The 59,334-nt window shown below is 40.1% G+C and overlaps 10 protein-coding genes across 17 annotated transcripts in view; 5 read left to right on the top strand and 5 right to left on the bottom strand.

Annotated features, from left to right (window-relative positions):
- Positions 1-603, top strand: part of LOC135614756 (1-aminocyclopropane-1-carboxylate oxidase-like) — a 1,349-nt gene extending 746 nt beyond the window's left edge. The window contains exon 3 of the mRNA XM_065112459.1: positions 1-603. This exon is cut by the window's left edge and continues 144 nt beyond it. Within this exon, the coding sequence (XP_064968531.1) occupies positions 1-436 (436 nt within the window). The 3' untranslated portion in view covers positions 437-603.
- Positions 604-3,081: 2,478 nt separating this feature from the next.
- On the top strand, positions 3,082-6,292 carry LOC135614755 (lipase-like PAD4). 2 transcript variants are annotated; one of them, XM_065112457.1, is made up of 4 exons: positions 3,082-3,212; positions 3,302-3,620; positions 4,563-5,300; positions 5,377-6,292. In XM_065112457.1, exons 1-4 carry the CDS (start codon positions 3,178-3,180, stop codon positions 6,175-6,177), a joined length of 1,893 nt encoding a protein of 630 aa, XP_064968529.1. In that variant the 5' UTR covers positions 3,082-3,177; the 3' UTR covers positions 6,178-6,292. The 2 variants fall into 2 exon arrangements, with proteins under 2 accessions (XP_064968529.1, XP_064968530.1); XM_065112458.1 differs by lacking the exon at positions 3,082-3,212 and having other exon boundaries at positions 3,517-3,620; positions 3,741-5,300.
- A 12,952-nt stretch (positions 6,293-19,244) lies between these two features.
- Positions 19,245-22,103, top strand: LOC135614752 (amino acid permease 4-like). 2 transcript variants are annotated; one of them, XM_065112452.1, is made up of 7 exons: positions 19,245-19,268; positions 19,881-19,998; positions 20,108-20,341; positions 20,434-20,527; positions 20,630-20,844; positions 20,936-21,075; positions 21,177-22,103. In XM_065112452.1, exons 1-7 carry the CDS (start codon positions 19,260-19,262, stop codon positions 21,831-21,833), a joined length of 1,467 nt encoding a protein of 488 aa, XP_064968524.1. In that variant the 5' UTR covers positions 19,245-19,259; the 3' UTR covers positions 21,834-22,103. The 2 variants fall into 2 exon arrangements, with proteins under 2 accessions (XP_064968524.1, XP_064968525.1); XM_065112453.1 differs by lacking the exon at positions 19,245-19,268 and adding an exon at positions 19,443-19,763.
- A 906-nt stretch (positions 22,104-23,009) lies between these two features.
- Positions 23,010-28,568, bottom strand: LOC103987674 (probable magnesium transporter NIPA4). Of its 2 annotated transcripts, none has more exons than XM_009406045.3 (9): positions 28,011-28,568; positions 27,616-27,672; positions 26,810-26,900; positions 26,572-26,732; positions 26,291-26,418; positions 26,068-26,205; positions 24,233-24,325; positions 23,481-23,589; positions 23,010-23,391 (listed from the first exon to the last, which is right to left on the bottom strand). In XM_009406045.3, the coding sequence occupies exons 1-9, from the start codon at positions 28,186-28,188 to the stop codon at positions 23,288-23,290; spliced, it is 1,059 nt and encodes a 352-aa protein (XP_009404320.2). In that variant the 5' UTR covers positions 28,189-28,568; the 3' UTR covers positions 23,010-23,287. The 2 variants fall into 2 exon arrangements, with proteins under 2 accessions (XP_009404320.2, XP_064968527.1); XM_065112455.1 differs by having other exon boundaries at positions 23,481-23,592; positions 28,011-28,517.
- Positions 28,569-29,190: 622 nt separating this feature from the next.
- Positions 29,191-30,422, bottom strand: LOC135614754 (uncharacterized). Its single transcript, XM_065112456.1, has 2 exons — positions 29,466-30,422; positions 29,191-29,386 (listed from the first exon to the last, which is right to left on the bottom strand). Exons 1-2 carry the CDS (start codon positions 30,362-30,364, stop codon positions 29,326-29,328), a joined length of 960 nt encoding a protein of 319 aa, XP_064968528.1. The 5' UTR covers positions 30,365-30,422; the 3' UTR covers positions 29,191-29,325.
- A 3,610-nt stretch (positions 30,423-34,032) lies between these two features.
- On the bottom strand, positions 34,033-39,574 carry LOC135614753 (chaperone protein dnaJ 10-like). Its single transcript, XM_065112454.1, has 10 exons — positions 39,164-39,574; positions 39,026-39,085; positions 38,818-38,900; positions 37,798-37,951; positions 37,363-37,492; positions 36,354-36,512; positions 36,078-36,256; positions 35,522-35,602; positions 34,707-34,853; positions 34,033-34,453 (listed from the first exon to the last, which is right to left on the bottom strand). The coding sequence occupies exons 1-10, from the start codon at positions 39,248-39,250 to the stop codon at positions 34,376-34,378; spliced, it is 1,158 nt and encodes a 385-aa protein (XP_064968526.1). The 5' UTR covers positions 39,251-39,574; the 3' UTR covers positions 34,033-34,375.
- Positions 39,575-40,151: 577 nt separating this feature from the next.
- LOC135614751 (GDP-L-galactose phosphorylase 2-like) lies at positions 40,152-43,610 on the bottom strand. Its single transcript, XM_065112451.1, has 6 exons — positions 43,146-43,610; positions 42,918-43,030; positions 42,527-42,829; positions 42,267-42,452; positions 41,901-42,161; positions 40,152-40,787 (listed from the first exon to the last, which is right to left on the bottom strand). Exons 1-6 carry the CDS (start codon positions 43,252-43,254, stop codon positions 40,452-40,454), a joined length of 1,308 nt encoding a protein of 435 aa, XP_064968523.1. The 5' UTR covers positions 43,255-43,610; the 3' UTR covers positions 40,152-40,451.
- A 2,960-nt stretch (positions 43,611-46,570) lies between these two features.
- LOC103987670 (cell wall / vacuolar inhibitor of fructosidase 2-like) lies at positions 46,571-47,131 on the top strand. Its single transcript, XM_065110857.1, has one exon. The coding sequence runs from the start codon at positions 46,571-46,573 to the stop codon at positions 47,129-47,131; it is 561 nt and encodes a 186-aa protein (XP_064966929.1).
- A 1,249-nt stretch (positions 47,132-48,380) lies between these two features.
- Positions 48,381-52,522, bottom strand: LOC103987667 (probable thiamine biosynthetic bifunctional enzyme, chloroplastic). The gene is made up of 10 exons (XM_009406032.3): positions 52,300-52,522; positions 51,975-52,220; positions 51,820-51,894; positions 50,796-50,871; positions 50,642-50,717; positions 50,388-50,522; positions 49,666-49,730; positions 49,447-49,574; positions 49,115-49,368; positions 48,381-49,041 (listed from the first exon to the last, which is right to left on the bottom strand). Exons 1-10 carry the CDS (start codon positions 52,375-52,377, stop codon positions 48,501-48,503), a joined length of 1,674 nt encoding a protein of 557 aa, XP_009404307.2. The 5' UTR covers positions 52,378-52,522; the 3' UTR covers positions 48,381-48,500.
- A 15-nt stretch (positions 52,523-52,537) lies between these two features.
- Positions 52,538-57,502, top strand: LOC135583337 (YTH domain-containing protein ECT4-like). 5 transcript variants are annotated; one of them, XM_065112447.1, is made up of 6 exons: positions 52,538-52,921; positions 53,915-53,979; positions 54,957-55,481; positions 55,925-56,137; positions 56,772-56,946; positions 57,072-57,502. In XM_065112447.1, exons 2-6 carry the CDS (start codon positions 53,932-53,934, stop codon positions 57,095-57,097), a joined length of 987 nt encoding a protein of 328 aa, XP_064968519.1. In that variant the 5' UTR covers positions 52,538-52,921; positions 53,915-53,931; the 3' UTR covers positions 57,098-57,502. The 5 variants fall into 5 exon arrangements, with proteins under 5 accessions (XP_064968519.1, XP_064968522.1, XP_064968520.1 ...); XM_065112450.1 differs by lacking the exon at positions 53,915-53,979 and having other exon boundaries at positions 52,539-52,921; XM_065112448.1 differs by lacking the exon at positions 52,538-52,921 and having other exon boundaries at positions 52,972-53,979.
- Positions 57,503-59,334: the final 1,832 nt, after the last annotated feature.

The raw sequence follows: 59,334 nt of genomic DNA, 5'->3' as shown, positions 1-59,334 counted from the left end.
CAAGGTGAGCCACTACCCGCCGTGCCCACGCCTGGACCTGGTGAACGGCCTTCGCGCCCACACCGACGCAGGCGGCGTCATCCTCCTCTTCCAAGACGACCAAGTGGGTGGCCTGCAGATCCTTAAAGACGGGCAGTGGATCGACGTGCAGCCAGTGGCCAATGCCATCGTCATCAACACGGGAGACCAGGTCGAAGTCCTCAGCAACGGGCGGTACAAGAGCGTGTGGCACCGGGTGCTGACGACCAGCGACGGCAACCGTCGCTCCATCGCTTCCTTCTACAACCCCTCCTTGAAGGCCACCATCGCTCCAGGGACCAACGAGGACGACTCTGCACTGTACCCCAAGTATGTTTTCGGGGACTACATGGATGTGTACGTGAAGCACAAGTTCTCGCCAAAGGAACCCCGCTTTGAGGCAGTCAAAGCTCTGTGAGGATCGGAAAATGCATAATTGTTGGAATTTACTTCTCATATATATATATATATATATGAATGATTCTTTGTGGTGTTTTATGAACATGTGTAATTTAATTAATGGTTTTGTTTTGACTTGGCATAAATAAAATTAAAAAAAATATGTTTTGATTTATACATTCAAAATCCATATCAATGATGTGAAGTAAGTGATTTTTTTAAATAAATTTTTTATCAACTAAGTCAGTTAATATCTTCGAGTACGTAATGATTCAAAATATTATGGAGCATAAAAAATATTTCAGAAAATCTAAAATTTCAAAACAAAAAAAAGATATCCTGTACCCAACCCGGCCCCAAAGAATAGATCATAAAATTAGAAGAATCTGATTGTGTTTCTAATGACATTTTATCTGAGACAATTAAATAGAGTCTGAGACAGCAGTTGGTGGGAACCCTTCTTGCTCTCATGTCCCAATCTCCAAACCGCAAATCACAATCTTATCTGCCCGTTGTGTGTCGTGTCCTCAGCTTGGCATGAACAGCCTGCCGACAGGCGTATTTGGGAGGGAGTGAGTGGCCGGAATGGTCGTGTTGTGGGCGGCTAAGCTTATCAACCTATGCTTCCTTACTGACGTAACCAATAACGTTGCTGATGACGTCCGACGGTCAGAAATATCTCCCTCATTTGGCCAATATTGAATCTAAGAAATATATTGCATCCTTTGTACCAGTATTTTTCACTGGTCCTTCCTTTAAAACTACACAAGGACTACTGATGACGTGACGTGACCAGTTTAATATTTTTTATTATCAAATTTTATTCTGTATGAATAATATATATCGATCCAATAAAAAATTAGTATGAATGATACGATATATTTGATCGTATTATGTATTGATACGTTGATACATATCATAATGGATCGATACATTGGTATAAACGGATTAATAAGATAAATTATATTTATTAGTATGTCAACAATTATATTTATTGGCTTTCTCACTCATCCTCGATCGCCATCCGTCTTTCTCACTCATCACGTGAAGTAGGCATCACGGTCTTGTCGAACCCAATGTCATATGACCCAATCCCCATAGCCACCACAAAAGTACAACGCCACCACCGCACTGACCTTTGCGTCTCTCTGCCACTTACCCACATCGTTTCCTCCACCACCACGTAAGACCGAATTGTTCGTGTTCGACTAAGACATCGTGACTCGATTAGTAATTTGTGTGCCCACAATTTTCAACCTTTTCTAATCTATTTTGTTTGCCAATGGAATGAGATGTTTTTATTTAAGAAGATTTGTATTGACAATCATTTTTTTACTTTTGTCATCATAACTTACTTTATAAATGAATATAAATATTATTAACTTATCACTTAATTTTAAATATTTTTTCACCTACTTCCAGACAGCTTATTTCTTTACCATCTTTCCTCTTTCTCTTCTTTTTATCATTCTTTCTCTTCTACTAATTGTCGAAGATGATCATAAGAGATTCACTTAGGGTTTGGATTAGATGCTTGATCAGTGGATGAAATAAGTTGCATGAGATAAGAGTAATTGTGGGGTTGTAAAAAATAAAAAGTACGTATATATATATATATATATATATATATATATATATATATATATATATATATCCTTTGAGTTATTATTCATTAAATAATTATTAGGATTGATTAGGGGCATTCAAATTGTATTGAAAAATCAAAACGAACCTAAATCAAATTGGTTCATCGATGATTCAATTGTGAAGACTATAAATTATTTCAGTTTAGAACAACATTCTTCTTCGATTCGGATGGAACCAAGTCGATTTTAATTTAAAAAAATATTATCTCCTCCTAAATGCCTCAAATATCCTAAAATCCCTTTATCTATCCTTTATCTATGCGACTCTTCTTTCTAGTCTTCTTCTTCTTGGTCTTCCTCTCTGAATCTTTTTTTTATCACCCTTCTTCATTAATTTGTTTTCATTGATTTATATATTTTTAATTAATTTATATACATCATTGTATATCTTTATTATCAAGAAAAAAAAAACACTACATGTAAATTTGTTAAATTGATTAGATAGGCCCGAAATGATTCTTTTTCAAAGTGTTTTGCTTTAATCGAATCAAACTATTTTTTTCAATTTGATTTGACCCTTAGTAGTTTAGTTCGAAACACCCCTATGATTGACATATTTGACTTTCATTAAAACCTTTGTATGTCAAATCCATTTGTAATCTCTTATGCTTTTAATATTATTGACCATCTAATGATAATTATCATGATAGATCATAAGTTCAAATATTGCGTCTGTTCTCTTTGTTTTACCTAATATATTTAATTACAATAATTATAAAATACTCCTTCATTATTTAAAAGTACATCATTCTTTTGAGTGAAGTTCATGAGTCAATCTTACAATCATTTCCTGATAGCTTAAGCCATTGAAATTATCGTTGGCTGGTAGAAAATATCTTATATATTAATGGTGCCATATATGTTTTATTAAATTTTAAATATTATTTTGATTTAAATTAATTATTATCTTGACTATTATTATATTCAAATTTTATAAAAAATATATATATATAAAAAGTAAAAGAAAAGAAAAGTCCTCCCCTTCATTGACCATGCGTTCACACCCACACGTCAAAGTATGAAATGCTACTAATAACCCATCTTCGTCGACGAGTATACGTCCAAAAAGGAAGTCACGAAACTTCTTGCAGCGGAAGCTGAGCGAGAAACCAGAATGGATGGCCTGAAGGTGGAGGAGGAGCACTGCATGTAAGTACGCCTGCAATCCTACCATCTCTCTCTCTCTCTCTCTCTCTTATCGCGATCGGTGGAAGGGTCTCACCACATGTAGCTTAAAGGTTCGAGACGAGCCACGTCCTGGGGGCCCTCCTGGCGTCCTCCCCACTGCTCACACAAGCCTGGGGCCGCTGCGTGCACGCCAATGCCGGAAGCTCCAGCTTCGTCCTCCAACGCTGCGACGACGCCGTCTACGTCGCCTTCTCCTCCACGCCGTCGTCCACGCCCACTGCACTCGGCGGCGGATTCTTCGACCCTGTTCCTATCTCCAGCGGCGGCCACGAGCTCTTCGCGCCACTGGAGGGAGCCGCGCAACCGGTGCTCGTCCAGGCCGGCGCTCTCCGTCTCTTTCTGAGCTCCTACCGCAGCCCCGATTTCCAGGTGAACACACACCCACGCACAATTCTACTCCATTGGATTAGTGTTTCCGTGCTTAGATTTTGTGACTCGCTAGTGATCGATCTGCACATAATTCCCCTCAATCGCATCATTTGGATCCAGAAAACGCGTCCACGAGATGTGGAAGCCTTTTTCTGTTCTTGAGTGGGGAATACGATCTTTTGGACTTGGAACTGCTCATCCCACTTTTGCTTATGTCAATCACCACACCCACAAGTGGATTTCAAAGTCAAACATGACCACCTTTAGGCTTATGGCTTCACATCGAAGGTTGTGAATCGGCGGAAAAGATATGTCCCTCTACTTTTCCTTCGATCTCGATCACACTAATAATTACTCTGCTTCGCATGTTCTAATCCGTCTGTGTCGGCCATTAAAGTGTGTTCCAAATTATGGATTTTTCTGATACATAAGGAAGCTTTAGGGATGATCATGTTGATTTGTGATATGTTCTAAAGGAAGATCGGTGAGAGTCAGAATCATGTTTGATTCTCTGGTCTAAAGCTCGTTATCACCCATGGCGAGTCAAGAAGACTGGCCATGTCCAAACAGTTGCAGTCGGCGTACGCCGGCAGGCCATCGCCAAAGTCTTGGTCAGAACAACAAGTTCAAATTTTGACCTGCTTACCCCAAAATCGAAGTCATTTTGCTTCTGTTGCTGATTTGTCTCTGATTGCGTTAACATCGGTAGCTGTGATTGAAGTCATTTTGCTTCTGTTGGTGTTCGTCTATGATCGCGTTAAGATTGCTAGTTGTGATTTCACGTTTTGGACGGGTTTTGTATCGATGGAGTGATGCTCTGAGAAGATGTGAAGATTCCACGCTTTCTTCTTTGGCATTTTGGTCGGATTTGTAGCTCATGACAGGAACAATGTTCTGATCTGATCCGATCCGATCCGGTCTTTCTTCTTCCACCATGGTCAGATGATGATAACAGAGACCAGAAACAAGTCGGTCATATTCACAGGCCACTCCGTGGGAGGTTCCATCGCCTCCCTTGCGGCCCTTTACTTCCTCTGCTCGTCTTCTCGACCCGATGCTCCATCACCGGCTTCCCTCGTGTGCATCACCTTCGGAAGCCCGCTGCTCGGAGACGAGACGCTCTCTCGAGCGATTCTGAGGGAAAGGTGGGGCGGAAGGTTCTGCCATGTCGTGTCGCAGCACGACATCATGCCCAGGCTGCTCTTCTGCCCTGTGAACGCCCTGCCTCCGCAGCTGGCAATGTCGATCTGCACCTTGATGCAGTCATGGCATCTCTCGATGCGTTATCCGCAGTTTCCGAGACCTGCGCTGCAGCTCACCGACGACCAGAAAGCAGAACTGCAGGGATACATCTCGATGCACATCGGTGCAGCAGCATCGGAGCAAACGCAGCACATCAGCCCTTATCGGCCCTACGGAAACTACGCTTTATGCTCTGCGGAAGGCGCGGTGTGCATCGACGATCCGCTCGTTGCAGCGAAGATGCTTCATCTGACATTTACGACAGGTTCTGCGAGCATCAGCTTCGAGGAGCAGCACATCTCCTACGGGAATCTCGTGGTAGATCTATCACAAAACCTACAATTTAGGAGGAGACTCCACCTCGAAGATGACGCTCCAAAGTCCAACCGCAGCGCCGGGGTCTCACTGGCTCTGGAGACATCAGGGATCGGAATCCAGGTAGATCACTGGCCCTCGCGATCAAACATTTGCAGAAGAACATTAATCTCGCTTGAATGATCGATGTGGATGACAGGACATGGGCGCCATGGAGGCTCGGGAATGGCTCGAGATGAGCATGTGCCGACGGCCGAAGCTGCAATGTGCCAGTCTCGCTATCAAGCTCGCCAAGGTGACGCCTTGTCGCGCCCAGATCGAATGGTACAAGGCCCTGTGCGACAACGACACGGGCTACTACGACAGCTTCAAGCTCCGGAAGGCTTCCAAGAAAGACGCAAGGGTGAACATGAACCGCATCAGGCTCGGCCAGTTCTGGGACGAGCTGCTCGACATGATCCAGAACAACAACCTACCCCCCGACTTCCACAAGCGAAGCAAGTGGGTGAATGCAGCTCAGTTCTACAAGCTCCTGGTGGAGCCGCTCGACATCGCGGAGTACTACAGATGCCAGTGGCCCAGGACCAGGCGCCATTACCTGACTCATGGCAGGGAGAGGAGGTACGAAGTGTTCGACAGATGGTGGAACGATCGCAACAAGGATGTCCCCGAGAAGGCGGCGGCTCATCGGAAGCGGAGTAAGTTTGCTGGGCTGACGCAGGACTCGTGCTTCTGGGCCAAGGTGGAGGAGGCGAGGGACAGCGTGAAGAATGCTTGGGCCGAGAAGAACCCCACGAAGCTGGTGAAGCTTTGGGAGAACCTGCACGGTTTCGAGAGCTACGCCAACGGACTGATACGGAAAAAGGAGGTGTCGGTGGATGTGGTGGCTCCGCTATCGAGTTACAGCTTGTGGGTGGAAGAGCTGAAGGATCTGAAGTCGAAGCAGGCGTGCCGTCTTCCTTCGGCCTCTGTATTGGTCGGAGTAACAGGAGGAACGTAGAAGGACAAGAGAATCCACCCATCTCATCGACGTTGTAACGGAGATCGGTCTGTGACATTTTGTTGGAAAAAACTATGGAAGCCGAATAAATTTTTTCTTTATTTGAATATTAAAATAGGTTCTTTATTAAAATATTAATTTATTATCAAAAAAATAAATATTAATTAGAGTAACATAAACGATAGAATAATAAATCATTAACAAAGTGAAATATCAAAATTTTACATGAAAAACTTAATACGAGAAACATCATAAGATCATAATAATAGGTTTACGATAGGATTTTTCTAGAATAAGTAAAAGATCACAGTAACATCAAGAACATAGATCTTAGATCAACGATAACATATCATCATCATCATAAGATTTCATCCAAAAAAAAAATATTCAAATCGTAGCTTGTTGCAAATCGTCCGGTGCAAGCAGCTTGACGCAACATATCTGGGGATAGATTTAGCAGTCAGTACTTTCTGCTAAAAGCTTTCGATGTTAATGATTATTAATTACTGATATTAATTAAATAGCAGACATCTGCTTACGAATAATGCTTTCCACTGATGCTCGATTTCCTCCGTCCTCATCTTAAAAAAGATATGTATCTTTCTGCACCCAACAAGCGTGCAGCTAAACCAAAAAATGGAACTGTTGCTAGAGATCGGGAGTGGATCGTCTTTGAAGTGAGAGTTGACAGGAAAAAGAAGCAGCAGTAGCAGTGGACACACATCGGTGGTGGGGGCGACTTCATGCACGGGCATGAGAGAGACGTGACTTGGTGGGTTTGATGCTCTCCACTTCGCTCTCGTTTGCTGAAACCCATCTTTATTCCCCCACAGTGACTCCATTGTGATCACAAGAAGCACGTTTGAGAATTCCATCGTCTAATTACTGTGTACTGCTTGATGTACAGTATCGCTGTGTTCCAAGCTTTCTTGGCATGAAAACTAATGTCAATGCAGGTAAAGGGCAGGACAGAATGCATGTGCTTATTATACTTGTTCTTAATATTCCGGATAGCTTTAGAAGAATTGAAACAATTGGATCATAGGATATAAGAACTTTGGTCCTAAAAGTGCCCAAAAGACATGCTGATATCCTCCAAAGATCACACGATAAAAGAAAACAATACATGTGGAACACGACCGATTAATAGTACCCACAAAAAGGACGAAGAATAACGACATGTCGATCGATGCTGGGAAATCAACGCATAGTGTTAGTGGATCAATTTCACATGTGCTCCGGTGATCATTTCGAAAGCACTCCATCTGATATGGATCACATCTTCGTACGCGCACTAATGGAACTTTTTGTTTTTTTCTTGCGATAAAATTAAGTAGATATTATTGAAGAGAGAGAGAGAGAGAGAGAGAGAAAACTAAAGTATATATCTCCATTAAACTTGATGTACGATTTATGTTGTTCGATTCTCTATCTATATATTCACAGAAAAAAATAAATTATTCTTTAAGTGAGATTAACTAGTAGATTATCAAGTTATTTTCACTTAAGTATAAATTTTTTATATATCATTTAAATTTATATTTCTAAAAAAATTAAAAATATCCTTTCTAAACACCCTTGATTGAATCCAAAAAGCATATATAGTATTTCTTACTTTTTATTCTTCCACATTAAAACCAAAAAATACATATATTATTTTTTAAAAATTAAACTCTTATTATCATGTTTCCTTCCTTCTTACTGTAATCGGATTTCTTATATTATTGATATACTGACTTTAGATATCTCAAAATAACTATTAATCTCAACGTTAATATCACTAATATATATATATATATATATATATATATATATATATATATGTGTGTGTGTGTGTTAGTCATAGGTGTCGTATAAGTCAATCATGTGAGTGATGACATATGTGACATGACATGTAGTCTTTTTGCTTATTATTATTATGATATTTTTCACTTTATATTATTATTATTATATATATATATATTATGATGTTAATAGATATACATAATGAGAATTAGATGATGATGATATCATGATAATGAGATCGATTCACCTTTAAACACAGACCCTAAATACTCTCGGTCATAGGTTACTCGAGAGAAACATTGAGATAACCGGACATATTGATATACTATATATATATCTATATGATGAAGACAGTTTATCTCATAATTGCTCGTGTATGAACACTACATATATAGTGCATATGCTCATAGGAGAATGAGTTCATTGATTGATTTATTTACGAAATGATTAATGATACCTGATATCAAACAGCGATTTCATAGTCCCAATTGTGTCTCTAGTCCTTAGACTTAAGGCACAAAAAATGTTTTGTATTAGTACTCTATTTTTGGAAATTGGACTTACAGGTTTAGAAGTTCCGAATCTAGTACAACCAATTCTCGGGAATAACAACTAACCTTACGAAGGCAAATGAGTGTCAATAAAGGATTATCCACTCTCAGTATCACGAGAGGAATATCCCATATGTTTTTGCTCAAACAAATCTCTAGCCAAAGTTATTCGGATTGAGAGAAAAAAAATTCTCCGAGAGAATCTAGTTAGACTCTAATAGAAACTATTATAATTAATATAACACTGAGAGGGTTGAATTAATGCTTATGTAAAAATTATGTTGATTTGAAAACTCGTTCAATGTAGAAAAATCGTTTTGATAAAGCCCGTATTGGAAAGTATTTAAGCTTAACGTAGAGTAAATATGAAGTGAAGTAAGTAGCTAAGTAAGCAATAAAAGTAGGCAGCAAAAAAATAAAGCACACCAAATTTATAGTGGTTCAATCATCATGATCGATATTTACTTCTGATTTCTCCTCCATTGAGGCCATCAACATATACTATTGGTCTTCCTTCAATGGGCGAAGACCAATTACCCTCTTACAATATTTTTTCTATTTCATAGGTTTAGGAGATAACCTTTACATGTCACTCTTTTATAAGTAGTCCCTCACACACCTACCTTAGGATTAACTCTAAGCACTATGAGGAGGGAACTCCAAGTTTTGGTAGAGTTTACTTTTTTTTTTTTTATCAAGAATTCTTGCTCCTTTCTTGCTGCCTAAGTGGGGTATTTATAGGCCCCAAATGCTTTAAAAAATAGAGCCAAAAATTTAAATTTCTGGGTCTTCCGAGTACAGACAGTACCACCGCCTATAGCCTGACACTAGGCGATACCACTGCCTAGTTTGGTGGCACTTTCACTTGACACATGTTACTGGGCAGTACTACCGCTTGACAATCTCGGAGATCGAATTTTTTGAGTTTTCCAACTCACAAGAAGTTCTACCACTTGTTCTGGCAATGTCATCGCCTAATCCAACTTTTGGGTCACTGAATGAGCCTCCCAGTGAGCCCAAATCAGCCTCAATTAAGGCCCAACTAGCCCCTAATTGAGTTAGCAAGACTACACCAAAAGCTAACTCAATTAGCTCAATAAACTACTTAAATCTTAGATAAATGATTATAAAGCATGAATCATTTGTCCGACATATCATTGGTTTATCTGGCTCTTCGTCCGATCAATCGTCCTTTCTTTCGGTGTATTGCTCAATCAGTATGTTGACACTCGTAACTTTCGATCTCCTTGGCGCAATATCCGATCCTTCGACTCGATGCCCGAATTCATGGCACGAAGCCATTTGCCGACACGACGACTGATCCTCCGACCCGACATTCAATCTTCTGATATGTTCACTCTGACCAAATGTCTGATTCCTCCTGCTTTAATCAATTTATCTCTCCTTGATCAAAGCTAGTTCTGTGTTATTCAAAATGCAGATTAGGTCACAAACTCATTAATTAATTTTATCATAAAAAAATGAGATTCAACAATCTCTCCCTTTTTTAATTGATGCCCCCTCCCACATCAATATGTCATATTGATAGAAACTTTGAATTCAGAATATTATGATTATTTTAAAATATAAAAGTATATCATATCATGCATGATTCAACTCATTATCGTATCTTCTCTCCCTTTGTCATAACAAAAAAAGAGAAGTTTATCTTGCAAGTATTTGAGATATGTAGATATGTAAGTTTTACAACCAGCAACAATTTTAAGTTTTACAAGTTTATAAATTTTGCTTTTTGAGATATGTATGTTAACATGTTTGCTTTTCTTTGCGATGTTCAAACTAACAAGTTTTTGAAAAAAAAATACGAGATAGTAAATAACAAGTTTAGAACATGCAAGTTAACAAGTTTTTCATATATGAAAGTTGGCAAAATTTTTATATCTTTTAAGATGAGTAAGCTAGCAAGTTTTTATTCCTTTTGTAATGTATAAGTTTCAAATTTTGCATCTTGAACTAGCAATTCTTTCTCTTCCTTTATCATTGTCAAAAAGAATAGAATAATACAATATTGTAATTCATTTCCATTTACATCAATTTTCACATCATGATAAAGATAAATAAAAAATATAAATTTACATCAATATTTCAATAATAAAAAATGAAAGATTAATTCGTGAATACCAAAACACTATGTATCATTTTTGACAAATCTCTTCTTTTATAACTAGAAGGAATGATACAAAATTATCTTGATTAAAAAAAATTCAAGTAATAAAAAATCAAGTAATTAAGATAATGATTAAAAAATATATAAGAAGAATTTATGCATTTGGGAGATTTAAGTTTATCATTCAAGCTAGTATTTTTTGGTTCTCTTTTTGCAATGTGCAAGCTAACAATTTCCTTCTTCTTTTACAACAATGATTCAATCATATCATAAAATATACAAATCATAAATATAAGAAAATTATACATAATAAAATTTAAATTATAAATATTAAGAAGTCCAGTGATATATCATGGTTAATTTGAATATATCCTCTTTTTTTAGTGAATACTAAGAAGAATCGTATGGACAATTTATGAAAAATCTTGATTCATAATAAATCTCAATTCATCAAGTAAAAGAATTAAGATTCGTTTGGATAAATCTCTTCTTTAGTGAAATAAAAAATCTTGATTCATAGAAAACTTTCAAGTTGTAATCAAAAGAATAAATAATGATTCGTTTGGATGAATGTTCTCTTAAAATAGTGAATCATACGAGAATCAAGAAAATTATTTCATATAAAATACATCTCAATTTATAAAAGGTTGTTATCAAGTTTCTCATGTGCATTACATGTCATTTCGTAGGTCATCAAAAAATCGTTAAGTTTTTTGAGCAAAAAATTATTCAAGTCCTTAGCTTCTTGAATTGTAATTACTTTAGGATCCCAACTCTTTGGAAGGGACCTTAAAATCTTATTAACGAGTTCAAAATTAAAAAAAAAAATTACTAAGTGCTTTTAGACCATTGACGACATCCATAAACCGAGTGTACATGTCTCCAATTGTCTCACTTGGTTTCATATGAAATAACTCAAAATCATGTATCAAAGGATTTATCTTAGAATTTTTAACTCTACTAATGCCATCGTATGTAATTTTAAAAGTGTGCTAAATATCATGCGTAGTTTTGCAAATAGAAACTTGATTAAATTTATTTTTATCTAGAGCATAAAACAAAGCGTTCATCGCTTTAGCATTCAAAGAAAAAGTTTTCTTCTCCATTCGTTCTTGGATTAGAAGACTTTTTAAAACCACATTCGATAATATTCCATAAATCAAGGTTTAAAGAAAGTAAAAAAATCTCTCATCCGAGTTTTTCAATAAGTGTAGTTTGTCCCATTTAATATCGGAGAATGAACGATAGAAAGACCCTCTTGAAATCCGATAAAAGTCATTTTTCCTTAGTGTTAAACCAAATAAGAAAAATATGACTCTAATACCAACTGTTAGGATCAATGCGACACTAAGAGGGGGGAGGTGAATTAGTGCTTACGTAAAAATTACATCGATTTAAAAACTCGTTCAATATAGAAAAATTGTTTCAATAAAGCCCGTATCAGAAAGTGTTTAAGCTTGACTTAAAGTAAATGTAAAGTGAAGTAAGCAACTAAGTAAGCAATAAAAGTAAGTAACAAAGGAAAAGAGCATACTGAATTTATAGTGGTTCAGTTATCGTGACCTACATCCACTCCCGATTTCTCCTCCGTTGAGGCCACCAGCGTCCACTATCAATATTCCTTCAATAGGCGAAGACCAACTACTTTCTTACAACACTTTCTCTTTTTCATAGGTTTAGGAAATAACCTTTACATGTCACTCTTTTACAAGTAGTCCCTCACACACATCACTTAGGATTAACTCTAACCACTAGGAGGAGGGAACTCAAAGTTTTGGTAGAGTTTACTCAGTTTTTTTCTCAAGAATTCTTACTCCTTTCTTGTTGCCTAAGTGGGGTATTTATAGGCCCCAATTGGTTTAAAAAATAGAGCCAAAAATTTAAATTTTTTTATCTTCCAAGTACGGACGGTACCATTGCCTGCAGTCTTACACTGGGTGGTACCACTGCCTAGTCTGATGGTATCACCGCCTAGTCTGGTGGTGCTACTGCCTAACACACTATTACTAGGCAGTACCATCGCCTAGTTTGGTGGTACTATCACCTAATAGCCTCGGAGATCGAGTTTTTTGAGTTTTCCAACTCACAAGCAGTTCCACTACTTGTTCTGGTGGTGCCACTACCTAACCCAACTTTTGGGTCATTGAATGAGCCTCCCATTTAGTTCGAATCAATCTCAATTAGCCCTTAATTGAGTTAGCATGATTACACTAAAAGCTAACTCAATTAACCCTATAAACTACTTCGTGTTGGGAAATCATGGGGGGCGACATCATATGCGCAGCGGAAGAACAAGAAAACAAAAATCCTCGATTCCCAAAAAGATGTTCGTCGTCGTGCGAAAATTGGTGCGCAAAAATCCGCAAAACACAAAACTTCGTATAGAGATTGTGTTACCTAGGGAGATCGTATATCCCTATTTCCTTGTAGATCCTTAGGAGAGGGTGAAGGAGGTCAAGCGTCCTCCTCTCTAGCGGTGATCCACACAGCAGGGTTGCGACGACGCTCCTCAAAACTCCAGGCCTACTCTGAGGTGGAGAGGGAGAGGAGAATAGGAAAGGCAAGCAAAGACTCTAGCCTATGAGGCTGTGAATCCCTCCTATTTATAGAGATCCCGTGTCAAACCCTAATGGGTCCTTCCCTAGTGGGTATTGGATCTGCATCAAATAAGACAAGGGCTCCGTCGGATATCTCATATCCGAACCTCTACTCATCGCAATGCCTACCATATGTGTGTGACCCTCTAGGCCCAATATCGAGTTGGCCGTGAGTCATACCTGTCAGAACTCCTTCTAACTCAGTGAATCATTATCTCTGTAATAATTCACTCGACTCATCGACTGCGGACGTACTAGGCCACTACGCCGTAGTCCCCAAACGATACAGGGGAATCCAATCCATTGGACCTGTTTGTCCTCAGTTACCGTGTACTTATAGTCCCTCATCCATCTAATATTCCAGAGACCGTATATCGAGCATGGTGTTGTCAGACCCATACGATTTCTACTCGAGTCTCGCTCTAATCGGATTCTCCCGGAGAACTCTTTCTCTCTCAACCCGAATGACAATGGCCAGGGATTTGTCTTAGCAAGAACACATGGGATATTCCTCTCATGACGCCGAGAGTGGATGATCCTCTGTCGATACTCAATAGCCCTCGTAAGGTCGACTACCACTCCCAATGACCAGCTGTACTAGATCTGGGACAGCCAAATCTATAAGTCTGGTATCAAAGAGTGGAGCACTCATACAGGACATCCTTGGTGTCTCAAGTCTAAGGACCAGATACACCACTAGGACTACGGAATCGCTGTCTGACAATAAGGCATCATTAACCATCCAGCATTCCGTAAGCGGATCAATCAGTGAACTCATTCTCCAATGAGCACCTGTACTGTATCCCTAGTGTCCCTACACGAGCAGCTATGAGACCAGCTGCATCCATCATACGGACGGGTATACAGCACACCAGTCTATCCGGTTATCACGATGTCCCTCTCGAGTAACCTATGACCGGGATTATTTAGGATATGTGTTTAAAGGTGAATCGATCTCATTATCGTGATCTCATCACGATCCGATTCCCATTGGACAAATCCAAGGACATCACAATATATATATGCATTTATGCAATAGTTATAAAGTGATATACGCCAAAATATAATAAGCAAAAAGATTCTGTATCAAGTCACACGTGCCATCACTCACGTGATTGGCTTGCTGGGCACCTATGATTAGCACTTCGATCTTAGATAAATAATTATAAAGCATGAATCTTTTGTCCGACGTGTCATTGGTTCATCCGGTGCTTCGTTCGATCTTTTGGCTCATTATCCTCTCCTTTGGTATATTACATAATCGACATGTTAACATCCACAACTTTCGTTCTCCTTGGCGCAATGTCTTATCCTTCGGTTTGATGCATGAATTCATGACACGAAGCCTTCTGTCGACAATCAATCGATCCTCCGGCTCGACGTCCAATCTTCTAACATGTTCACTTCGGCCCAATGTTCGATTTCTCTTGCTTTAATCAATTTGTCTCTCCTTAGTCAAAACTAGTCAGTTTAAAATATAAATTAGATCACAAACTCATTAATTGATTTCATCATCAAAATCTGAGATTCAACAAAAATCGTATGAGCCTGACAACACCGTACTTGATATACAGTCTTTGGAAATTAGAAGGATGAGGGACTATAGATACATGTTAATTAAGGATATATACGTCCATGAATTGAATTCTCTTGTATCGTCTAGGGACTATGACGTAGTGACATAGTACGTCCGTAGTCGATGAGTCAAGTGAATTATTATCTGCATAATAATTCATTGAACTAGAAGAAGTTTTGATAAATATGACTTATGGTCAGTTTAATATTGGGCCTAAAATATTACACATATATGATAGATGTTGAAACGAGTAAGTTTTTAATTTATTGGATTATATATGTATATATATATATATATATATATATATGTATGTATATATATATATATATGTATGTATATATATATATATATATATATATATATATATATATGTATATATATATATATATATACATACATATATATATATATATACATATATATATACATATATATATATATACACACACATATATATATATATATATATATATATATATATATATATATATATATACATACATATATATATATATATATATACATACATATATACATATATATATATATACATATATATATACATATATATATATATATATACATATATATATATATATATATACATACATATATATATATACATACATATATATATATATATACATATATATACATATATATATATACATGTATATATATATACATATATATACATGTATATATATATATATGTATATATATATATATATACATGTATATATATGTATATATATATATATATATATATATATATATATATAATTGATGACTTGATGCTAACATCATATTATTGTGTTATCTTTGATATCAAAGCCTACTTCCAATCATATACTTCAATAAAAAAAATGGCTACCTTTCTGATCAGTCAATCTCAAAACTACAAATAGTTTCTTAATCATATTCTAATATATCAAAACTACACATGTTTTATCTTCTTCCATGTGCTCTGACATAACACTTACATATTGGTTCAGGCTATTGACCACTTAATTAAGGACATGACTTGATGGTGATAGGTCATCAAATCACAGTTTGGAAGCCTTTTTTCATCAGATAATTACTCTTGTGCACATGGCAATTGAGATCATAATTCACAATTTTTACCTCTCGTGTTGCATGCTTATCCACATCAGAGCTATTTTTCCTTGCTTGGACTCCATCAATATCATAGATAGTTGATCCAATCATCTAAGTTATGTGAGAGCAACCTCTTACTGTTCCTTTTTGTTGTTGTTGTTGCTTCTTCCTATGTTCTTCCTTGGTTGAGCATTATCACTTTGGACCACTAAAGGAATTTTGTCTAATATTGCTTGCCGCATTTCAGTAATGTTTCTTATGTTCTTTTCCCACAAATTCTCTTTTTCCGTAGGTCTTCAGTATGCATAATGCACGCTAGCTTATAGAATGTAATCTAAGTTCTATTTACTACATGATCATAAACTAATGTCCGGCATGCATGCATGAGATTTTGTGGGACAATGTTATTTTATGTTATTCATCACTTGAAAGGGGCAATATTGGTGCCAATAAACAATCTATGACAGCCTAATCAACGTAAGGACATGAGATAAATACTAAAAAAAACAGGTTAAATATATTATAAAAAGTCTTATGGTAATAGAGATTACTGTTTACTCAAAATTAATAATAGCATCGGAGGGATCTCGATGAGTACCACACTTGACTTCGGTCTTTATACCGATCGATCATCCAATGAATATCTGAATCCCTCGTTCGGTCCAACAGACTCCTTACATATATACATTCAAATTAAATTGGGTTAACTCATACTTCATCGGCATTCACCGCAACGTCTTTCGATATTTTTTTCTCAAAAAATCTATATTTTCTTTCTTAAGTTCGAAAAAATAACCACTTAAGAAAAATCCGAAGGAAGATACAAATTTTCAATGTTAATTATACCTCTTCAAAGACAATAAAGAGCTTAAAATTCCTTATACCGTGTGTTGCATCAGAAAAAATTCGATACGTTTTAACTCTTTGCATTCGCTTCTTCCTTCTTCATAGTAAACTCTTCTTCATATTCTTGACAGGGATTGCAGACGTGAAAGCAAAGGTAGTGCATGATTCCTTCTCTTTGGCTTTCAAGCATAGTTAGTTCAGAAGAACCGATGCCCCTTTTGAACTTTGGCATCCCCCACCTCATATCCAACCTCTATTTTATTCTGCACAAATCCATGACAAAATGAGAGCTGAAAAAGCAGTCAATCAAATTAGTCTTGAATAGCTGCTTACACTTCCATCTCCTGTTGATGTGTTCTTCTATGAGTGCACAACTTAGATTTCATGCTTATGTTATCTTGACAATCTTGTCAATGATGTGCTGCAGGCCATCCAAAGTCTAATGACATGAATGAACTTTAAGCTCCCAGATCATAACATTATTCAGCACCCCTCATTGAACTTGGATCATAAATATTGAGGTTTGGTTAGCAAAGTTGGTAGCATCCTCTACTGGCTGGCTCAGTTGTTGAGTTCTGAAGAAATACTGGCAACTTGTCAGCAGCTACACATTTGTCTTCTCTTGCACAAACATTTGATCTTTGTTCAGATAAGGATGATCGATGCTTGACAATGAGATCTACAAAAACTAGTTGTTTAAGAGAGTGATTCCCCTCTAACATAGTTTCAGATAATTTCATAGCAGGAGATGGACATGAGGGAACCATCAATCAAAGTGTTCCAACTAATGTTCTTAGCAGGATGTCCAAAAGTTTGATGACTACTTACCATAATGAACAAAACAGTGGTCAAATGATTCCTATGGTTACTTTCAAGCACAGTAGATCAGAATATCTGAACACCTTTTTGACTTGTGGCATCATCAAACCTCTATTTCTGAACAAATGCTTGGATGGTTTGAACAGTATTTTTTATGCTCTCCATGATTGGATTTGTATGAGAGAATATAAACAACTTGCAAGCAGCTTATGATTTATCTTGGACAATCTAGTGAATTATGTAGTGTATGTACATTTGTGATTACTCTTTTCAAGAAGATGTTTCTGAGATGTATTGCATTGCACCAATTAGGCTTTGCAGGTTGCTTTAGCATCAAAACATGAGTTTAGCATGTAGATAAACATCTCTTACACAAATGGGAGTAAGATTGTTGGTAAAGGCAAAGAGCAAAGTGATGCCTTTCACTGTTGCACCACTCACTAGAAAGATTAAGTGGATGTGAGATGGCTGCTGTGTTAGAGATAAATCACATGCCATTATGCCATGAATTAGCTGCTTACTTTAGTGCTTCAATAAAACCTAAAAGTGGTAGAAAAATGTTTGATAAATATTAAATTAATACGATGATGATGATGATGATGATGATGTGAGATTGACAAGAAAAAAAACTTAATTATCTTTCTTGGCCGTTAATGTTGAATGAAAATTTTTAGTAATCAATCATCTAATTAAGTGTGAAATAACGTAACTCATCCGACACATTCAAATATTAACATTATCATGATAACAACAAAATCGTAGCTGACGTAGTTTGATTGTCATCTTTCGGGATTGATATTTGACGGTGTTTCGTTGAGACATTAATGTTAATGGAAAATCTATTAAATAGATTAAAGAGAATAAATATTTGTGGAAAACCTTAATAGTCAGGCCACTAAACCTAATCGCATATATTAAGGGAGGATTAGCTAAAGCAGTAGGTAAAGAAAGGGTCCATCACATCATAGACCTCGCGGCGCCAAGTGCAGTGTCCATGGACAGCGACGTTGATACGCCAACCCCTTGTCTTTACCTCCGCCAAAGAATCGATTCTTGACCTCCCTCGACCGCGGGACCCACATCTGGACACCCAACGCGGCGTAAGGTCGACGCGTCGGCTAATTATACCATACGTTTTTGCACGAGTAGAGAATTCTAGCCTTCCGTACCCGCGTTGCCTAACCTGATGGACGAGGACCAGGTTTGTGAGTCCCGCTTGGGCCCCACATCCACTCCGAATTGCCATGCGAGTACCCGAGTGGGCCACACACTAACAGTTGTGGCGTGGTTAAAAAACAATTGTTTTTTTATGATATAAGAAAAATCTCCAGAAAAATAGAACAAAAAGGAAGAAAAATAAAATATCCTGATTTCAATTTCATTAATGCATCAAAATAGCAGATTCCATCAAATAAGAAGAAGGATCCACTCAAATTAATTGCTTTATCTACCATCATTTTTGTTATTGTTACTGTTATCATTACTACTATCATTTTAACACCTCGGGCAATGGCATCTTTCTTATCAGAAACATACAATCCCTCAACGAGAAGAGCCATTAATGACCTCTCTCTCTCTCCCTCGCTCTCTCATTCTCCTCTATATATTCAGAGAAGACAAAAGCAGTCCTATCACTTCTCCTCTCTTCCTTCAGCAGCAACAGAAGAAACACGGTGAAGTTGATGCACAAGGCAAGAGATCTCTGTACTCTTTTTCTCCATTCAATTTGTGCCTCTAGTTTGGTGCTTGCATGCATGCATCGTTGTCGAGGAGGAAGAAAAGGTCGGAAGCAAGAGATTTAACGGGGAAGAGATAGAAACAGTGGTGGACGCATTAAGGGGTGCTCGCAGCAGGTAGAGGGAGAGATTAGGCTCTGATACAGAGTAGAGAGTGGTAGTGGAGGTTGGGGGACGACGCCGCGTCGTTGACCTCCGCGTCAAAGCGTGGCAATTGGCACGCTGTCCTTTGGTGCTTCTATCGATAGATTCTTCTCGCTGCCTCCCCACCTCTATATAAAGCCGCGACCCAACAACCTTCTCTCCCTCACTGCCTTCCACACCTCCTCTGTTCCTTCTTCTCGGTAGTAATTGCCTCGGTTTTGTAGCACGAACTGAGCCACCTTTTGCTTGTTTCTCCTTTAATTGTCTCTTTTTCTGGAGAAAAGATCGTTTTTTTACGACGGAGAGGTGACTTCTTTGTGCCGTAGCTTCCACCTCTCTCTCTCTCTCTCTCTCTGCTGCCATTAGAATAGTGAGGCAAAAAGGTCTCACCTTTGCTGTGTTTTCTCTGTTTTTGGACGCAAGATGGGTTACCAACCACCGGCTTTTACTCCCTTGGATGTCTCGGTTGAGCTCGGCCATGAGCATCAGCTCCAGGGGGCCACCAAGAGCTACGATGACGATGGGCGGCTCAAGAGGACCGGTAAAGATCGAAACTGGTTTTTTTAGTCAACTTCTTGCTTCTTCTTCGCTCTAGATTCTTGCTTTCGTCGTCTCAAGGAGGGAAGTTTTGGGCTTTTCCTTGGTTTCAGGGACCGTGTGGACGGCCACCGCCCACATCGTCACGGCGGTGATCGGGTCCGGCGTGCTGTCGTTGGCCTGGACCATAGCGCAGCTCGGCTGGGTCGCCGGCCCGGTGGTCATGTTCCTCTTCTCGTTCGTCACGTACTACACATCCACTCTGCTCGCTGACTGCTACCGATCCGGCGACCCCATCAACGGGAAGCGCAACTACAACTACACGGATGCGGTCCACGCGTACCTCGGTGAGTTCGCGCAAACGACATGGCCAAGGTGACATCTTTCCGCCAGTTGTAGACCGAGTGCTTACCTCCCCTTCTTGCCTCGAACAACACAGGTGGGCTAAAGGTCAAGCTGTGTGGATTCATCCAGTACGCCAACCTCTTCGGCGTCGCCATTGGCTACACCATAGCCGCTTCCATTAGCATGATGTGAGTGGGTGCAAACAATATGAGCTTTCACTCTTGTTCCGGGAGAAAGCTTCTTTCTTTCTCATTCTAAACGAGTGGCTCTGTTTTTGCTGCGGGAAACAGGGCGATCAAGAGGTCCGATTGCTTCCACGAGAAAGGGCACAAGAACCCATGCCTCACCTCTAGCAATCCTTACATGATCATGTTCGGCGTCGCGGAGATTTTTTTGTCGCAAATCCCCGACTTCGATCAGATATGGTGGCTCTCCATCGTCGCCGCGGTCATGTCCTTCACCTACTCGTCCATCGGCCTCGCCCTCGGCATCGTCCAAGTCATCGGTGCGCCTCCATCACCGGACTCCTATGACCGACTCGGTTGAAGCATCCTAATCCTTCTCTTTCTGTCATGCTTTCGTCTCACTCAATACAGGCAACAAAAGCTTCAAAGGCAGCCTTACCGGAATCAGCATCGGCGTCATCTCCCCTACACAGAAGATATGGCTCAGCCTGAAGGCCTTGGGCGACATTGCCTTCGCCTATTCCTTCTCGGTCGTGCTCATCGAAATCCAGGTGTGTTTCGGCTGTCTAGCGAGCTAAATCGATCGATCGATCGATCGACTTTGATCTTGCAACTGTTCCTTGGTTTCACTGGCATGCTGTCGTTCCTTCAGGACACCATCAGAGCCCCACCGCCGACAGAGGCGAAGGTGATGAAGAAGGCGTCGCTACTGAGCATCGTCGTGACCACGCTCTTCTACATGCTGTGCGGGTGCATGGGCTACGCCGCGTTCGGCGACTCGGCGCCCGGCAACCTCCTCACCGGCTTCGGCTTCTACAACCCCTACTGGCTCCTCAACATCGCCAACGCCGCCATCGTCGTCCACCTGGTCGGCGCCTACCAGGTCTTCTGCCAGCCCCTCTTCGCCTTCATCGAGAAGTGGGCGGTCAAGACGTGGCCGGAGTCCACCTTCATCGCCAAGGAGATCGCGGTCCCCCTCACCTCGACCCGGCGCTACAACCTCAGCCTCTTCCGCCTGGTGTGGCGCTCCGCCTTCGTGGTGCTGACCACCGTCATCTCGATGCTGCTACCCTTCTTCAACGACGTGGTGGGCCTGCTCGGCGCGCTCGGCTTCTGGCCGCTGACCGTCTACTTCCCGGTGGAGATGTACATTGTGCGGCAGAGGATCCCCAGGTGGAGCACCAGGTGGGTGTGCCTGCAAATGCTAAGCTTAGCCTGCCTCGCGGTCAGCATCGCCGCAGCCATCGGGTCCGTCGCCGGAGTCGTCACCGACCTCAATCTCTACCGGCCATTTAAGACTAGTTACTAAGATGATAGGCCGCAGAAGCTGCCAAGTCTCTCTACGCTTTGTCACTATTGTACTGCCGTCGTTTACTGTGGCCGTTCCTCGGAAGGGATACATAAATCGAATCCCACTCCCACGGGAGACGAGTCCTACGAAAGAGTCAATCAGTGTATGGTAGTGTGCCTACCTACATATTGACTTCAGAGACAATATGTAGGCAATTAAAAGTCGTCTCAGTGGTTTTATAATACGATTAAAGTAAGCAATCCGACCTCTGCAGAATCACTGATTTAATTTGGATGAGTACATGTAATGTCTGAGAATCTTTATACAACATCATCATCATCATCTTCTTCTTCTTCTGAGTTGGGAACACCTGGACATCTTAGTATGACAACCCGTGTGTTGGTGGACCCATCTTTTGGGTAATATGATACGACGTAGACAAAAAGGACTGTTGGTGACTATACAACACCTGTGTTCCTCCAGTCTCCGTATAAAAATTTCTATCTCCGGGATCCTTATCTCCATTTTCGTCTCTTTGGAACAGCCTGTCGTTCCAAAGCAGTTCAAAAACACCTCAATAATGCCTATCACATGATTGGTTCAATCTGGTTCGTCCAGATAGCCCCGACCGACTCCCCCACTCGTCATCGTGTCAGGAATCAAACAATATCGATAAGTTCTAAGTCAAATTGGTCACTTCAAGTTTCCTGATTCTTTGCACCTGGAAGCGGATCGAATCGGACATCATCAACGACAACTACAAACGTAGGGAGCTTGTAGACCAACATGTGTATAACCTAAAGGAGAAAAAGGAGGTAGATATCGAGGAGGGTAGCCCCCGAAAAGGTGGGTCTAAAGGAGACGTCGATTCCCCCACCGGAGGAATTCATGTGGGGGGTTTGAGTACAAGATTTGCTTTACGAAGGGGCGGGTCGATAAAAGGGGAGGCGGTGAGAGGGGTATGGGGCGGTCCACGCTCTGTGAGACACTTAATTTGGACTCATCCAAGCAAGTGGGTCCGGCCGAACCGAGTCGGGTATCAGTCATACGATTTGTGATCCATAATGAACATAGTAATCGAAGTTATTCTTGGCTGGTCGGCGTACGAATGGCGTAGCCGCTCGCATGCATCAGGAATCGTGGGGATATCTCTGCTTTCTGTGGCAGAGGCCAAGAATTCATTGGGAAGGTCACTGTCACGGTGGAGATTGCCCCCACCAAGAAATTCTGGTATAGTAGCTCAAAAGAACATGGATTATCTATCTACTACCAGTCAGTCCTTCAACGAAAAATAAATACCTACTCAGATGCCTAGAATTAGAGTAAGCTTGGAATCTATCTTGACATGGCGTTCACTGATTCCTCGGTATCATCCAAAGAGCCAGTTTGATGCCATTTAAGCCAATGAATGCAGGCAGCTGTATTCTCTGGTAGTTAAAAGCTAGACTGAGAGCGTACTTGGTTGGCTCACCTCACGGCGCCCTCGAAGGCTCATGACACTTGAGAGGAATTCCTTCGTAGGTGTAACCGTTCTCATCGGCATGCTTGTGGAATCGCGACGGCGATGTCGCAAGACCTATCAACAAAAAACCAAGCTTTCAGCTCTTCGATCAAGTATGGTGTGCACTGCAACATCAACACCCTCGACGGAGAACCACAACGTACCACCGTCGGCCATGTCCTTCGTCTTGTGAAGCAGGAATGTCCCTGAAAGAATCGTCACGAAACCGCACATCTCCGTGACGATCTGCGTCGGGTTCTGCCCATCCCATTCCTGCTAGTACAATTACAAGAACACCGATTCATCTATGACCAGAATCCACGCAGAACTCTACAAAGAATGCTGGGAATTCATTAAGTTGAAAGAAAAGAAAAGAAAAAAAAGTAGCCAAGGCATCTCAAAAAAGAAATCTGTAACTGTTGGTGACAATGTGGTGCACATACGAATCTCCTAAGTTGTCCTGAGAGAACCAAGAAAACCAGCATCCCAGCAGTGTCTCTTCCTCGAGGAGGAAATAGAGACAGACGTATAACATTCACTACCTCCGGAAGCTTAGTAGCAGTATTCAAATCTAGAAAACATCATTTAATTATCATAATTAGACTCAAATTCTATGCTTATGGGTTATTCCATCTGCTAGTGCGTACTTAAGAAGAAATGATATGAAGATCCAAAGGCAAAAGAAGAGCATCTCAAATAAATCAACAACAAGAAACAAAGGATAACCATTCAGATATACTTGTAAGTTGTTTTGATACGATAATGAAAAATCTAAAGCATGGTAAAATAAGCCAATGGGAGGAACAAATGAAGGAAAACTAAAGCTGTGTAGCATACTTTTTTGCATTATGACGTCCAATATTATCATTCTTCTAATGAAAATAAATGAAGTTAACAGAACAAGTGCAAGCATTACCTTGAACATGATCGTGCTAGCCAAAATGGTCAACGATGTAAACATCACATAGTAAATTGGTGATACAACTGCCGTCTTAAACGTATCAAGTGCCTACAGTTAAAAGACAGACAGTTAAAAAGGGTTATTGGCCCGCGCTTATGGCACCCACAAATCCAATTTATTTCGAAACCCAGCTTACCAAGTCGGTGACTTACTCGAACTTAGATTAATTCCGTACGTGTCTGATTTAGATATGCAGCAGTTTGGAGGGGTAATAAAATCTTAAGCATCAGTATAGTTGTTTCCAAGGCATATATGCTAATGTAATCATAGTCCAACCATAGTTATAACAAATTAAATAGGCATTATCAAGAAATTGGCCATCTTTTCCCTTTTTTTTTTTAATAAAACTAAGCTGATATAAAAACAAATACAGTTGCCAAAGACATTATTGTGAGACAGATTGCAGACAATGGATATCAGATCACTTTGTTTCAAAAGCATACATTATGAATATGCTAATGTAATCATTGTCCAACCATAGTTATAACAAATTCTTAATAGGCATTATCAAGAAATTGACCATCTTTCCCTTCTTCTTTTTTTTATAAAACTAAGCTGATATAAAAAAAAAAAAATACAGTTGCCAAAGACAATATTGTCAGACAGATTGCAGACAATGTATATCAGATCACTTTGTTTCAAAAGCATACATTATGAATATGCTAAGGTGATCATAGTCCAACCATAGTTATAACAAATTAATAGGCATTATCAAGAAATTGACCATCTTTCCCTTCTTTTTTTTTTATAAAACTAAGTTGATATAAAAAAAAATACAGTTGCCAAAGACATTATTGTGAGACAGATTGCAGACAATGGATATCAGATCACTTTGTTTCAAAAAGCATACATTATGAATATGCTAATGTAATCGTAGTCCAACCATAGTTATAACAAATTAATAGGCATTATCAAGAAATTGACCATCTTTCCCTTAAAAAAAAAAAAACTAAACTAATATAAAAAAAAATACAGTTGCCAAAGACATTATTGTGAGATAGATCGCAGACAATGGATATCAGATCATTTTGTTTCAAAAAGCATACAATATAAAGAACATAAAGCCTAAAAACAATCTAAATCATAAGAAACATGATCTTATTAGACAAAGTAAAGGAACAAAAGTTATCTTTAAAAGAACCGTCTGTTTTATAGAGAAACACTATAGCAATAAATGCTTTGACATATTTAGTAATGAATGTGACAGGACTCCGTATCAGCTGTAGCTGTAGGCCATTGATAGGTGAAGCAATAGGACCAAATAAAGAAAGAAAAATATAAAATGTAAATAGGAAAGAGAAGAGAAGGATGCAAAATAGAGCACAATGAGGACACTTGCACAAGCGGAGACTTCAAGCACTGCATCATTTTCTCTAACTATAGCTAGATGTTACCTTCAAGCCAACAAAAGAATAGAAGACTGACAGTTGTTGGCAACTTGTGTGCCTTTACAATTTGAACTAAGAACCTCAAGAACTTGGTCAAAATTAACAGTAGTCCCCCAGCTAAAATTAAGTTCATGAACCAACCGTCACTAGACCATTTAATCAGAATATCTGGAACATCCCAGTCACCTTTTCAATGTTTATTTTTTTCCAAACTTCTGTCTACTTTTCCACAGCATGGACTTTCTTTGGCAGAAGTATGAAATTGATACATCAAGAACTTGTTAGTGTGTCCAATATGTTGGAATCATGCAGAAAATGGACTACATAGACATATATAACACATTATATTTAAGATATTGATAAAAGGGGAAATTCATAATGAAACTCATCAAATCTTGGTACCTTATTTAGATAGTTCATTTGTGTAACCACACAAATAAGTACCACAATGGTGAAAGCCCAAGTTTGTGGGTATATCAATTGATTCATTCCTGAAAATGTTAATTTTAGAGCAATCCCAAGAGCTTTGACACTCATGACCTGTCCAATTTGAGATTTAATAAAAGTGAACATCATAAAAGCTCAAGAAACACATGAAACTAATTATGTAGGGACAAGTCATTACCGATAAAGAACCAACTAGGGAACAGACACCAACATAAAACATTATATTTGTCTGCCCATACCGAGGGATATAACAAAAAATGAGCACCAAAATAACTGCACCCACGATAGTCGCATAGCAGAGGAAGGCTGCAAAGAACATGCAAATGAGCCTCAGTAATACTTCAAACATTTATTAGACTTCAAATTGAAACCAAAGTGACGAGTATCATAAAGAACTGCCAGGTAAAAGCAAAAGCAACTCAAGGCAGATCGCTATCCCTCACAATAATATACAAAGACCTGGTTCGGTAGCAAGATTCCACACTTCCTTCACGGATTCGATTTCCCTCTCCTGTGGAGCATGGAGAACAATTGTCGTTGATCCCACAACACAAAGAACACAGCCAACAATACCCAAAATATTCAGCCTTTCCCGTAGGATAATATGTGCTAATGCCGCACTGAAAAATAAAAATGGTCATTGCAATAAAATGTGAATATTTTTCATAAATAAATGACATGGAACTCACAGTAATACCTTATTATTATGCTAAGTGCACCAAGAGGAGTCACAAGAATGGCCGGAGCAAATGCGTAAGCAGCAAAATTGGCAGCTTCACCCACGATCACTAATCATCAGCTCAAAATGTTAGAATTCACTGGTGGTTGGATACCAATGCAATAAGTAGACAAGTAATTCATGCAGCAATAAATATGTCTGCGCAACATACTAGGATATGATCAACTAATGGCTAAGAAATACGAGTTGTCAAATCATAGAACAAACGTTGCAAAACACTTGTCAAAAACGCCGTTGACTTCCCATACTCTTCCACATGATCCACAAGGAGATATTTCATTCGCAATTGCATCTTAGTGATGCTCCCTAAGGTTTGTCTAGTACAAGCAGTATTCCATTTGTTGTAAATGAGCACATCTGGAGAAAGAATGTATACCACCAAAAGCATTTCTTTTGAACCTTTGCCATCTTAATAAGATAGTTAACAGAGTTCAAACATTAATTAAAATCTCAAGCAATAAATTGAAGTGCATCAGGATACAAATGATTGAATGTTAGTATATGACCAAAAGCAAGCTGCTCTTAGGGTCAATGAAATGTTAAACGATGATGGCCACGAAGGTCTGCACGGTCCATTTCAGCAAGCTTAGTGTGAGACCATTTACCAACCCTTGGTACATGCTTGGGTTCAGGTCCAGCACAAAGCAGCTAGGCGGTAATCAATAATGCACAGAACAAGATCTCTTGATGACAACAACACAAATAGCTCGTGGACTAATAAAGATAGTAGATACCATGCTAATGGAATGAAAAAGCAATCTTACTTGTGATCATGCCAATCCACCAAAGTGGCTCGTACAAGTAAGAATAACCTCCGACCCCTGTAATCAGATGAAACCAATTAAGATCTCGGATGAAATCAAGTATCCACATAATGTACGGTATTTAGACATCAAGCTGCATTGGTGACTAGCATTATTCTACTAGTAAACTATTGCGGGTGATGTTGTTGCATCGATCGGGATGATTTGGTCGGGTTTTCTGTTTTTTCCATCCAACTTCGATAAAGGAGGAATCTTTTTCGTCAATGGTGACAAAAAATTTACCAAAAGAAGTACAAAAAGAGGGTCTCATCAGCAGATCAGCAAGAGTATCAAGAAAGTGATGCCAACACAGAGAAAGGGACAGAAACCTAATCAAGAAGCGAAGTTCTCCTCACCAGCCCTAATCCCGGAGGCCGCAGCCTTCTTTAGGCCCTTCTTCTTGATGATGAAGCTGGCGCCGATGAAGGCGCTCGAGGAGAGGGCAAGCACCAGGCCCTTGATATTGTCGGCGGACATGCCCCTGTAAGCCGACGCCACCCAGCTCCCTCGGGGAGCCAATTCTGGCTGTGCCATCCTTCCGGCTCTCCTCCGCCCCTCTCGCCGCCGCGGCAACCGCTCATCCGCCGCCGCTCCTCTCGTATCCAACCCTAAAACCTCGCGACCCGGCGGTTCCCAGCGCTCGGCGGCAGCGAAGCGCGCGAGATCGATGGAAGGTGACTGATTCTGCGTCGATCAAACGGCGAATCCGAAGAGCGATCGACGGGAGAAGATGGAGTCGTAGGTTTTGGATGGTGGGGTTTCGAGGAGGAGGAAGCGCGTCGTCGTCGTCGTCGTTATCGTTAGGAACGCGCGATGAAATCTCAACAGCCACAGACAGATACCGTTACTCCCCGGTGCCGTCACCTCACTTTCCCCGTCCCGTTCCCCTTCCTCCCTGGCTATCTGCGCGAATCTCAAAGCATTACGTAAACATTTCTTTTGTTTTATATTTAAATATGAAATGAGTGAATATTTTTCCTTTTTGTTTTCTGATTTTTTTTACACAAGAAAAATTCCATTACTCATGGATTGTATTTACATGATGTTTAATTTCTAAATATTTTTGAATAAAAATAAAATAATTTTTCATTTCAACCTTGATTTAATTTTGTAAATATTTTTTTGGTTTCAACTCAACTCAAAATTAAGCCAATACGTGAAGGAATTCCGAATAGGGTTCATTTGGAAGAGGGGGTGACGACACTCGCGTACGTGCATGGGAGGTCTGCAATTGCCACGTGGATTATGTGATTCCTTACCAATTAATTCTCTTCTCCTTATTTGATATTTTAATAATAAAATATATTTTAATATTTTTCATATACATACATACATACATATATATATATATATAGAGAGAGAGAGAGAGAGAGACTGATTTGTACATTACTACACAACAAATAAAGTGAAGGGAGAACAGAGAGGTCGACCGTATGTCCTGTTCTTCCTCTTCCACAAACAAGACAAGTTTCAATCTTGTTTCTCTTACCAATCTAACTTCAAAATTCTTGTCATGGATGGAAATTTACCCCACAATTAAAACCATAATTTTCAGCCTCTCATAAACTAGATTTAAAAACATATGAGATCAAAGCACAAGTCGAAACCACTGTACATGTCATGCTGCATTCTCTTCTTCCAGTGATCAGCAAAACAAAATACTTGGCATCCCTAAATTTCCTTGGAGCTGCTTTTATTTGTGAGGAAGAAAGCGTAGCAGCCGTTCATCTTCCTGCAACATCAAACCATTATGTTACAATCATGGAATCTTCTTCATTATGTAGTTGCAGATGAGAAAGAAGAAGTTTCACCTGCTACCGCTTCTACTTGTGCTGCTTCCGCTGCTACTTTTGGAGCTGCTACCGCTGCTGCTTTTGGAGCTGCTACTGCTGCTGCTGCTGCTTCCTCTGCCACCCAACTCCTTCTCCCACCACTCTCCCTCCGTGACCCCAAGCCCACCCTTCTCTGCTTCCGCCGAGACGGGCCTCGGTGAAACCTTTGAGCAAGTATTAGACCCCCCAAAGCTCTTCCTTCTCCCTCCTCTTATGGAAATCGGCACGAACATCTTAAGGAACACCCCGGTCTCGATGCTCTCCTTCCTCAACAGCCTTCTCTTCTCTTTACTTCGATCCTTCGATTCTGTCCTCCTCTTCTCTATCATCTCCTGCACCGTCTTCGCCACCCTCGGCGCCTCCACCATGTCCCTTAGCGAGAGCTCGTATGCGGGCTCCGGCATGTCCCTCACCAAGTCCAACATCTCCTGCCGGTACCTGGCGATCTCCTCAGCTCGTGACGTCGGAAACGCCTGCATACCGTGGTGGTGCTTGTGCGCCGGGGAATTGTCGGCAGACCGAGTCGCCGGGAGGCCCACGTTCTTCCACAACGGCGGCGAGGGAGTGCCGGAGTCATCGCCATCCTCCTTGGGCAGCCATCGGAAATCTTCGTCGCCGTCGCGCTGGCTGTAACCGGAGAGGTTCAAGGAAGCTCTCCGAGTCCATGGGCCGAGCTCGGCTTTGGTTCCTGCTGCAACCGTGGCACGCTCCATCGTCTGTCCGTCGCTTGCGCCGTGGGTTGGATTCGCAAAACTGAACTGGTCTCCGGTGGAGAACTCTCGTCGTTGTCGGTGAGCTATCATGGCAAGAGACGGGGAGAGAGAGAGAGAGAGATGAGGATGAGGATGGTGTAAATGGTGAGGAGGGAGGAAGGGCATGTGCTTGTGTCTTGAGCAAGACAAGGTCAGGTTTTAATGCAGGAGTCATTTGGGGTCCTTTTCCCGTCACCTTTCCTTTCTAAGCTTTTTGTGTGTGTGTGTGTGTGTGTGTGGTGGGAGAGGTGGATGCAAAGTCATGGGCTTCTAGATGTGCTATTGATGCGCTTGTCCTATTGCAAGGGAGACCGACTTAGAGCCTTCTACCTTCATCTAGAACACTTGTTTTCTTTGCCATGCACATGTGGTATTGATGGTGAAATGTCATGAGAGGGGATGGCCGCCTAAATCTCCCCCATTTGATGGAAGGCGAGTCTTTCTTATGGTGAATAATTGGCTTCTCTTAATTTTTATTTGGAAATTACCATCTCAATCTTATTTGTATATTTTCTAATTCCAAATTACGTCAGCAAAAGGATGCCGTGGTCCTATTAAGTTTCCCGGCCCTGACTTGGAAGACACGGTGATCAAATCAGCATTGAATGACTTCCTAACCTCAGAGTTATGAGGGAGGAGGAAAGATTGTTTGGTACTCGAGAAAAAGCATCCGGACATCTTTTCTCACTCCCCACAAAAAGACGTAAATCATGACGATGACAAGGGTAGTTTTGGTCAAACACATGTTGAAGCATACAGCACCGCAGATTGGACCCCACCCCGGTTTGCACGGCACGTTACTTGGGTCCAAAGCAAAGCCCTGAGCTTAGACCAAAATAATCTGCTTTCCACATCTATCTATTCATGCAATGCATTTACCAGCGTTTCTCGGTCACAGGAATTATTCATTCTATATTTAAAAAAATAAAAACAAAAATTATTATATCAAATGATATATATATATATATATATATATATATATATATATATATATATACACACATATATATACATATATATGACACTCATACCTAAAATCTATCATTTTTATAATATTATATTAATCAATTCAAATATCTCAAGATAAATATTTATTTTTATTACTCCTATATAATTTTATTATTTATGGATAGATCTCAAGGATGAATTATATATATTTTTTATGAGAAACTATTTTTTTGATTCTTCTAGAGATCTGCAACTAAATAAGTTAAGAATTCAAAATAATAAAAAAACTGAGAAAAAGAAAAACAACCTATACAGCCTATAAAGAGAGATGTTTGATGCATGTAATGAATAGCTAAAAAGTTTGAGTCCTGCAAGCAACTAATACAAAATGTTACATAATAATTAAATAAAAAATTCAGTCACAAAAAGCTATGATGTCAGAATTGGGACCATACTATTGACATTAGGAGTTCAAGACAAAAATCCTGGAATCAAAGCCACAGAAAGCAAAGTCCTATTATTTTCTTTTTCTTTCATCTTAAGGGTAGTAAGTCACTAAGAACAAACAACATCACAGAAAGCAGATTTATCTTCTTGAAAGATAAGCATTGGAAGTGGGTCCAGCCTATTAAAATGCCTGCCCAATAATTGTGACATGGCCAACAGCTGTCCCTGATGCCCTCATCAATGGGTGAGAATGAAACCAAGTTTGCTTCTAGAAGAACTATTGGTGTCAAATAAAGTATGACATCAACTGGTACAATGCATCCACACAATATCTGAGATAGTATCTCAACAAGGATATAAGAAAAGGCCAGAAGCCATAGAACATTCCCATGAGGTGTGTGTGTATAATAATATATATATATATCTATATATATATATATACACACACACACATGATGATGATTCAATACAGAAGTTGATCCTGGGTCATGTCCTAGCACAATTATGAGAGGCAATTGTCTCATCCCATTAGTTTATAACATCCTCAAGAAGATGCTCAAAATGTACAATCTTTGTGGTTGTCCACAAAGAAGGAAGTTGAAGTGCAAACAAACCAATCAGGCACAAAAATTATCCATAGGCTGTTCACATTTCTTTCACATAAAGCAACACTTTGGAAAAACTAGTAGTTCCAAAGAGCTACCTATGCATGCTAGGCTCAAATATCACATGTCAAGGACATAAGTTAAAAACTCATTAACAGATTACTTCAAATGTACTGTTATCAGATCTAAAACATCTTAACTAAAGCCATCTGTTTCACCAATAACAATCATGAGAAATTTATATCTTGCTAACTAGAACTGGAGGTCAGAGAAGCAATCCAAATATCTGGAGCATGAGTGATCCTCGTTAATCTCAACATGGTGTCCATCAGTTCTTTTACGTGGCAAACTAAGACACAAGGTACATCCAGACACCACAACCTGTAAGTTTTAGAGACTGCCATGACTTTGATAGGTTATTTGAAATGGAATTTGTGTGGATGTGGCAGAGCACTTAAGGTCTCTTGGCAAAGGATTTGAGAGGAAATTGTGGTTCTTTTCCAACCATATTTTCAAGTGAAGACCAACTCTGGAATAATACATTAGGGTTGTCTTTTTAGATTCCTAACACATTTCGACTTCTTTGTCATTGTTCTGTGGACACCATGGGTCTGAGGTGGTTCAACTTATCAACACATTAGCTCTCTTCTCTTTTCTCTAGGAGACAGAAACAGTGCATCATCAATCCTAGAGAATAAATGTTACAATCTGAGAAAAAAAATTCAATAGGGTTAACAATCTGGCTCATAACTTGGGATGTACCAGCTACAGAATTAGAAATATCAAAAACAAAGTTCAATGTCACATATGAAAATGTCTATCAAAGATACTTGATTTTAGTTACATGACCTATAGGTTTTCCTATGAACTCAACTATTGATTGTTTCACTTGACCTTTCAGTGGGGCAACATTTTTCCATCTAAGCAATTATACAAGTGACATGATTTTCCTAAGACAATGAAGCTTTGACGAGGCCCAAATCAATCATCTTTTTTACTAATGTAGAGTTCCTCAGTTTCTTCTCCATTCCAAAAATCTAGTTAACTTCACTAACTTTGAAATTGATGACAGCTGCTCTTATAGACTTAGTTGATGGACTTTAAACATGGAAAACAAGAGTGTACCTTTACATATTGATTCCTTCTCTGAAACATGTCTATCAATAAGAGGAACACCACAGAAGTGAAAAAATATGGACAACTGAATCTAGATCAATGCGTATTAGACAATGACGGTAACTTAATGCAGACAGTAACAGAATACCTACCAACTGTTCCAGATGTTATCTTTAGAATGACCAGACAAACTGTCCTTATATTTGAGTCAGAAATCTGGTGATGCCACATTTAATTGCAGCTAAAGCTGTAGTCATGGACGGATATCATTTTGTGCATGGAGTAGGGAGGCATGACAAGTGCTAGACTTAAGTTGCATGACCTTTTCCAGACCAAGTTGTAGGATGAATATAATCTTGTGGATCTATGCTTTTCTAAATCTTCAGTATCATTATCTTAACTACTTTACTGATGTTATGCCTTGGCACCTTGTGGCAACTGCAAGGAAAAAACTAGTTAAGGAATTGAGAAGTTCAGGTTATGTCAGATAGGCCTGAAGGGATGCCCATGACTTAATCAGGAATATTGATCAACCAATGACACTTTATAAGACTGAATCAGGCCGAGAATGTCATATAATCATTTGTTTTTTTGTCACTATTTTGATGGGAGACAATTACCATGATCATTTTTCTAATATTGCATGTTTAAATAGATGTAACCAATGGAAAGCATTCCTGTCCAATAAATGACTGAAGAGATAGACATACACAAAAACCCTTTTGTTTCAGTACATTTCTACTTGCATTGGCTATATGACAATCAAGCAAAAAAAAAAGTGAGCTGGTATTTTCAGAGATATGTTCAAGGGTATTTAAAAGAAAGAAAGAAAAAATCCATAAATCCCAACATTCTAGGAGATCTAAATTTAAGTGTTTAGATTGAATGGGTCCTAAAGTTGGCTGAAATTGACAAAATGGAAAGGAGATGTTTTATGGAAGACCTGCACCGATATACACAACGTTGAAGTGGAGTAAAACATAATTCTTCCACAGTCAAGCATAACTTGAGGGTTTCAGCATCACTTGCTTGGGGGTTCAGGATCATCATCCACGTCATATGCTGGGTTGCATAGGCATCTGAAGAGTCTTCCAATGCCCTGAAACCAAGAATATGAAAACTCAGGAGGCTTTCTCCACATGGTATATTATTGGCTTATCCTAAGTTTGATCATTTTTAGTAATTTGTTGAAGGTCCAATTTTTTTCTGTGACAGAGACATTGAAAGTTTAGTTATAATCGAGAGAATCATAACTAGACTGCTGCATGTTATGCTCGAAATGTGACTCCGGTCAAAATTAGGTAATAGACCCTTTTTTTTGTGAAACTAACAAAAAAAGATAACAGGTTTACCTGTGTAAGAAATGGAGTTCGATAAGGAAGCCTCCGTGGTGAATCCTCAACTGAACTAGAATCGGAACTAGTGTCATCATCTTGGACTATTTTTTCTTTTGAAGCAGGAGCAGGTAATGCATACTTTTCCTTCTTCAGGGAACTACCCTGGGCACCACAAACCAAGAATTGTGCATGAGTTAAGAGTAGTTAGCATCGAATTGCATATAAAAAATTGAAGTAAAAAACCAAAGATTTTTCTGAATGCAGACTTTTTATCATCCCAAAAATCTGACCAGTTTCTCATGTCGAAGCTCAAACAATTGGAAGGTTAACCTCCACAGACTATGCCCCCTTCGTATTTTGAGTTTAATGTTTTTTGTATGAGAACTTGATGCATACATGTGCATAATCTTGTTAAACATATAGGTCAAAGGTACTTGTAGTTGTAAAATTATCTAAATGTTTTGTATTCACACTTTTATCTAGAAGATTCATGGCATCAAAACCACATGCAGTTTGAAATTTAGCTTTAAACTTTGAAGCTATGAACTTCAGTCGATGATGATCTTAAATGTGGAGCCAAAATACCAAAATGTAGAAGAGAAGCAACACAGAGTTGAATAAGAGGTTTATGGACTAAGAGCAACCAAGGCTATATCAAAACCTAAAGTAGAGGAATAAGCACCAAATCATGGCGTAATTGGAAGTTCTATGCAAAGATTTATTTGCTCTTGACAATTTTAGGTGATTTTGGGCATGCCAGAATCCAACTCATCAAGTTTAGACCTTGCACTGTGTGAAAGAGCAACAGTAAAGATAGATGGATTCCATACCTGGAAAATTTTTCCAAGGATTTTTAAAGCAACTGCCCGTGCCTTAAGTTCCTCCTTCTTGACACTGTTTTCTTGCAAAACCTGTAAAATATTTCAGCAAATGCCAAAATAAGTCTTCCACCAATAAGATATCAAAATGCATACTTCAGACAGTGAGATACATGATCATAATTTAAGACACAGATCAGTATAGAATAGAATTTCTAGAGTAAACAGCAGGAACTTGGAAGGAACCAGAATGAAAAGGGTTTCAAGTCAGCTACTCTTCTGACCAAGAATTAAGGAGTGTCCTTGAGAAAAGACTAGACAAAATTTACCATGTCTATATTCCATGTGAGTTTAAAAATAAATGCCATTACGTCTTATGTCATGTTCAGGAAGGTGAACAGCCTTTCAAGAAAAATGATCTTCATGCTGGAATACATCTTAGATTTTGCATGAAGACCCGAAGACGTTTGATATCCAACAGAATGCCATATTTCCTTATAGTGTTATATACATAAATATCAATATTTTGTGGACTCGTATGACTGATGAACAAACTTCTGTAACCTACCATTTGGCATACATGTAGAAGTGTCACTTCAATATCTACAACATTCAGTTTCCACAACGATTCGACCATTAAGTCTTTATTCATTCGCATATGTAACTCAACATCCTTTTCTGTAATGGTGCCATCTTTGTTGAGTTGCCGGCAAATATCTTCTTGAATCTGCAGTAACTGGAAAGCGCCTAGGCCATTGATTGGGAACAAGTTAGTAAAGATGGAAGGGGGTACCCACCTTCAAGAAATAACTGAAACAACAAGGAGAGAGGAATAACTTCAAACCTTTAGCTGCTGAGATTTGTGATCTCCAGAAATGTCCCTTGTTCCGCACCCATTCCGCAACAAAAGGAACACCTAGATACATTACCTTTTTGCCTAGCTCTTTCGCAGCCTGCCTTGCATATACATAACCAATGGTTTGTAGAATCTCAACTCCAAAAGCTGTAGTCAGATTGGAAAATGATTTTAGCAATTGAACACATCTAACTTGATGCACCAGTTATGATGCTAATCAATATGGATAAGTGGAGTCAAACAAGGAACTTTCCTGTGTAATGGATAAGTGAACTGTGGTCCATGCAACTTGTCTAGCCCCATCTCATTTCCATCTTTTTGTTTTTCTAAATGTTTCTTATCACCCCTCGTATGCAAAGCTTGTGTATAATACTCTAGGGCATGGCCCAAATAGGGAACACAATAGAAAAGAGAAGATAGGAAGAAGATCGATCACACAATCGAAACACGAAATAGCTTAGTCAATAGGCCTATTCCATGAGCAGATATATTGAAAAACTTCAAATAAGGTATACCAATGGTGTGGACACTCCAATTGAAGAGTCTCTCAGCTAAAATAGATTTTAAGTATTTAAAATCGAAGGAAGAGACAAAATTCCACTATTTTAGTAGCAGAGTTTACTGCAAAACAAAATATCACATTAAAAATTATAATTGTATTTGTGGGTTTCACTAAAGAGGATTTGATTTTTGTCCAAGATTGATGGTGGCATGCTTTTTATGTTTTTCATATTAGCATTTCTTAGTCCATAAATCACTTTGGTATTCCTAATTCGTTATTTATTAATTTTTTAGTGCGAATCCGACCTTGGGATCCTTGTATTAGGAGCATATCTCATATAGCATTCTCTTTCTCTCACTCTCTCTACACTCAAGTATAGATTATATGTAATATAGAGATACACCTTACAATATGTCAACCAAAACCATAAACGAAATCAAGCATGACCTTTAGAATGTCCAGTTACAGAGATAACAAAAGAATTCAGTTACTGACCTGTGTTGGCGAGCCTCTTTGCTTCAGCTTCTGCATGATGAAAGAATCCTTCTTTGTCACCAGAAGCATATTGATTAAGGAAATCTTTCAAGAACCTAGCAAGCTTTTCTTCCCTTTCTCTCTGCACAGCCTACATGATAATAAATACGAAACTTCAGTTATGAGGATAACAACTAAAACAGATCCATTTCATCTTCTTTTTCACAATTGGAATCCTAGAATGGTGAACCAATAACATTAAAAAAATGTGACAAGAATTAGTTTCCACAATTGAGATTATCCTTTTCCAACTTAATCCAGCATGGTTAAGTGGAATATTCCATGTACATCATAGAAATGTCATTCTGTATTCATAATCAAAGAAAAATATCTCCTGAGTCAATGGCCAGAAACTACAAAAACTAAAATAAAATTTAATTGTACTTCCATACACACCTTCATCCTATCTTGAAGTTTCTCGGGACTGTCATTTTCACTTGTTAATTCAGTTGAAGCCATTGATGCCACAGCGAGGTGTCCTATGTAGTCCTCAAAGAGTTCACTTCCAAAAAGAAGGGTAAAGATGGCAGTGCCGTCTACCATATTTTCTCTGAAATATTGTGAAACAATAGCTCATTAACAACGAAAGACTAAAGAAAAAAACCAGTTCACTTGATTTCAAATAATCAAATACCGAGCTTAGATATAAGCAGGACCGGTTTTTAATAAACATCTATGCTATAAGATGGACAGAATAAATAAACAAAGAGTAGACCATCTAACTATTGTAGTCATGCTGGTAGAATAGGCAGAACATAGAACATGGTAAAAATGTGGAGGAGAATTTCAGTACATGTAATAGGAAACTGGATGCACACACCAATATTCGCACAAGAACGTCAACATAAAAAACATGCATGCACAATCCTTGGCAAACAAGAAATCTAAGCAAAAAATTTTGCAGGACACTAACTATAGACAGCAAAGTGAGGGTTAATCTGAAGGTATTCAGAGTAGATGAAACAGATCTCTGTGTGCAGTGTGAGCATTTTTGCTCTCATAAAAGTCAAAGAGGTAAATTTTAAAGGAAACAAGTTTCTGAGCTAGTAGGTAGAATCATGTTGTTCATCAGATACTATGCAACTTAAACCCCACATTCCCATAGTTTATTGGATTTTGCCGTGGGAGCAATGCTCGGCACATGTTTAACACAGACCGATCCTTTCAACAAGATAAGAAATCTTGAGTTACTTTCATGATGTTGAGTGTATCAAGGTCTTAAAACCTTAATTTTGGATATGGTTTCTGCAATGTGGAAAACAGTTGGAATTTTCGACAATTCCATTAGTTCTCATTAGGACTGAATTATATCTAATATCATGCAAGAGATACGTCAAATGTGAAAAAAGTGCAAGACAAGGATCTCGATTGTACTGACGAAGGAAAGAGATGTGTGAGCAGAAAGACACGAATTACCTCGACACGCCGTCTTTGCCAAAACCATCATAAGCTCTTCTCTGCACCGGATCACTCAGGACCTGATAAGCTTCCCCAAGTGCCTGCCCATACATGCAGCACAGACCATTCAACAAGCATCGTACAGGCAATATCATTTCTAAGCCAAACCCACAATCGAAGGCGATGGTTCCTCGGATCTTATCGATCAAGATGAGCCCCGACTTGCCTGAAACTTCTCCGCAGCTTGAGGATCATCCGGGTTCTTGTCAGGATGAACCTGCCTTGCCTGAATCAACACCCCCATCAAACACCATCTAGCGCCGATACAACTAAATAGCATCCTAAGAGGAATCAGGAAAGCCACCTTGAGATAATAAGCTCTGCGAATCTCCTCCTCGGAAGCCGACGGGGTGAGGCCAAGAACGTCGTAGTACTCCGTCTCCTTGGCCATCACCGGTTCCTCGAGCCAACGCTCTCCGCTCCTCTCCTCCTCCCGCTTGTGCCAGGGTGCCTGTGTTAGGGGAGAGACATCGACAGGGGAAAAGGGGAGATGGAGGAGCCCCACATGGGCGCCTTCCCGGTGCCACAACCATGGATCGGATTAAAGAAGGGGAAGGAGAAGGGGAATCGGAGGAGGGTTTGGTTGCCCTTTCCTTCAATCTTTTAATTGGTGTTGGTTGGTCGGAGCTCTCTTTCTGCCTTTGGGTTGGGTTTGTTTAGTGGGATGCTTTTGGCGGTGGTGGGTTGGCGCTCTCACGCAAAAGAGGAGGGAGGGTTTGAATAATACGAAGGGTGGGTGGTGGCTTCACAAGCTGGGGATGATCGTGGAGAGATGATTAGGGGACGTGGGGGGGCGATGCGCCGACCGCCTTCATTATGAGCGCTCGCCCGGCTGGGTTCGCTTTTGGCAGCCACACCATTATACTTGGAAATGTGCATTACGTGATAGTCCCTTAAATCTCGTCCTATAATTATTTTTTTATTTATTATATTAAAATTTTAAAATCTCATCCGATAAATTTATACCTAAAGAGGAAAATAAAGTTATAAATCAAATAATACATCTAAATTATATATAACAATAATAATAATAAATTATAATGACGATAGAGTAATACTTGACTTTTGCACATCACATATATATATATTTTGTGAGTAATACTTGGGCATGGCATAGTTACTGTATAGCATAACGTATAAATAAAATTAATAATAACATACTCATCAAGATTCTTGTACATTAATCTTAATCTTACCCAATATTTGCATCACATATATATCCGTGAGACTAATCGGGATATTACACAATAATCAGTGCAAAACATGCCATTGTTCAGCTGCCTAAAAACAAGTATAAGAAGGAGCAACACAAGGCTTTAATTGCTAAAGTTTGGCATGTTCAGACTTGAGTTTGAACATCTAAAAATATAGGAACTGCTAATGGAGTCTGACACCATGCATAGAACATATGATTCGCTTGCTTACCTACAGTGACGCACATATATTATCTATCAATCCATGAAGGACCACTTCAAGTTCAGGCAGCATCGAAGGGCCTAAACAGTGTTGTGCATGAGGCACTTATTTCACTAGGAAACAATTATGCATAGTCGAATCACGGCAAATACTGATAGTTATGGAAGCCATGCGCCTCACTGAAGAATCAGGCAACCTTCTGGAAACCGAGGAGCGTGCATTGGATCTGAGGAATTTGATGGAGTCCCTTTCTCCTCGTCTTCATGGATCGTTTCTTCTTCAGGCTCCACAAGACCTATGGCCTCAAAGATGTAGGTTTTCACTTCATGGAACCTTTCCTCGGAGAGGGAGACCTCTGCCAAGAGCCTCCAAGCATAATCCTCTGATGCCTCTTCGTAGTCCTTCTTCCGTTTCAGCACCATGTGGCCACTGATCTCCCAAACAGCAGGGTTCACTTGTGTATCCAACAGAGCCTGGCCTACCTCACCAAGTGCCTGTTTCTCAGCATAACACTGCAAATTTGGGACAAGTGAGAAAGGCATCCAATCCACAAATATCATTCTTGTTGCAAATAGGTTCTCTACAGTGATCAAGGTTTAGTTCACATATCGAAAACTAAACACACACACGCATACAAAGATATGCATAACAATTAAAGAGATGCAACTGAGAAAGAACGAGCATCTGTATCGGTGCCTAGCATAGTTAAGAGCTTCCTTTAGTTCTTATAAAAGATCTACTCCCATCACATACACAAGTCAGTTAAAAGCAAGAGCATCTGTATCAGTGCCTAGCATAGTTAAGAGCTTCCTTTAGTTCTTATAAAGATCTACTCCCATCGCATACACAAGTCAGTTAAAAGCACAAGCTTCACCAAGTATGCAATCCAAACATTCATTTCACACGCATAAAACCATTTTGTGGTTGCAATTTTGTTCCAATGTCTGTACCACCATTACTATTAATTTTTACTCTCTGGGATTAGATTGATGGGGTAGAAAGTATTGCAGATTCACTGTCCTTAATGCATGTAACTAGGAAACAAGTCAAGAGTATAAGTTGTCGAGTTTACAAATTATCCAGTAAAAAAAATAAGGATTTCCAGCATAAATGACATTGGAATTTGTGCTGCTACTGGCTGTAGTAAAAACTTCTTTGTGCAACTGTTTTATCATTACAGTTTATTTGCAAAAAAGTATATCTTGTTGCATAACAAAGGTTCAGCATAACTATGCTCATCAATTACTGAATTCATAAACTTCTTTAGAATTTCACTGATTAGCAACATTCACTTTGATATTAAGCCAAGGAGCGCAAGCAATCTTGAGAAGCTTTTTAGCCACAATAATAGCTGCGAGAACTAATATCCAAGGACACCAACAATAGGAATATATATTAAGAAAAGTTAATTTCTTTTAATTTTAGCATTTGAGATTCAAGTGTTCTTGGTCATCATCAAGATCACATGCGAACAAGATAAAACCATATGAGGTCCAGAAGTTGACATGAGAGCCATGGTTGTTGCTCCATGAATCGTTAAATGGATGTCATTTCATAACTTTAATCTAATAAATAGGACTAGCATTTTATGATAAAAAGCATATATTAAGATTACGAATGTTTACCTGGGGGAAGAGGAAGACCCTCCGGCCTGAGTCAGAAATAAGCACATTAAAAGGGATATTGTTTGATTGAAGCCATATGCATGAATTAGCAACCATATCAGCCAGGTCCTTCAAATGTTTTCCTCCCTCATAGACGAGACCCCTCACAGGGTAGTTCAGCAAGCGTGAGACCGTCACTCCGCTCTTGGATCGACCCTGATTTGTGGGTATCTTTGCTGTAGGAGCTTTCTCCACCGGAAAGGGCACAGACAAGTAATAAGCCTGACATGATACGATCGAAAATTTCCCATCAGCAATCCCACAAGTTCATGACATCTCACAGCAATCCAATCTTTAGTCACAAGCAAGCAAATTGAATGGGCTCACCTGGAAGTGCAGGTGATTGATGGTGGCAAAGGCACCCAAACTGTTGTAACCGAGCCTGAAGTAAGGGCTTCCTGCTTCAGAAGCCATACGAAGGGCGAGCAAGAAGCTCTCCTGGTCAATTCTCTGAGGCAATGAGTCGAGCACACGGGGAATCAGGAGCACATGGCCATACTCAATAGGGCTAACCTGTAACCATTAGAAACTTCAATCACATAGTTCTTGATCAAGAAAAGGAGGGATGCATCGAAAATTGCTCTCACGTTGATCGCAACTACGCTGGGAGATTTGGTTCCTTCGTTGCCATCGCACTCAAAGGGGTGAGCCTCATCGCCTCCAGCGGCCTCAAAGCGGAAGAGCACCTCCTCCTGCCCCACCTTGGTGAAATTAAACTTGGCAGGATCAAAAGCCTGGAGGACGCGATCCACACGGAACTCGGTGGGACGTTTCTTGAGGTGGCGACCCTCGTTCAGCTGCGCGATGAAGCCATGGTCTCCGGGGATCACCTTGGTCTCGCACGCAGTGACATCGTACCGGAACAGCCCACGGTTCATCCGATCCTCCCACTAGAAAGAACACCACAGCCACGTTGCACTACCAAACGGTAAAGAAGAAAAAGATCGAATCTTGAAGGGTTCCGCCCCGAGAAAATACCTGTCCAAGCAACAGGGTGTTGAGGAAGAAGTCAGGCGGCAGCTCGTCCGTCCCAACGGACGAAGCTTTCGGCCTTGGGTCGTTCTTGAAGGCATAAACCGGAAGCTTCGAGGCTGCCCACGATCACCACACAGAAATCTTGAGGACCAAATCGAGAAACCCGCGGGGCAAAAACATCGGATCTTGAAGGGGAACCACGGAATCAAGGCGAGTTTTGGGGCGCCTTACCGGGCAAGCAGCACTTGCCGAGGCAGCTACGGCCGCAGCCGAGGGGCTCGCCGGCGTTCTCCTCCTGGTAGTTGGAGAGCACGGTGGGAACCCTCTTGATGGACAGCATCTTTCGGCGCCTTGTTTCTCGCGGTTACTCAAACGAGAACAAGAAAAAAGGAGAGGTGGTGGTGGTGGAGGAGGAGGAGGAAGCAGCGAGATCCGCCGCCGGCGAGGAAAAGGAGGTCAGAGGGGCTACCACCGGCGGAGGGGAGGGCGCCTCGACCACCGTGGGGTGCGGGGGTGCGGTTCTTGTCCAACACGGCGGCGGCGCCGAGCTTTAGGGTCTCCACCTGCGGTTGGAGGGGGCAGCGGCGTGCGCCAAACCTAGCCGTGATTGCCCAACTCGAAGGACCTCCACAACTCTCTCCTCTCCCCCTTTCCCTCTCGCTCGCTCGCCCGCCCTTCTCCTGCTTCATCGGATGGCAATGAGCGTGCTTTAATAGTAGGCGGATGGGAGCCTATGGGATGTGGAGCCCACTCAAATTAGCCAATAAGAATTTACCATTTGATAAAATAATATAATTATAAATATAGTTAAAGTACGGTCGTAATGGTACAATTATGATGGATGGATGGATGGATTCTCATGGCGGCGGCGGCGGCGGCGGCGGCACGAGAGAACTACGGTAACGATCGTGGGTGGCTTCGTCTCCGTCTCCCCCCAGCCGCCGTGTGGTGGTCGGAGAGCCTTCTGTTGAGTCTCCATCATCCTTATCTTTACGAAACAGCCATGAAAGGCCCCTCCGGACGCAGTAGAAGTTTCCCACCTCACAAGTTTGTTTGGGCCAATTGTGTTCGCTTTTGTTGGCATCACATTTATTTGAGACCCCTTTTTTTTTTTTTGACTCGTATTGAACGGTCCATTAAATGTTTACACAAATTTTTCTTTCCCATTTTTTTTTAAATTATTTATTATTCAAGATGAGAGAGACATCCTCCCATTCCATATGCTCAAATTATTTTGGAGGGAAAAAAAAAAATCTTTTGATCATATCACGTTTCATAATAACTCGAGGATTAAAGAATCTTATTTAAGATAAATATATTTAATTAGAATTTAAAAATAGTATGGTGTGGATTTTATACGCCCACTATTGATCTATGTTGTACACTCTATCATATCAAACTCGAAGAAAAATTTTCGCGTACTTTTCCATGGTCACATTTTTCACATCATCAATACTTTATTTGTCATGGATTAATATACATAATCTTATCTTTATATTGATTGATTTTATTTTTTTAATGGAACTAAAGACCAAATTAATTTAATGAAGATTAGCATGAATTTATCTTTTGATTCTTGTACATGTAGATATAACAAGCAAATATCATTGTTCTTTTAGATAAGAAAGAATCGTCGCCCCCATATTGTTGTTGTCCCACATGCATGATGCATCGTGAGCCAACTTCTCTCTCTATCTACCATCTAAAGAATAACCCATGCATATTCGAAAAGCCAACCTTCTTGCAACAGCACACCTTCTTCCTCTTCTTCTTATTTTCTTGAGAGGTGAAGATGATAAAGGGAAGTGGTGCGATGATATGGGATGGATTCGCAAGCACATCATGGATACTTTGTGCAGGTGATAGAGCTAAAAGATCACAATTAATTCCCCCAAAACCGTCATGGTGGATTCTGTGACCCTACCTAAGCGAGAAAGAAGACAGTCCTACGACAAATAGAACTCTTGTTGTCGTCCTTCTCGGCCAATTGACAGTGCGGTATGGGTGAGGATGACCACTTCAACCGGACTCGGGATGGGCCAATTTTCGATCATATCATATTCGATCGATGTGATCATCGATACGACATCATTTATGCCACACCAAATACTATTATTTATTTTATATTCAATTTCTTGTTTTTGGGCGATAGCTCGTCCAAAGAGTCATCATCAGCTTAACACCATCTTAGGCACTCAGTTAACATGACGTGTTCGTTCCTAACAGAGCTTCATACGCAATGCATAATGTTTTCGGTGAATCCATACGTCCGAGTAACGCTTAACGACTTTGTGAAATCGTAGGTTACTTCCTATTAAATGCATGCTGATGATGACTTTAACCATCTTATATATTGATGGAGATATGTTCTTCTTCATGTTTATAACCTAAGTATTAAACCAATATTTGTCTGTCTCTAAATCTAATTTTGTAAGCGTAAATGTTGGTTATGATTGTTCGATTATGACATATAAGATTGCCTTAAGTCATGTCGCGAAAGGATCCTTCCCTTAGCTCCAATGCATTAATATAAATTTTGATTGTTTGATCGAAATGTCAGCCAACTAAGATTTCATTTCACGTTTGTCTTTGAATGGTGCCAAGAAAATGTCGAATGTTTTCGATTCACAAAGTGTCAAACCTTGCAAAATTACATCAAGGGTATAACCAACAAAGCTCCTTCAATACTTAAGTTAGTTTTGTTTATGAGGTGTCGATCAAAAGTGTCGAATCTTTCAGAATCGAATGTGTTAGAACTTGTGTGCAATGAAGAGTCGAGGAACGAAACTGATGGTGATAGGACCTTTCTTTCATAGTGAGGTTTTAGGACATCTATACTTGAAGACGTATATTAATTTAATGTTGAGGAACAAGTATGCTATGTCGAATACGAAAAACATGCAATAATCATAGACGTAACTTATAATGTCTTAGGTGCCAAACGTGATATCAACATAGTGCTAGAGTATCATGTCGAGTTATCGATCAATATAGTGTCGAGCTATCAAGCATGAGATATCAAAGTATCATCCACATATAGTGCTAGAACATGACATTATGATGTTAGTAATAGGTGTCGGTTACACCAATCATCCCCATATGAGCAAGTGCGCTATGCCAACACCGGCAGTGCAATTGCACGAGCATCAAACCGGGTTGACTCCACGACGTGCATTAGCACATCAGACAGTCAAATACGAACGAACATTGGGAATATAGCAAACCGGTGTTTAATCATTTTAGCACGAGCGTCGTACGAGCCGACATCAACCCAACACTAGTAAAACAAACCACCAGCACCAGATTCTATTGTCTTCGTATCGACTCAGAGGACACCGAGGATTAGATTAGATCATGCAAAGCAATCTGGTTTGGTTTGCCTTCTCGATCCCACATCGATGGTTGCATGAATCCACCTGTGTCACGGTGTGAGGCTGTACCAATGATTTGGACTCGGTAATTGCACTGCACTGATTGATTCTTCCAAAAGGTTGTGCAGCATGGCACGTTCGCTGTAACATTCTCGCAAAGGACAACGGAGCTGCTCTCCCCCAACACTAATTGCTTTTAGTGGAGCACGAAATCCAACATATAAAGAAGTGGTGCCATGTAAAGCTCCTTCCTTACACAGCCTCCTTTGCCCAAGCACCACTGCCATGGCTTCCTCTCCCTCCTCCTCCTCCTTCTTCTTCTTCTTCTTCTTCTTGCTTCTCCTCACACCCTCGCTTGCCTCACCACCACCTCCACCTTCCTCCACGTTAATCCAAACCACATGCAGCCTGACGTCCAACTACGACTTCTGCGTCGCCGCGCTCCGATCCGACCCTCGCAGCCTGAGAGCCAAGGACGTCAAGTCCCTATCCGCCATCGCTCTCCGGATCGCCGTCGTCAAGGCGAAGACCACAGCGGCGTACGCGGCCAGCCTCGCCAAGAACGCTACCGAGGCGGCGGCGTCCCGGTCGGCGTTCCGGACCTGCGTGGAGAAGTACAAGAACGCCGGCGAGGCGCTGCGGTGGGCGCTCGGCTCGCTGGCGCAGGAGAACTACGACTACGCCTGCGTGCACATCGGCGCGGCCCAGGAGTACGCCAGCACATGCGGCAGGCTCTTCTTCCGGAGGAATCCCGGCATGGCGTTCCCGGCGGCGATGGCCAAAAGAGAGGATGAGCTGCAGCGCCTGTGTGGCACTGCCTTCGACATCATCTCCCAGCTTGGTTGACACACGCATTTTGTCAAACACTCGTACCGACTCATAGCATATCAATGATATAAGCATCATAAGTTGTACTACTGTGGTATTTTGGGATTAGAAAACCCCAATTGATATCCAGTCATGCTGTCATGAACTTGTGGTGTGACTACCGTACCTTATTATATGAAGAGGAAGTGGTGAAGGTTGTTGCTTGTCTCCTAGCAATTACCATCCATATGAGAGACAGGACCTTCGAGCTTTACTGGTTGTAGCTATGATTGAAGGAATATGGTTTTGGCTGTGGCTTTCGGTAAAGGTCTTTCCCACACCCTCTTTTGAGAGGCTTCTCTACTAAGCACAGCATCCACAGCGTTGTCCTCTGCTCTTCATGTCTTGGGGTATATATAAAGCCTGTGTGATTGGACCACAGGGATCAAGTAGACTCACCGACATCCTTGCGAGCAGGAGAGTCCTCTCAGGCCTCTTGTCCACAGAGAGAATAGCCTGATGGGCCAAAGATGGGCCGACAACAAACAAGAATGCTTTTTTTGAGTCGGAGCATCGTTAGAGTTAGGGTTTGTCGAGGGGCACCTTTTGTCTCTACATTGACGCGGTTGGCGGCCATCGCATCGCCGTCCGGCCTCTGCGGCGTCTCCGTTGATCCCCTTCTCTACGGTTTTTGTTCTTGGTCTTTATCTTCTCTCTGGATCGGGCTGTGGCGATGATGAATACGACAGTCATGCACCACGCTGATGAGGAATTCTCCTCGCATGTGCTGCGACAAAGTCTTGTACCCATTTTTCTCTCTGAGTCTTCCCGATCCGTGATTCTTTTCTTGTCAGTCTCTCGGTTGTGGTTGGCGAGGTTGGTTTGTCTTCTCATCTGATCGCCGGACTTGTCTCTTTTGTGTTAGATCTAAGCGTAATGCCTCTGTCTTTTCTCCGATCATTCTTTCCCTTCCTATTTTTCTTTGTGGGGGCAGAACAAAGATCAGATGAAGAGAGCTCTAACAAGCCCAACCATGCTGCCGACCGAACTGGCTCCTCGTGTGCCCTGTAGATGCCGCATTTCTATATGCTGCTTTTAGTAGGTTAGATCGGAGATGTTTCCTGGGCAACACACTTTGCAGTAGAATTACATTATGAACGCCGTTTGCTCATGCGGACGTCTGTTGACCGGAAGATGTAGTAAGCCTCTTCACAAGAATGCGGACGTCTTCACAGCCAAAAACATCGGAGAAATCACTACCTGCAAAAGAATCAGAGACACACACAACTTCGGAAGCAGTCATTTACCCTCTTGAACGATCGATACATCAACTGCTATAATGTCATCACTTCGGAGGGACTTATTCACATTCCAGGGTTGAAACCTGGAAAGAAACTATATCCAAACATCAAACCGATAATTTAGCGTGGGAGGATGAGTCCATCAGGATTGACTTGAGCCGACGGGCTTCAGTACCAATACACTCGCGATCAAATAGAGCAGAGACGACGGCAACACCTTTCAGGCTCGGGACGCTAATCTCCATCACTGAGCCAGCATTTGCAGCGCTGATACCACCAATGGCGACCACAGGCACTTTGGAAGCCAGACAAACCGCCTTCAAGCCATCCAAACCCACCGTGAGATTGTTGGCCTTTGTAGTAGTCGGGAAAACACCTCCACAGCCGATGTAATCCGCGCCATCCGCCCATGCCTGCGTTGCTTGTGCTGCGGTCTTACATGAGACGCCGATGATCTTTTGAGGCCCTAAAATGCTACGAGCAACTGGAGCTGGCATATCAGATTGCCCTACATGCACGCCATCGGCATCACAAGCGAGTGCAACATCAACTCGGTCATTGATCAGCAGCGGCACTCCGTTGGATCGGCATATTTCCAAGCAAGCGTTTGCTGCTTCGATGAAGTCACGGGTCTCAGCCTCCTTGTCTCTGATGGCATGAGACGAAGAAGAATCGAAACCTCAGCAGAACTAAGAACTGAAGCAATTCGCATGTTTCATACCTCAACTGAACAATGGTGGCACCTCCTTCGATGGATGCTTTCACGGCATCCACAATGGAACGACCCCACTTCCTGTTCATCCCAGAATCCGTAACTGCGTACAAGAACAGATCATTAGCATCAAATGATCTCGCTCCTGCAGTATGGGCATGAGTGTTGAGATCAAATAAGTGGTCCAAGGGGCCTTGAGGTCCGTTTCCAATTAAGATATCTTTGCTGTAGTCAAGAGCACTCTCAACAAACGTCTTGGCCCTCTGCAAAAATGAACAGGCAACTGGAAGTTCATAAGCTTGTGTAATTGAATTTACAGTTTATATGCACAAGAGGATCACCTGAACAGCTTGCAGCATCGGGGAACCTTTGGCGAGTTCTGCTGCTATGCATGAAGCAAGAGTGCATCCAGTGCCATGGGTGTTACGGGTGTTTACGTGTGATCCGCGTAACACATGATAATTTTCTCCTACAAGCAGAAAATCCAGTGCCATAGTTCAATAACTAAGCAAAAAGGCTTACGGATGAGCCGATATGGCTGTCAAGAGGTAGAGGCATACCATCAAAAAATACATCAGTTGCTTCTGATGAACCTGGGAGATGGCCACCTTTCACAAGTACATTCCTGCAAATGATACCTCATCAATATAATTCTCAAAGGAATCGAAATAGAAGCTTTGATCATTCATAGCATCTCGTTTTCTTGGTCTAACATCAAAAGGACAATCATGTCAGGATACCAGAATATTACGGTCACAACATGAAACTGAGGAAAAATACATCTTGGCATGATCATGTCTCTGATATTTTGGAAAGCATCAATAGAAATTTTCATAATCTGGTTTCGACAAACTTCAAGCAACTTATTAATAGATCCATCTGATGGGAGAAGACTTGCACAGAACAGATAAACTCAAGAACACAACAAAGATCAAGGAAACTACTGTTAGCATCAAGTCCTACATTTTCTAGCATCATACAATGCTCTAGGTTTGCAAAACAAGAAGCATATTTAACCTACGATTATAGAGTTTGCAAAACAAGAAGCATGCGTGACAAACTGAAAATCCCATAGAAACATATAGTGAAGTAAAAATATCATGAATGACCTATTATCATTTTACCAAAACTATTCATGAAACACCGACAAGTGCATATATGAGAGGTCAAAGGATAAGGTGACTGAAGTGGGTGATAAAGAAACAATGTATACTAGTATGAGAATGAAGAACACTGAACAATTTAGAACATACACAACTTCAAAATGAATGCAGAAACTTACCTGGGACCTAAGTTATGTATAGATTTTGCTGCAGAACACATGTCAGATACTGTTCTCAATGACATGCCTCCAAGTAAAGCTGATGCTTCTTTGAGATTTGGAGTGACAATATCAGCCATCGCAAAAAGTTCATCCCTGAAATACAGAACTACATATTTCATGTGCACCTTCAAAATAAGTGCATTTAACTCATTTGTGTGACTCGTGAAGGTTCAGATCAACCAACAATTCATCTAATATCATATGGCCTATACCGATATCCTGAAAGTGTTGATGGCCCAGCAAGCATGTCGCCGCTTGTAGAAACCATGACTGGATCCACAACTAAAGCTGCCTTCCAAATTATAACAATATCAACTAAGGTACTGATAAATTATCATGCAAGTTCATTTGTCCTCAAGCCATTACCTTTAACAGGGAACTCCTGAAGACTATGGCATAGAACTTTTATTATGCCTACAGAAGGAAGCATCCCTGTCTTTACCTGTCAGGTTGAAACAAAAAATTGTATTGAAAGGAAAGCAGACCAGAAAAGAGACAGAAACAGAGAGCTAATAGCGATAAATACATTAGGGGAGAAAGGGTCCGAATAATTTCAACTCAAACTACTGACAATTTAGCAATCTGGGAACAGAACATCCAAACAAAAGAAAACAAAACTAACAAACAAAGAAAGCACTACAGCATATCAACAGACAGAAATTAACCACAAAAACAGAGTGAAGGTGATCAAATGGAATGAACAAAAATTGGCAGGTAACATGTTATCCAAGAATCGAATATGCTTGAGGTAACCATGGTGAATATATAATTAGATTTAGAATATGGAGAAGCCATCACACCTAATCTATTTACTTACATCATCAAAGTTATCTCAACCAGACTAGATCTTTGTATGCACAGAATGAAGTAACATCACCAATGACACGAGTAACTCATATCAGAGCACATATTCATAACAGCACCAATGTGATAGATTTAAAGGCTTCCTATCTGCATTACCACATTTATTTCCCACATATACCTCATATCAGAGCACTTATTCAGACAAAGTTAGATGCCTATGCCAAATATCAACCGTTTGCTTGAGTGAACAATAACTAGACTTTGACATCACACATCTCCAATGTGCAAATTACAAAGCTTAGGGTGTACATTTCAGGAAAAAATATAAAGAAAGAATAAAGAAACTTCAACATATTAGAGAAACGTGTCATAACAATTAGATGGAATCATAGACATTAGAGGAATATATTTTTATGTATTCAGTCGTATGGTGGGAAAAGAATACAATCATATTATAGTGGCAACATTTGTTACCATATAACATGGCATTTCAAACCACGCAAGAAAGAAGAAACACGCATCACCACAAGTGTTCACCGTTTGATATGCATGACTTGACATAGTTAAAGTTATCTCAGTATCATACCACATCGACCGCCATATCGGAAAGCACCGATCTCAGCTGCTCCGCCACGAACGCCTCCGGCACGGGATGGACACCCTGCCACACATCCAAATCAATCCCCAAAAGCCTGACGCCTACTCGTCGTAAAAGCCGAAACAGGCCAAGAGATCTCAGACCTGAACCCCGACGGTATTCTGCGCGGTGACGGCCGTGATGACGGAGGAGCAGTATGCGCCGAGGGCCCCGCAGGCCTTGATGTCTGCCTGGATCCCGGCTCCGGCGCCAGAATCGGACCCAGCGACGGTGAGCACGTGAGGCATCCTCCTCCCGCCGCCGTTTCCCGCCGCCATCACCAGTGCGGTCGTCCTCCGTGCGCTCCCACGGATCCGCCCGCCCGATCTCGACGAAGGCCGCGTGTAAATCTGGAGAAAGTACGGTAGAGCAGATCATGATCGAAGGCTTGATTACGCTACAAAGCTGAGACGTGGAAATGATGAGTACCAGAGAAGACGGAGAAGCGGTCGCGACGGCGGCGACTGCCATGAAGCTTGATGTGTCAAATGAAGGGTTGATTTGCATCTTTGATGCCCTAAATCTTCGCGAATCGCACGAATCTAAAAGCTCCAATATTATCCCAAAATCCCTTAAAAATAACCCCGAAAATGGCCGTTAACGGGTTAGAGCACGCCGAACCGATCCGATCCGCCTCGGTGTAGCCGCCGGATGAATCATTTCCAATCGGATCCTTCAATCTAACATCAGATGCTGCACACCCATGATCTGATCGGATCGGGTCGGATCAAAAGCGGACGGAGGCCGAACCGGATATTAATCTCCTTTGTACTCAGTCGACATTTTTCCCTTCGATTCCGGCCCTCCTTCCACCGAAAAGAAGCCCTACTCCGATCTCTCTTCGAGTCGGAATCCCTCAGCGGCATTGCGTCCCTCTCCCCGGCGGCTCTCGTGATCCCTTCTCACCTTTTCTCTTGCCTTATCTTGGGTGCCATTTCTTCGCCCTGCGCTTAGGGAGGTCGTCGATCCTTGTCTGGATGATCAATGTCATCAAGTTGATGTAGTTATTGCGTTCAACATTTTGATTATATCTACATTGCGTTCGAGTAGGGTAAGGATTATATTTCTTCTAGCAAAATTGTCTCATTGCCATCACCATGCCATGTTTAATCCACATTGTTCATCTCAAGTGCTAGAAGCATTTCAACTCTGCAAGGTCAGATATGGATTACCAATGCATGGTAGGGTAGATCAGCCTAATCACTGGGGCTACCCTTCTAATGTTTCTTCTTTTATTTGTCTGTCTTATTCTATTAATATTGGATAAGGGTAATAGAAGTGGGTATGATCAAGAAAAGGCTATACAGCTTTTGGGATTAGTACATCAAAGGAATGTGTAAGGTTGTGAGATATTGTTTGTGGCATAGTCAACTATTGCCACAAAGTGAATATTGGTGAGCTACAGGCTTCCTAGACATTGAAGCTTCATAAGTGGACAAGGAAGCATATCATGGTGAAAAGTCAAAATTCTAAAATTAGTATTTTGCAATTGGTATGGAGGATGTAGCAGCAGGGGTCAACACTTGGTGGTATTCAAGAGAGCTTTGGGGGTGCTGTTGGATGTTACTTTGAGATGAGTGCTTGAGCATTGCAATTAGTGCACCAGATCAAAGCACTTAAAAGAAAACTTGGATAGGTTAAAAGTAACAAAGAATTGGCATGTGATGTAATCTTCAATGTTATAGTAAGCTGAGAGAATCTGTTACTATCTAAGCAAGTCAGAGGATGGTTGATACTTCTATCTTTTCTCATAAATTCAAGAAATAAAACTCAATTACAATTTCTGCATTTGTCTTTATCTCCTACATGTTCATACGAAATATAGTTCTACAGGATGTAATATGGTAACACACTAACAATTGTGTTTGATTTTGTGGTCCTTTTGCTGCTAGAGGATACAAAATTTTCATTCACAACCAATTTCCTTAGTCTCTAGCTTGTATATGCTTTGGAGATTCTAGTCAGTTTAGTTCAAGTGTTATACCTCATGATGATCTTCATCTATAAGCCGAATCAACTTTGATCTTACTTTTTAATTCTGTAGTGTCTGAAGCATTCGTGATGGATCCAAAGGCAGATTCCGCTTTTGATCTGGATGAAGAACGTGTTGTAAGTGATGATTAGATTCCTTGTTGTTGTCTATGGTGCTTGCTCATTCTTTTCTTCCATCAATTTCTACAGTCCCTAGTTTGGTAGTTCGATGAAGTTCCATATTGAACACAAAAAGAAGTTAATGCTAGGTATATCTTTGTTCCAGTAGATCCTAATAAGCAAAACTTTATGAATCTGCAATTGACCAACTTCTGCTTCAATCAACTAAATATGGGCAACTAATGGTGTCTTCAATGGATCACCTTCAGTGGAAAGTCTCCGATAGGGCAGAAATAATGCCTAGGTGCTCATGGGTATCAGACCTTGCAATTGTAGACTCACAAAGTACAGCAGAATCCTCTGGTGAAAGGACAAATGCCCATACTGCTGGTTCAGAGTCTTGATTGGATTCTAGAGGTTTGAAAATTACAATGAGAAAAGCCAGAGTTGATTTAGAAGATTCTGCAAGGACATTGAATCCAAAACCAAAAGTTGCTCCCTCGTCATTTGACTTTCCTGGTGAAGATACCAAGCACTTTAACAAGGTGCAAACTAGCTTTTCCTCATTTCCTACAGCCTAAATTGGTTTAAGGTCACAATTTGATATGGCTTAACCTTGAGTAGGAATTTATTGCTTGCAAGCAGCCAAAAGTTTGGTGGGTGATTATTTACCTATTTTAAGTTTTCCTTATTGATATTAAGAGAAGAATTGCATGACATCCCTGTGTTTTGGTATGCAGTTTGCATCTGTCTCATGTAAAATTGAAGGATGAAATGCACTTGAGAATGTAGCATCAGGCCAATAATTATCACTGGTTTAGCTGAAAATGATATTGACTGTTCTACTTTTAACTGCAGTCGTGCAGTTCGATCAAATTAAGATGATTTATTTTAATTTGATATTTAAGTCTTTTGTATCTTCCCTTTGCCCATTTTATACAGCTCTTCTCTTTATCTCAGGCAGTTGATTTGTTTTCATCTCATGATTGTCTCAGGCTCCAAATCTGAGTTCTAGTTTACAAGCAGTTGAAGCTGCTCAAGGGTTCTCCCATGGTCGTGGTCGGATAATACCTTCACTCTCTAATGAAAGACAGGATGGGTTTTTCTATAGAGATAATCACATGAATCTGCGAAGGACCGCCCAGGCTGTTCATGGTCATAACCATTTTGGAGTGAATAAGAAATATAGCTCACACAAAACTTTCGAAGTTTCAAGAGAGCTAGTTCATGGTCCCCGGGCAAACAAATCGAATAGTTGTTTGGGCTCATCAACCAGAAACAACAATTTGAACCAGTTTGTTCGCCGAGATAAATATAACAAAACAGATTTTCAGATTGAATATGAAAATGCCAAGTTCTTCATGATAAAGTCATACAATGAAGATGATGTCCACAAAAGTGTCAAATACAATGTGTGGGCAAGTACTCCCAATGGTAATAAAAAGCTGGATGCTGTATTCTGGGTTGCAGAGAGATTAATGAAGAAGGGCTCAAAGTGTCCAATTTTCCTATTTTTCTCAGTGCGTAATGTTGTTTTATCTTATGCTTATTGGATTCGTTTAGTGTTTTATAAACTCAATATCTGGATCCTATAGCAATTACATATTAGTTCCTCAGTTTCTTCACATGAATTCTACTTTAGGCCTTCTTGTTGTTTAACCCTGCCATAGAAGAACGATTTTAATCAATTTGCTGATTGATAGATTACATTACAAGTGCCACTGCGAAGGTTGTTCATGATGTATTTATTTTTTGTGTCTTAAATTTGTTAATTTTGCTTTTCTTGTTAATTCAATGTTGATGTAAATTTCAGAAGCCAGACTTAATCTACTCCTCTTTTCTGATTATCTAGAGCTGTATAAATCACAATGGACATTACCCGTCAGAATTTCTCCATTGAGAAGTTATAGTTTATGGTTTTTATGGTCATTACTGAATTTTAAAATTCTCTTTTTGATTTCAGGTTAATGCCAGTGGTCAGTTTGTTGGTTTGGCTGAAATGATTGGACCTGTTGATTTCAACAAGAACCTTGATTTCTGGCAAAAAGAGACCTGGAATGGGTTTTTCCCAGTGAAGTGGCACATCATAAAGGACATACCCAACAGACTTTTTCAAAGTATTAGGCTTGAGAACAATGACAACAAGGCTGTAACATTTAGTAAGGATACTCAGGAGGTATCATTCTCTTTATCTTGCATTGGTAACCTCATAGATTGAAGTCCACAATCTCTATGTTTCAAAAACCTTTCAGAATCTGTAAATTGATAGAAGAAACAACTAATCTCTATGTTTCTTCTTCTTCTTCTTCTTCTTTTGTTTGCCCGTTAGAGAGATTTCCTATCATGCAAGTGTTGCTTGGGCAACAATTTACTGTGGTTTTTGAGATGTTTGATCAAAAAAATAAAGATATAGAAAGAGAATTGTCATGTGCATGTGAGATCCAAAGATTCAGCAATCTGCAAGGGAATCTTTTACTTCAAATTTACTCTCTAGAGGACTTTGTTCCTGCATAGGGATAGACTATAAACAAATACTGTGTGATAGTAAATCACTAGTGATCAGTTACTCTTTCTACTACTGTCGAATGCCAGGGCGTCTTTAATCTCCCTTGTCAAGATGGGACTTCAAATGGTTGACCGACGAGCAATTTATTTTTTCTGACTTCCAGGAGATCTTATGTCTTTATTGATTATTGATATGCTTTGCAAAGGCTTTTGTGATTCTTTTGCAAGCAAAAAAATACTCAGTTTAACTTGACCTGTTATTATTATATACATTTTTTGTTTACATCTGCACTTAGCCTTTGTAGATAGGGCTGCCACAAGGTTTACAAATGCTGCACATATTCAAGGGCCACCCTCTGGGAACATCACTACTGGATGATTTCGGGTTCTATGAACAGAGAGAGAAATCACTCCAGGCCACAAGGAGAAGGAGGCCTGCTGTGATGGATGTAGATTTTGAATTCTATGATGACAGTTGTGGTAAAATTTTCATCCCCCATATCCCTTGTGGTTCTCATTTTTTGATTGCATGGAAAAAGGTTTCGCCAGACTTGAAGTAAAACTTCAGAAGTAAGAAGCTAACCTATTGCGATTTTTTTATGCAGGAAAAATTGGAAGCAGCAGTAAATGAAATGAATGTGACTGGAAAGCCTAGAAAATCTTGTGATTTCATGTGGGTGCCATCCGGCACCAGAGGACATTCAAATCATTCACAGGCAAGAAATTGACATGGCAGATTCTTGCCCTGATGGATGGGTAGGAGATTTCAAATTTACTGTTGCTCTCTCTCTCTCTCTCTCTTTTCTGTATGTAATATATATAGCATGCCATTTACAAACTTCCCGTGGCAGCTTACTGCTTGCAGTTTCTTTTCTCTATTTGAACTTCGAGAACTGTTTGGCTTCTTCCCAAAGAAGAATGAGAACTGCTTACATTGGCAGCAGCATCCCCAGCATACAGATTTAAACTTTTGGATCTACTTGAGAAGCAGATTTGCTTATGTTTATTTGCATTGGTACCAATATAAAGCACCAAACCATCAATCAATTTGAAAATGTATTAATCAAGTCAGAACTCATTGCAAAAAAAAATAGGCTTCTACAGAATACAAGGCCAGATTTCTTAACCATCTTTTGTAATTTTGTTGACAGAATTTGAAGCTAAGGTTCGTGCATTTGTGAATACATCATTCACAATCTTGAAACTAGGATATGGATTTTACCTACCACAACTTAGCATGAGAAGGGATAGATAACAATTTATTGAGAAACAACTGCAATTTAGTAGCATGTGACCATCTCATCTACAGGTTACTCTTTAATCAGAAAAGATGTAGAATCATACCAGCAATCTGTTGTCCTTACCCAATTCATTGAAATAAATATACAATCTAGAGGCCCCTGACCATCTCATCTACAGGTTGCTCTTTAGCCAGAAAAGATGTAGAATCATACAAGCAATATTGATGTTAATTGATTGATAGAGAACTACAATTTAGGGGCATGTGACCAATCTCACCTACAGGTTGTTATGAGTAAACAACTAAAGCCATAAGAGACTTGGTGTTAATTAATTTAGTTTCTCAGAGCAATATGCTAATTACTGGAAAAAGAATAGTAATACAAAAGAATTCCTAGTACATTGAAAGAATTATGTAAATTATGACTCTATCTCACCTGTGCTCTTATGATAGTACATTTCTTTTCTTGCTCTGCCTTCTCCACAATGAACTTTACCTGCTCAGCCTCCTGTGCTGCCACCTGTTTTGCTTCTGTCCCTACCAAAGCTCAAGGATGCAATTGAGACGTCATACAGTGACAGCCTGCAAATGCTGATCAAACACATCCATTTTTTTTTAACCTTCAGTGTCATCCACATATCTATTTACACTGAAAAAAATTCCCTTACGAACTATATCAAGCATACCTCCCTTTGTGTGATCAGCTGGCTGGCATTGCATTGTGCCACCACAGATTTCAGTGTCTAATGAATAATAGATGACAGAACTGTCTCATTGTAATTCTCCCCAAGAGAAAGGTATATTGTAGCCAAGCAGTCCGCAAATGGCCATGTCAGAACACGAAGCCCAATTTTTACCTAAGCAAAAGGAAAAAAAAGATTTTAAAAACTAAATTGTTGTAAATCAAAAGACATCTTGATGCAAATATTCAAGCAACAAAAATGATATTGCTATCAAATTAACAGGCAGACTTTCCAAATATTCCGGATCAAGAGGGACAGTCTCAAACTGTTCACAATTGACAAGCACAGTTTCCAACCTTTTCTAGTATCAAAAGCACCAACATAAATATGAATATATCTTATCATAGTAAGCCACTACTCCTCGCTCCCATTGTCTTGACACAATAGACATACGTATCAATAGTAAAAGCTATAAAAAGATGATGCGAAGATGAGTATAATATTCTCAAAAAGGAATCATGTGCATGATACTCATTATATCAAATTCACAATAAAGCTATAGCTTGCCAAAACTAAAAGGTAAGAAATAGAACCCTTCGCTTCGTCTTCTAAAAATGAGAGCATTGAATGATGCATTGCTTAAAAGAGTAATAGAAGAAACAATATCTTAAGTTGTCTTAAAAAATAGATCAGAGTGAGGAATGAAAATACATTTGAGAAGAAACAAATTAAAGAGGTCTAGATGGCTCAACAAATGGCTGTCATTATACTGTTGCCATTCAAACGGCGCCAATGATAGCCAGAATAAGGCAGATCTCTTTTTTCTCAAGTTAAAACTATCTCAAGAATCTGCTCATGCATCATTTTCACAACATGCAAACATTTGCCATTACAATAGCTACCAACTATTGAGAACAGAGGCTATGAGCCATTTAACTCCAGAAA

This window comes from Musa acuminata, chromosome BXJ2-6, assembly GCF_036884655.1.
Source record: "Musa acuminata AAA Group cultivar baxijiao chromosome BXJ2-6, Cavendish_Baxijiao_AAA, whole genome shotgun sequence".
NCBI classification, from domain to species: domain Eukaryota; kingdom Viridiplantae; phylum Streptophyta; class Magnoliopsida; order Zingiberales; family Musaceae; genus Musa; species Musa acuminata.
This window is presented reverse-complemented; position numbering and strand designations above follow the sequence as displayed.

Bases quoted from the DNA above. Each gene is read 5' to 3' on its own strand.
- LOC103987670 (XM_065110857.1), top strand. From the start codon at position 46,571: ATGGCTTCCTCTCCCTCCTCCTCCTCCTTCTTCTTCTTCTTCTTCTTC.
- LOC135614751 (XM_065112451.1), bottom strand. From the start codon at position 43,254: ATGCTGTCCATCAAGAGGGTTCCCACCGTGCTCTCCAACTACCAGGAG. The intron at 43,031-43,145 runs GTAAGGCGCCCC...GATCGTGGGCAG, and splicing joins CGGCAAGTGCTGCTTGCCCG to CCTCGAAGCTTCCGGTTTAT. The intron at 40,788-41,900 runs GTAAACATTCGT...CCAAATTTGCAG, and splicing joins GGGTCTTCCTCTTCCCCCAG to TGTTATGCTGAGAAACAGGC.
- LOC103987667 (XM_009406032.3), bottom strand. From the start codon at position 52,377: ATGCAAATCAACCCTTCATTTGACACATCAAGCTTCATGGCAGTCGCC. The intron at 52,221-52,299 runs GTACTCATCATT...TACTTTCTCCAG, and splicing joins CCGCTTCTCCGTCTTCTCTG to ATTTACACGCGGCCTTCGTC. The intron at 49,575-49,665 runs GTATGCCTCTAC...TTCTGCTTGTAG, and splicing joins AACTGATGTATTTTTTGATG to GAGAAAATTATCATGTGTTA.
- LOC135614753 (XM_065112454.1), bottom strand. From the start codon at position 39,250: ATGGCCAAGGAGACGGAGTACTACGACGTTCTTGGCCTCACCCCGTCG. The intron at 36,513-37,362 runs GTCAGTAACTGA...ATCTGACTACAG, and splicing joins AAAGAGGCTCGCCAACACAG to CTTTTGGAGTTGAGATTCTA. The intron at 34,454-34,706 runs GTAAACCTGTTA...TCTTGGTTTCAG, and splicing joins GAACTCCATTTCTTACACAG to GGCATTGGAAGACTCTTCAG.
- LOC135614754 (XM_065112456.1), bottom strand. From the start codon at position 30,364: ATGCCCTTCCTCCCTCCTCACCATTTACACCATCCTCATCCTCATCTC. The intron at 29,387-29,465 runs GTGAAACTTCTT...TTGATGTTGCAG, and splicing joins ACAAGTAGAAGCGGTAGCAG to GAAGATGAACGGCTGCTACG.
- LOC135583337 (XM_065112446.1), top strand. From the start codon at position 54,393: ATGAGAAAAGCCAGAGTTGATTTAGAAGATTCTGCAAGGACATTGAAT. The intron at 54,507-54,956 runs GTGCAAACTAGC...TGATTGTCTCAG, and splicing joins ATACCAAGCACTTTAACAAG to GCTCCAAATCTGAGTTCTAG. The intron at 55,482-55,924 runs GTGCGTAATGTT...TTTTGATTTCAG, and splicing joins CAATTTTCCTATTTTTCTCA to GTTAATGCCAGTGGTCAGTT.
- LOC135614752 (XM_065112452.1), top strand. The intron at 20,528-20,629 runs GTGAGTGGGTGC...TGCGGGAAACAG, and splicing joins GCCGCTTCCATTAGCATGAT to GGCGATCAAGAGGTCCGATT. The intron at 20,845-20,935 runs GTGCGCCTCCAT...CACTCAATACAG, and splicing joins CGGCATCGTCCAAGTCATCG to GCAACAAAAGCTTCAAAGGC.
- LOC135614755 (XM_065112457.1), top strand. From the start codon at position 3,178: ATGGATGGCCTGAAGGTGGAGGAGGAGCACTGCAT. The intron at 3,213-3,301 runs GTAAGTACGCCT...TGTAGCTTAAAG, and splicing joins GTGGAGGAGGAGCACTGCAT to GTTCGAGACGAGCCACGTCC. The intron at 5,301-5,376 runs GTAGATCACTGG...TGTGGATGACAG, and splicing joins CATCAGGGATCGGAATCCAG to GACATGGGCGCCATGGAGGC.
- LOC103987674 (XM_065112455.1), bottom strand. From the start codon at position 28,188: ATGGCACAGCCAGAATTGGCTCCCCGAGGGAGCTGGGTGGCGTCGGCT. The intron at 24,326-26,067 runs GTACCAAGATTT...TTTTAACTGTAG, and splicing joins AAATGAACTATCTAAATAAG to GCACTTGATACGTTTAAGAC. The intron at 23,392-23,480 runs GTACGTTGTGGT...TTTTGTTGATAG, and splicing joins GAAGGACATGGCCGACGGTG to GTCTTGCGACATCGCCGTCG.